This window comes from Hevea brasiliensis, chromosome 9 (genome assembly GCF_030052815.1).
Source record: "Hevea brasiliensis isolate MT/VB/25A 57/8 chromosome 9, ASM3005281v1, whole genome shotgun sequence".
In the NCBI taxonomy this organism is placed as follows: domain Eukaryota; kingdom Viridiplantae; phylum Streptophyta; class Magnoliopsida; order Malpighiales; family Euphorbiaceae; genus Hevea; species Hevea brasiliensis.
The window spans coordinates 16430503-16481723 of NC_079501.1; the positions used below are offsets into that span (position 1 = coordinate 16430503).

At 30.7% G+C, this 51221-nt stretch overlaps 7 protein-coding genes and 1 long non-coding RNA gene across 9 annotated transcripts in view; 4 read left to right on the forward strand and 4 right to left on the reverse strand.

Moving 5' to 3' along the window:
- LOC110639565 (uncharacterized) overlaps nt 1-554 on the reverse strand; it is a 4173-nt gene extending 3619 nt beyond the window's left edge. The window contains exons 1-2 of the mRNA XM_021790568.2: nt 305-554; nt 1-97 (exon numbers count right to left, since the gene is read on the reverse strand). The exon at nt 1-97 is cut by the window's left edge and continues 1595 nt beyond it. Coding sequence (XP_021646260.2) covers nt 1-97; nt 305-376 — 169 coding nt within the window. The 5' untranslated portion in view covers nt 377-554. The remainder of the gene's footprint in view (nt 98-304) is intronic.
- A 1614-nt stretch (nt 555-2168) lies between these two features.
- Nucleotides 2169-5402, forward strand: LOC110639567 (agamous-like MADS-box protein TM6). Its single transcript, XM_021790570.2, has 7 exons — nt 2169-2626; nt 2734-2800; nt 2878-2939; nt 3044-3143; nt 4589-4630; nt 4755-4799; nt 4911-5402. The coding sequence occupies exons 1-7, from the start codon at nt 2439-2441 to the stop codon at nt 5079-5081; spliced, it is 675 nt and encodes a 224-aa protein (XP_021646262.2). The 5' UTR covers nt 2169-2438; the 3' UTR covers nt 5082-5402.
- Nucleotides 5403-8653: 3251 nt separating this feature from the next.
- Nucleotides 8654-9263, forward strand: LOC110639568 (uncharacterized). Its single transcript, XM_058153171.1, has one exon. The coding sequence runs from the start codon at nt 8696-8698 to the stop codon at nt 9152-9154; it is 459 nt and encodes a 152-aa protein (XP_058009154.1). The 5' UTR covers nt 8654-8695; the 3' UTR covers nt 9155-9263.
- A 109-nt stretch (nt 9264-9372) lies between these two features.
- On the reverse strand, nt 9373-10973 carry LOC110639572 (probable caffeine synthase MTL2). Its single transcript, XM_021790575.2, has 4 exons — nt 10834-10973; nt 10295-10702; nt 9915-10187; nt 9373-9836 (listed from the first exon to the last, which is right to left on the reverse strand). Exons 1-4 carry the CDS (start codon nt 10906-10908, stop codon nt 9471-9473), a joined length of 1122 nt encoding a protein of 373 aa, XP_021646267.2. The 5' UTR covers nt 10909-10973; the 3' UTR covers nt 9373-9470.
- A 12385-nt stretch (nt 10974-23358) lies between these two features.
- LOC110639563 (glutaredoxin-C3) lies at nt 23359-24969 on the forward strand. The gene is made up of 4 exons (XM_021790566.2): nt 23359-23655; nt 24313-24386; nt 24484-24582; nt 24717-24969. Exons 1-4 carry the CDS (start codon nt 23480-23482, stop codon nt 24770-24772), a joined length of 405 nt encoding a protein of 134 aa, XP_021646258.2. The 5' UTR covers nt 23359-23479; the 3' UTR covers nt 24773-24969.
- An 854-nt stretch (nt 24970-25823) lies between these two features.
- Nucleotides 25824-29793, reverse strand: LOC110639569 (probable methyltransferase PMT27). Its single transcript, XM_058153172.1, has 8 exons — nt 27991-29793; nt 27613-27762; nt 27261-27531; nt 27066-27176; nt 26804-26978; nt 26435-26707; nt 26141-26335; nt 25824-26040 (listed from the first exon to the last, which is right to left on the reverse strand). The coding sequence occupies exons 1-8, from the start codon at nt 29509-29511 to the stop codon at nt 25824-25826; spliced, it is 2913 nt and encodes a 970-aa protein (XP_058009155.1). The 5' UTR covers nt 29512-29793.
- A 2602-nt stretch (nt 29794-32395) lies between these two features.
- On the forward strand, nt 32396-39033 carry LOC131183133 (uncharacterized). Its single transcript, XR_009151275.1, has 2 exons — nt 32396-33280; nt 38215-39033. It is a non-coding gene; the product is annotated as an uncharacterized LOC131183133 (long non-coding RNA).
- LOC110639588 (protein SHI RELATED SEQUENCE 1) lies at nt 36795-38866 on the reverse strand. Of its 2 annotated transcripts, XM_021790602.2 has the most exons (3): nt 38281-38866; nt 37488-37874; nt 36795-37008 (listed from the first exon to the last, which is right to left on the reverse strand). In XM_021790602.2, exons 1-3 carry the CDS (start codon nt 38864-38866, stop codon nt 36950-36952), a joined length of 1032 nt encoding a protein of 343 aa, XP_021646294.2. In that variant the 3' UTR covers nt 36795-36949. The 2 variants fall into 2 exon arrangements, with proteins under 2 accessions (XP_021646294.2, XP_058009156.1); XM_058153173.1 differs by having other exon boundaries at nt 36795-37874.
- Nucleotides 39034-51221: the final 12188 nt, after the last annotated feature.

Consider the following 51221-nt stretch of genomic DNA (forward strand, 5'->3'; position numbering starts at 1 on the left):
AGAGGAGAGAATACCACCTCTCACGCAATTCTGAGACTGTAAATTTTCGCGAGAATCTCACCGCTCCTTTAGCAAGTGCTTCCAAAGAAGCACCTGCCTGCAATAACCAGGAAAAGTAAAATGAAAAAAAAAAAAAAATGCATACTCCCCTTCAGGAGCTGATTCCAAATATCCATTCGGAAAATCAGCTAGGGTTTAAAAATAGCAGGAAAAAAGAAAGCAGAGAAAGTACAATTTCAAGACTACACGGGAATCATAAGTAGGAATTGCAAAGGAATTTAGCGAAATAAGATGAAAATTATACCTCAACGGCGTTCTTCAATAAGAGGTCGTCTTCAGGGATCCACGGAGGAATTGTAGCAGCTAGAGCTGCCATTTCTAATACAATTGTATCTAAAACACTAAATCACGGTCCAAATGAAAGAGAAATTGAGTTTGAATCCATGAATTTACATGGAAACGAACAGAAAATTCAGGTTCAAAATTGATTAGTGGGAATTGGAGTACTACTTTCCGACTACGTCGTGGAAATTAGTAATTATAATTTTTTATAAGAAAAATCTGTTTTCTTCAAAATATGATACTTTATTTTAATATTTTTTGCAAATTTTTTTTTTCAAATAGTACGGCACCGTTTAACTTTTGCCCAATGCATGCACAATCCCTTTGGTTTACATTCCTTTTTTTCGTAAAAAATAATTTATAAAAAATATTTTTATTATTTAATTATATTTATATATTTTAATAAAATTATTTAAAAAATATTTTTTATCATAATTTAATTTATTTAATTAAAAAATATTTTTATTAACTTTTTTTAATATTTTAAATATTAAAAAATATATAAAAAAAATATTTTCCATAAAACAAATAAACATAAAATTTATACAGAGTAGCAAAGGGACATTTATCTACTACTGGATAAGATTTAAATCACACTCATAAAATATAGTTTTTGTGAATTTGCTGTAACCCTCACAATTTTGGACATAACATGATTATAAGACATAAATGAAACCTAAACCTAGTTAACTTGAATACAATATAATATAATTCGTTTTAAAAATAAATTAACAAACAATTAGTTTAAACAAACAGGATGAATATATATATATGGTTAAGCTCTTATTGTAATTTATTGTTAGATTTAAAAAAACAAATTAACTTAGCGTGTACATAATTATCTTCCCAAGAATGTCTCAAATATACACTATATCTCTTTATTAACGACATAGTAAATTATAAATACATTAGAGTATAATTCAAAATTCTAATGAAATTAGTTTTTTTTTTTTTTTAATCTAAGTAGGAGAAATATTTTTCAATTGAATAGAATATTATTTTTTATTTTAATAAAATTAATAAAGTTACTTTTAATTTTATTCCTAGTTGAGTGAGGTTATTGTTGAAATTAAGATTAGGGTCTACCACTAAAAATAAGAGTATTTAATTTTAATCCATAAATGGAGAAATGAAAATAGAATTCAAGAGAAGAAACTTTTATCCATTATTGAGAAAACTGTTGCCCATGTAGTGAATAATGGTTTATTATAAAGTTTATCCATTATTGAGAAAACTGTTGCCCATGTAGTGAATAATGGTTTATTATAAAGTTTAAGTAGTATATAAATTAGTTAGGTTTAAAGGATAATAATTGTGATAAACTAACATATATACTATGAATAATTTAATTAAGAGGATATGTGTAATTGAGTTAATAAATATTATTATTTTATTATTTGCTTTAGATAAATTTGATCATGATAAAAATAAAGGTATATAACAAAAGTCGGTGTGATATTATATATATATATATATATATTAAAAAGTATTAAAAGTGAATTTAAAATTGAATTTCACAAATAATTAAATAATTTTTTAAATAATATCTAGGAAAATACTTTTTCAAAAGTTTCTTTTTGAGCTCTCAATTTCAACCCGAATGAGTATAAACAATGGCAATTCAAGCTTTGCAATAATAGGATTCTTTTTTGCTTATGTGATATTTTGCTCATATTAAAGGTTAAACCCATCATAATACTAAGAAATATCGGCTTGGAAATGTTTCCAATATCCATAACAATGCACGCTAATAAAAGACAGGTTTAAGGAAAGGCCTTATCAATCATACACAATAAAATTGCAGTTATGTCCTGTCGTGTTCAACGCACTTCCCAACATGACACGTTACCACCATTAGCCTATCTTCAAACTCTTTATTTCACAAATTTAGCAACTCTTCTTAGTTACAAAACAATCCACTTTTGTTCACCCTCTACCGATATAGAAACATCCCTTTTCTTTCTTTTTTTTTTTTTAGGTCTTCTATTCTCTTTCCCCTTCAATAAGCCTATGCACTTCCGCCCATTCTCAGATCAGATCTCATCATTTTGTCTGGTGGGTAACTGGATTTTCATATCACCAGGAAGAAAGAAAACATGGGTCGTGGAAAGATCGAGATCAAGAGGATTGAAAACCCTACTAACAGGCAGGTCACCTACTCGAAGAGAAGAAATGGAATTTTCAAGAAAGCACAAGAGCTCACAGTTCTTTGTGATGCTAAGGTTTCTCTTATCATGTTCTCTAATACTGGAAAATTCCATGAGTTCATTAGCCCTACTACAACGTGAGCACATAGATCAACTTCTTTTTCTTAAATTATTTGTGTGTGTGTTTGAGATCGTAGGGTTAGCAAATTAAAACCTAATGGAGTTTGCTGTTGATAACCTGCAGGACAAAGACGATGTTTGACCAATATCAGAACACTTTAGGCATAGATCTGTGGAGCACTCATTATGAGGTTGAATCCCTCTTTCGTTGCTAGATCTAAGGTTCTTGAATATGGATTATGTACTTAATGATGAGGAAAATTTGCAGAGAATGCAAGAGCACCTAAGAAAGCTGAGAGAGATCAATAACAAGTTGAGAAGAGACATCAGGTAATTAACTTCTAATTAATTATTAAAGCAAGATCTTTTCTTCTTTTTCTTCTTCTTTTCTTTTTTTTTTTTTCTTTTAAAAAAAAAAATTATTGTCTTAGCAGGCAGAGAATGGGTGAGGATCTAAATGATGCGAGCTTCGATGAGCTGCGCGGTCTTGAGGAAAGAATGGATTCTGCATTGGAGCTTGTACGTGAAAGGAAGGTTAGAATTTTATACATATATTTTTCTATTCAGATCTGTGGTTTTGAAAGTTTGTATTGCTTTAAGATGATTTGGGTTCATAATTAGGTGGAATTGGGAAGATAATAATTTAGATTTCTATTTTTTTATCATATTCTTTTCGAACTAATTTTAGTATATTAAAATTAAATTTTCTCTTTAAAGGACTGTGTAATAGTCTAATTCAACTTAATATATTCAATATAAATAATATTAGAATACTTTCAATACAGTCAAATCCTAATTAATAAATTATGAAATCTCTCATCTTTATTATTAATATTAATTAGATTAACTTTAATTAGTCTTGTTTTTTAGTATAATTACGTCTAATTAGAATTTTAATTGAAATTTTATAGTCTTGAATATGATTCTTATACGATTAAAATAAAACTAATTGGTTAATAAATTTTTCAGAAGCTAAAAGTTTAAATCACATTGTGAAACATGAGTGGACTGAAGCAAATTTTTATTCCACTTGTATATATATTAATATAACCTTCTTGTTGGTCCTCAACTCATTGGAAGATGTAATTTTGGACAGCAGCATAATATATATGCATTTTTTTTTATTCCCCTTTTTTTTTTTTACTAGAAGATGTTTTTGAATTGTGCATTTTTTTTAACTGTAAAACCTCAAATTTTCTTTGCACTAAAAAAATAAAAATAAATAAATTCTCATGACAAAGAGAAGTTAGGAGCACCATCACTAATAATATGCATGACAAAGGCTAGAATAAAAAAGGAGAAAGTAAAGTTTTGAAATGTTGAGGAAGGAAGATCTGAAGGGATCTGATCATTGATTGTTTTTGGATCATGAAAAATTTTAAATTATAATAATGTATGTAAAATAATAATAATAATATTATTATTATTATTAATTAGATAATAAGTCTCATTATAATCAATAATCATAATAAAATTATTATACATAAAACAATAGCTGTATTGAATAAATTGAAGTTAGTCACCTGGCAAAGCTGCAAAATCTTTTGCGAAACAAATCTCATGGAGCTGCTTCGTCCACACCTACGTTCAACATTGCTGGTGGCATCAACCCTCAATGCCTCAGCCTCAAACAAGTGATCCATCTTCGATCTTAAATCTTGCCTGACTTAATTTAGAAATATATTACTTGACGTAAAAATTCAAATGCTCATTTTCTCAATTTTTCTATTTAAAAAAATAGAGAGGCATTTAAAATTTTCCTCCATTCCCTCTCATCTCTACCATCCAAATAAAATAAAATCATTTTCCTTCTCCTCCTTTTAATAAATAATAAATTAAATAATTTCTCATTTCCTTTCTTCCCTTCCCTTTAAAAAAATTCACTTCACTTCAATTCACAGCCATGCATAGGATCTGAATGTTTTTACTGATTAAGCCAATTAATATTTTCAAGTTTTTTTTTTTTTTATGGTTTTCAGTATCATGTGCTCAAAACACAGACAGACACCCGCAGGAAGAAGGTTAGTGAAGAATACATTATATATACGTATATAAATAATATCAATTGACATCTTAAACTTGTATTAATTAAATTCTAATTAATTGACTTTCAGAATTTTTAATTTTTTTTGTTGGTGATTGCAGGTAAGAAATTTAGACGAAAGACATGGAGATCTTCTGTTAGAATATGTAAGAATCCAAATTTCTCTTGGATAATACGTGTAATTAATTAACAAATGCAGTTTTATTTAAAAACACGTAGTAATATTTTCTTTTCTTTTTTTTCATTTGAAATTTAAGGAAGCAAAATGTGAGGATCTACAATATGGTTTAGTGGATAATGAAGGAGATTATGAGTCTACAATTACACTTGCAAATGGAGCATCCAATCTCTATGCTTTCCGGCTGCACCACGGCCACCCGACGGCTAATGGAGGAGGGTATGGATCCCAGGAACTCCGCCTTGCTTGAGTGGCGCTGCTTAATTTCCCTCCATAAACATCTACTTAATCTAATCTAGTCTAATATAAAAATGCATTCTAAGAAATGCAATATTTAATGGAATAAGATGAAGTTTATTATAATATATGAGCTGTGTAGTGTATGGCCTGAAAGTAGAATTGGGGGGGCTTTCAGGTAGGTCCTCTTTTGAGTCTTGTGCTTGAAGCATATGTCTCTACCATATTTAGTTGAAATGTTTGGAGTCATTTCTCATTATTGTCTCTGATATTGGGAACTTAATTACAAGTATTTGGAGAAAGTAATATTAATTTCAAAGCACAGATGCTCTTACTTGCTGATTTTTGCAATTGGCAGAGTTCAGGGACTAATAAACTTGCTTGTTGAAAATATTTTATGCCATTGATGATGTGATGAAGAATTCTACAAATAATTTTAGCAATTTTCAACAACTGGCATTTCTTAGGCGTTTTGTTTCTTAATTACCAGATTTCACAGATTCTGCACCGGAACTTCATATCTTATGGCCTGTGAATGTTTGATCAGTTGTTGTAACCCCGGAAACCTCAGATTAATACAATCATGGTCAATGATCATAATATACATATTTCCAAATTTTCCCTTTGAGATCGCAGCTTACATATCTCAGACTTTGATAAGAACAAAAATATATAAAAATTCGAACCACATTCGGAATCCAATCAATTGGCAAAAAAAAGGGAATTAAGAGAGGCGAAAGGAAAGAATTGAACGAGTAAGTGTAGATGATGGGATTTTGATGAATATATATAATTGCATTGGAAATCTAAAACAATTAGAGTGAAATTATTAAATTTATAAATAAAAAATTGAATTTATATATCTTTTTAAAAAATATCTTACAATTGAATAATTCGCTGTACTTATATCTAGATCAAAATTTAAGATACTTTCAGGTTGTACATCAATCCCAAGTATAGCAAAGAACTTGAACTTTATCAGAGGTATTTACTCATTGCTACCAACTACCTATTGAATGATGGATCAGATTTTTGAAAAACAGATGCAGAAGACACAGCAAACTAGCTGAGAGCTTTGAATGCTAAATATGAGATATAGGGCAAGTGAGAATCGCTGCACACTGGAATGTGATACAATTTAAAATGTCATCGAACTGGCAAGAGAATTAACTATTAATGTCCTGTTTGATAACAGTTTTTAAGGTAATGTTTAGTATTTTGATCAGAGTCAAAACACTACTTCTCTTATTTATAATGTTCGGTAACATAATATTTATACTAATATTTATCCCTCTTAGCTTTTAGAGGTTAAGTAAGCATTTTGACTAGAGTCAATAATATTTTATTGACTACTTTTATATTTAACAACTATTTTTACAAAATAATTTACTTTAACAGATATATAAATAGTTAACTACTAACAGTTAATAGCTGGATACTTGATGTGGCCCAACCGTAAGTGCACGGGTCGTACTAGTAATATATAAAAGATATCGTTCCCACGAGGAGTTGTGTTAATGATTGAATTTTTGATGTAAAAATTCTGACTAATTTGAACTATTTTTGAAATTAAAGTAATAAATTGATAGATATTGAAGTGTGAATTCTATGTGTATAAAATTAATAATCTATTCAATAATGTAGTGATTTAACTAAATTTGCATCAAATTAAAATAAGCAAATTGAAATATGGCAAGATTTAAAATGGCAAGTAACTAAATTCGATTAGAAATTAACAATAATAAAAGAGGCGATTCCGGAGTTCGGGAGTTCATATTCAAGCTATTTTGGGAATTTTAAATTGGTTATCCAATCTTGTGGAACTTACGGGTTTTAAGGAGAATAATTCTTAAATCCTTTGAATACCCTTTCGAGTGGGACAAAGAATGTCTTAATCAACCTAATCCTATTTTCGTAGAGTTAAAGTTAATCAAGACCCATTAAGTTCCTTAATTAATCTGTAAATTCTCTTAATCCTTAGTCTATTTCTAGATCTAAGTTAATTAAGTCCAATTTCTTGATTATCTATCACAAGGCTTTCTCCTTTCGGTGCTTCAACCATGGATTAAGAACAACACTTAATGGGATCCTAACACTAAGCATGTCATTGAGCACACAAAAAATGAATAAAACTCATTAAAACCATAAAATATGGATTACCCAATCAAAACCCATAAAATATCTCAAATACTACATCCCAACTCCAGAATCTAATGAAAACTACTCATTATCCATAATATTTAAAAGATATTCTGAGTTAATATGGAAATAAAACCTTAATCTAAGCTAAGAACTAAGAAACCTAATACAAGAAAGATAAGAAATATGCGAGAAATGAAAGAAAACTCTAAATCTGTCTGGAAATGGAGGGGGTGACGTTTTAGCTCCCTTTTTTTGACTCTTCGGCTGCTGCTCCTCTTCTTTTCCTTTTTTCTTCCCCTTTCTAAAATGGGATAAGAGCCTATTTATATCTTTTTCTCTGACAAGTAGCCCTGAAATGGTATGTTTGAGGTGTGTTTTTATGAGGAAATCTGCCAGCTCATTATAAAAATTTTATGGAACTGCATAAGTTGACTGCATAAATTATGCAGTTCCTTATGCAGTTTTCGGCTGGTTCCTGAGCTCTCTGTGCAAAGCTGCATTAACAGGGTGCAAGACTGCATAAGTTATGCAGTTTTTCGTGAGGTTGCATAAGCAAAGCATGAATCTACATAAGTTATGCAGTAACTTATGCAGATTTCGGCAGGTTTGACAAATTATTTCTTCTCCCTGTGCAGAACTGCACAACTTATGCGGCAAGTTATACACAATTTGGTCAATGCATACTTCAACTTTGAAACTTGTTTTTGACATCTTTGGCTGTAGAAATCACTCCTCAATGGCAAAATTTCTTTTTAGTCCCTCAATGGTAAAATTTCTTTTTAGTCCCTCAAAAATACTATTTTACCTACAAAACAAAGTAAAATTATAAATTAATCCAAAAATTAGTAATTATGAAAAACTATCTAAATAACTAATGAAATTAGCTAAAAGTGACTAATAATCAAATAAAATGGCTATGAAATTAAACCTAAATGATTATGCAAAATGCATGTATCAATACTATTAAAACAACTAATTCTTGTAAAAAAAGTTAATATTAGCCTGATTATATGGATCACAAGATAGAAAAAAAAATGTCTTTCTGTTACAAAAATAAATTATAAAAATAATTATGTGATTAAAAGCTTATCTTATTCAAAAAATTATGACAATAATATTATTTAAAGTAAAATTTCTATTATTACATTATATAAAAACATGTACTTGGTTTCTTCCATTTTCATTTTATCTTTAGATAAATATTTTTTTTTAATTTCTTACCTTTTAATTTAAAACATAATTCATTATTTCATTTGAAAATATTAAGCAATAATTTTCCTTTTTTAGTGAGGGAATGATTAAAATATTATTTAAAATAAACTTTATGCAATAAATTATGTAATATTTTAATTGAAAGACATAGTATGAAAGAATATTTAAAGTATGAATGTCATGAAGGTCAAAATTTCTTAATAGTCAACCATTCAACACAATTAAGGTGGGCAGAATGAACTCTTCAATCTCGATGTGAGGACCATTCAGTGCATGGAAACGACATCGCATTGTTATCATTCTTTGTTTAGATACGCAACCGTCATCCCTAAAAATGTCTTAACCCGAAATACTGGCTTGGCGGCGACGGGCATGAGAGATCTGACCCTCATACGAGTATCGGCGAAAATAATCCTTACCAATACCAGATTACCAGTTCCAAAATCTTTCTCTGTTGGCTCTCAACAGCACATGGCCACGAACACCGATCAACCGCTGCTGCCAGATAAGATGAACAAGAAAGTAGAAGAAAAAGACAAGGAAGAAGAGAAGAAGAAACTGCCTCCGCCGCCGGAGAAGCCAGAGCCTGGCGATTGCTGTGGAAGCGGATGCGTGAGGTGCGTGTGGGATGTGTATTATGAGGAGCTCGAGGAATATAACAGGCTTTGTAAATCCATTTCCGATTCCGATCCCGATGCTGATCAGGATATCTCCAATTCTAAGCACTCATGATTTTGTTATGATTTCTTCATTGCATATTTTATTGTGATTTTAGCAGATTACGTTGTAAGAATTTGTGATGAATGATAATTTTTTGGAGGAAAATAATATTTTTTTATTATTTTTTGGTTGCTTTTCTTTTTCAATTACCTAAAATAAAATTTCCTATTAGAGTTGGTAGTAACTAATAATAAGAAATTACTTATTTTAATTTAATGATATCATATATATTTAATATTTGAAATTTAAATTTTATTCAAAGTTAGTCATATAAAAAAAAAGTGAATTTAAAAACTTGAGCTTGATAGCTCATTCATGTGAGTTAAAATCAGCATTTGATTTTCAGGGAAATGACTAGATTGTTGTACAAACCAATTCCCTTTTCTAAGTGATCGGACAACTTGAAGGAATATCGACGGAATAAATCTTCAATAATTGCATCTTCAAAATGAGTTGCTAGGATGGGTTCTGCAACGGATCTCATGTAGGTTGCTGTGTACTTCCCTCTTTGCCATTTATCAAAAACCATTTCTCTGTTGCCGTCCTCGATATTAGCATCCCAACTTAGTTCGAATTCTTCTAGTCTTTCTATGATAAATGAATTTTCCCTTTCAATTACATCCCTTACTTCTTCTGCCGATGGAGCATAAAGTGGAATATTGAATGATGCCAATAATGTTTCCTGAATTAATCCCTGCGCGCATCACCAAATTCAACCACATATTTCCATTCTCTTAAATTTATCTCAATTAAATATTAAATTTAAAAATACCTCTCCAACCATTTCGTTGAGGAGAGTCCCAAGTAATTGCCAAATTTCGCAACCATATTTGCAAAGAGGATTTTTATTACTCTTGGCAAGGAAGGTGAGGACCATTCGACCTCCAGAAGCCATCTCTTCTGAGCGATACTTCAAAAATGTTTTAAAATCCCTTTCAAATTGATCCTTATATGCTTTATGGACGCTTGGGGGGCTTGTTTTGGCTATGCAAATGTTAGCTTTGTTTAGTGGAATCCCAGATTCACTCACGAGCCCTTCAGGTACCTGAATACACATGACAACAAAATTTCACCATTCCTTTTTTTTTTTTTTCATTTAATTGCACATCTCCTTCCAAATAACACAAAACTAAAAGGATCAATCTGATTAACCTGGGAGGTCCAATGGAGACTGTAAGAAGAGTGAACAAAGTGCAGGGAATGTGGTGTAAAAAGCCTTCCATAGAAACTTCCAGGCATTGCAGCTATGAAACAACGTCCAAATTTGTTGCCCTTCTCTTTCTCAAGTTCCTCATGGAATTTGGGTATCAGTGATCTGAAAATGGTGTTGAAATCATTTCCTGGAAGATCATTTAGGAAAACTTGCAAGATGGGTGGTTTCTGATTCAATCTACCAGTAATGGAGTAGATCATTTCTATGGTTTCTCGCAGTGGCAATAGTGTATTAGGCCCTGAAGAGCATCCCATTTCTACCATTTTCAGACACTCTGGCAAGCTTTCTTCACATAGCTTTGTTATGCACTCTTCTAGAATAGGCTTGGTTGTCAAAATCACTTTCTTCTGCATGAAAGAAAGAAATGAATTAATTAGTTCTTGTTAGAAAAATAGCATATTTATTTATTTAATTTCTATATTCATGTTTCAGACAGAGATCTCGAGAGAGAGAGAGAGAGAGAGAGAGAGAGAGATACTTGATATATTGAGTTTCTGTAGTAGCTGATTTCTCCTTCTCCTTCATTCATGTGAAGAACTTGTGCAACTTCCATGGCTTCCTTCCTACTTGCTAGAAAATTTTTTGGTCTATTTCAAAGAATAGTTTAATTGCCTTCTTGTCCAGTCCCTTCCGTTACTTATGGGTGCAGGTGCTGCACCTACTCCCCTCAAGTGGAATTATTTTTATAATAAAAACGCGTGGCTGCATAATTTATAACTTACAATTTTAAAATAAAATAAAAACATTATCATATTATATATATATATATATATATATATATATATATATATATATATTATTACGCACTTAAACTATAAAATATAAAATAAATATATAAAATACAATATTTACATTTATGTGGTTAATCATTCTTATACAAGGCTACATTCAGGATATACTATCTTTTATTATTAATAAAATAAATCATCAATTATAAATTTAAAATTATACTACCCATTAATTCAATTAAACTTAAAATAATCCTCATCTAAATATACTAAATAGTCCTCTCAGTTTCCTCTAAATATAATTTAATATATTTAGTATTACAATAATTACTACATCACAAAGAGTATCTTTAGCTACATGGTAAAAGCCTTCTTACTAATGGACAAGAGTTCATTCCTCTTAAATTCTATATCCTTTCTCTAATTTAAGTTGAAGCCTATTTGTCACACCTTACCCCTCTGTAAGGCATAACATGATCTCGTAGAATACCTAATGAACTACCGAATTTTACCTACCGATAACTCATTAAGTACCCTATAAGGGATTTTAAAACAAATTTCTTATTTTTGATAAGTGGTGAGCATTTTCTAATAAGTATTTAAAATATTTAGTTGAAAGCTAGTTGGAAATTTTGGCCCATTTTATTTTTTCACGAATTTTATAAAAATTTTGACAGAGTTCTGTCTGTATTTTGAACAACCAGTTCTTCAAATACCTGTAAAAAGCACTTCTAAAAATTTTCCTCAACAACTACTTCAATTTCACAATCAAACTTAATCCATTTTAACAACTCCACAATCATTTCAATCAATTTCTCAAGTTCAAAATTCAATAATCGTCAAAATACTAACAATACATTTCATTCAAATTAAATAAAATAGTTCCACTCATATTTTATTAGAGACAAAACAATTTATATATATACATCATTACAAAATTTACATCAAAGGAAATTCAAACTAAATTTTTTTATTACAAACTTTTGTACAAGCTGCTCAAGACCTATTTACATGTCCATACATTTATATGCAATACATACATCAAAAGAAATATTTACAATTAGAGTATAAATTATACCCGATGACTTTAAGCTGATAGCTCCTCACACCTCAGCAGCTCAGTCTGCTGCTCCTCTAGTCTCTGTATCTGCGACAGCAATAGAAGCTATCGCTGAGTACTAGGACTCAGTGGTGCACAACATACTAAAATAATTTTTATGCAAAATATAAATCACATTTATTCAAAAATTTGACTAAACATGAGCATTAAACGCAAAACATGAATTATGAGATTTTAATGCAAACCAAGTTCATTTCGAAGTATCAAAACACATTTTATAAAACCCACAGTTAGATCATGCCATTCGAAATAAATAGAATCTCAATAGCCAGAGGCTAAAGAGAAATCACATCACAAGGCTAGCTAGCTCAAATATATGGATATCCATTCACATCCTCTTCTACTGGCACACCTCAACACTTCTCCAGAGAATGAATCAAAATTCGAAACTAATTACCCCCACTAGTCATGCCAATGAGGTGTTCAAATATATGGTTATGACACTGTGGTTTCAAAACTTATCTTAACAATTTGCTAAACGTTGTCATTTAAAATATACACAATAACTTTCACAATCTAAATCAAACATCATAAGAATGCCATAATTCAATAGTTCACATTATTGAAAACAGCATGCAGAAGATAATTATAAAAAGTATACGTTATGCACAAACCTCAAACGAGTCACCTCTTGGCCTTGACTCGGTTCCTCGGGTTCTTTCCCGGTATTCTTTTCAACTGAAACACATAATTTTACAGTGTTTCAGTACCATAACTTAACATAAATCCAAAATAAATTTAACTTTACTTTTACCTAGCTCTAACGTGCTAAATTCGACATTCTTGAAATTTTGTGTTTCGGGTTACTATTCACTATACTATTTAAGTCAAATTATTGACTTTCTAAGGCTTAATAGGTATGGGAATTCCAACTTTACCCACATACCACATTTTGATCACAAAACTTGTTGGTTTTCGTCATTTTCTCAAAACTTAGGTCTTTTAGGCAAAATTGCCAAATTTTCAGTTTTGGTGTCCCAAATTGTACTATTTCATTGGTCAGTTTACTGTTGGAATTTGGCAAAACTTTATTCATAGAAAATGTTTCCTATTGTCTTAAGTTTATTCTCCTTTTTGAATCACCCTAATTGGAGTTTTGTAGCTCAAGTTATAAGCAAATTACGTTTCCTGTTCATGCTACAGAATTTTGTTCTGGCAGATTATTAGTTCCAAATTTGTTCAGCAATTTGATCAAGTTAGATCCATAATTTGGTCTAACTTTGTTCATTTGAAATGTTCTACTATGCCTTAGATTTCTATCGGTTCAAGAATCACCTAAATCGAAGTTTTCTAGAGAGAGTTATAGCCATTGAAACTTTACTGTTCAAATGGCAAATCTGCAGTCTGCAGATTCCGTGACCCAACTTGGCTCAGTAATTTGATTGGGTTAATGGCATAATTTGGGTTGGTGTTCTTCATGAAAGTTTTAGGTATATATCTCATCTAATCACTGGTAAAATTTCAGGTCATTTTAACCTGCTTAGCTCGAGTTATGACCAAATGAACAAATACTGTTCATTTAGTCAGGTTGTGCAGTGGCAGCCTACAATTTTTCAACTTTGATCAATTTGTTCACTACGTTTTAGTCACTTTTTGGGCATGCTTCCTAAATGAAAAATGTGTCATTTAGTGCCTATTTTCATCCCCAATTGGTCTCATATCCATTGGACTTGTAAAATTTCATTTTTGGTCCCTCAAAGGAAATTTTGGTCATGCTGCCAGTACATGACCTTATCCAATCCGAATTGGCTTTTAATTCCAACACTTCTAACACACCTCATTTGGTCACAAATGACTATTTTTCACTTCACATTAGGTCAAAGACACCATTTACAAGTTTTTCACATTTTTTGTCTCTAAACCATAATGTCCAAACCCTAATTCACTAATCTCATGCATTTACTTGATTCAATGCCTCTAACCATAATCATTCAACTAACTAAGGTTTATGTACCCAATTAAATCCATCAAACCATGCAAATATAATCCCATATACATGCTGGCTGAAAATCATTCATGGTCCCTCAACAAATTTTTATTTCATTTTAAGCATTTTTCTAAGTTAACTAAGTTATAAACACAAGTAATAAACTCATTTGCAACTTAAATCACTAACCTTTGTGTAGCAACTTCTAACTCCCCTTTTCTCCAATTTTCTTTCTTCTTTTCTTATTTCTTTGATGACCAATCTTCTTCTCAAGTTGCCTAGACAAGCTTTAACTATGGTGGCTTGCTTTTCTATGGTGAAATCTTATAATATGCAAGCTCAAAATTGAGCTTTAATGGAGGTTTTGGTGTGGGAGAGGGAGAGTGACGTTTTTTAAGAAGACTTTTGTGTTTTATTTTTTTGTTCTTTTCTTTTATGTCTTAAGAAGACTAAAAATCAATTTAAGTAAATTTATTAATTATATTCTTTATGGCATCATGCATGATGTCATGCATGATGTCATGCATGATGTCATCTCCCTACACCTTTTTCATTTTCTCTTTTTTTTTTTCTATTAGTTCTTTAATTTAATTCTCGATTACGAAATTTTTTTTTCTCCGATTTTATTTGACAATTAGGTCAGGAGTCAGCTCTCGGAGTCAATTGACTAAATTGCCCATCGCCGGTTCTTCCCGGTTTGCAATTAATTCAATATTTCTTCCGGCTCCCTGACCTAATTATTTGACTGGCTTAATAGTTCTTTTTCGTGATTTTCTCTTTTCCAATGTGTTCGTAATGGTCCTAAGGACCGTAGCGTCACATTTTACGGTTCGAAATTTGAGTTTAAAATGGCTTCGCAGTCGTTCCCGAGACGGTCACCCATCGCTGTGACTCTCGGCTCATTTAACTTGTTCTGTTTTTCTTGTTTATACTTAACTGATTAGACATTACTAATTATTTGTGTTTACAGCTTCTCTAGTTGTCTTAAGTGTGGTTCTAATCCCCTTAATTGTCCGGACCGACACCGGTCACCGGAACAGTGAAATCTACCAGGCTATGCAAACGGGGGTGTTACACTATTTCTCTTTATGAGACTACAATATGAAAGAGCCCCTCATCAATAGATAAAGACAAATCCTCAGCAATTGGTAAAGCTACTTTCTTCATTGGGTGAATCCACTCTTAATGGGCAAAACCAAATAATATTCTCACAATACTCCTATTGATTGTCTCACTCAATTTAGGAATAATACTAAAATATGAGTTTTACTCTATGTACCTCCATCCTACTAAGAAAAAGTCTTTCAAATCAATTAAGATTTTGGATTATATATATATATATATATATATTGTTGGCTCTTCATAAGCGAACCTCATTCAAGGAAAGCAGATTTCAAATAATATTGTTGTTGCTCAAGATATTGTGCATTCTATGCACAATAGGCGGCAAGGAAAAAAGTGGATGGCTATAAAGGTAGATCTTGAGCCTTAATGATGATAATAATTCTGAATTTGAATTGTTTCATTATTTGTTTATACATTGCCCCTAAATTTTATTAAATCATTGTAACAAGGGTGACTACTTTTACCCAAATCTAGCTAATTCTTCCATGGAAGCTTCCATTTTTTCAAGGACGATATTTGTGGCACCCCTCACCTGACTACAGTGTAGCCGAGAGAAGCACGCTACATTCGATGCCGGAGTACTCTATCTTATCTTACTTTATTCCTTTAATCATTTCAAGTTATTATCTTTTAATATCAATCATTTTTCAATGGAGAAACTAACGGAGTTTCTCCTATTTTATTTACTTTTGACATGATTCACTATTCACCTGTTTGAAAATTCAACAATATTTTCAAAATAAAATCTTATCCATGCTAATCATAATTATCTCATCAATCATTCTCATAATTTTCTCATATTTCAAATCTCATCCATACATTTCAATTTCATAATCATTTCCATACATTTTCATTCATACTCAATTCATATGTAAAAATGTTCAAATTACATAAATTTACATGATTTATAAATTAATTACACAAGTTCATAATTTACATAATGTACAAAATACATAAAATAATTTATATGGGCCCTATCTACATGCATTGCTGAGGAAGTGACAACCTTATACTCTTCTGTCACTTCTGCAGGTTCGGACTCCAAAATCCCAGTCTGTGGTCTACTAGGTTCTCTGGCCAAATCTTCAGTACCTACGCGTTGCAAACAGCGACGCGCTAAGCACAAAACTTAGTAGTGTCAATAATATAAGAAAATATAATATACAAATAAAAATAATAATTTCTTAGTTATTGTGTTTATAAGAATAATAAATAATTTCCAAATTTTTGTTTTGTTTAAGGCTAATCAAATCTTATGATATTAACTCTTCCTAGCATGTTATTAATCGATCTCATAATGATTTTAAGCCTCATATATTTATTTATCTTTATTTTCTGACCCTTAAGAACATTTATTTTTATTGGAATCATTGTTATTTCTTAACTTAATATTTCATCAATTTGTTGCCTTTAAACTTAATTTAATTTTATTAATACTTTTCCATACAATAATTCATCCATACTCATATCATCATTTCAAAAATCATTATGTAATTCAAATCCATCATCATTTGTACAAATTCATTCATGCTTATTACATATATCAAAATTCTCAATTTCATTACGTTTATACTTTTCCATGCCCAAGTAACCTATATAAATTAACCGGACTGGATAAACGGGTAAACTAGCACTGGGTACCAAGTACCTTGTGCCGTCACATCATCGATCACAATGTGTCTCTCGGTGTTCAAAAAAAATGGCTAATAAGCCATAAAAGCAATAAGGCATAAAGCCAAGTATAATATCATAATCAGTATAGCCATAGGCTATCATATCACAGAATGGCATGGAGCCATACATCATACACAGTACTGCTATCAAAACCCTATTGGTATGCCAACCTATCCAAACCAATCACACTAGGTCTACTAGGGCATTTAACACTTTTAATTTATATAATTCTTTGAAATTGAAATTTTATAGCTACTATTCATTTCATTAGTCAACTAAAATGTTGACTTTTTCATAGACAATAGGTATATTGATTCTAATATCACCAACATATCACATTTTGCATTCTAAAGTTGTTGGCATTGGTTGCCAATTCCATTTTAAAGCTTAGGGTTGGTTATTTAAAATTTTCACATTTCAAGTGCTTGGTTTACTGTTCCATTGGTAAATTTTTCAGTAAGAATTTGGCAATATTATCTTCATGAAAGTTGTTCCTTTATGTGTCTTCTTTAATTCCCTTTTTGAATCACTCCATTTGGAGTTTTTTAGCTCAAGATATGCCACTTTGAGCAAGGCTAGCCAAATTGGTATCTAACCAGAAATTCTGGGCAGAATACCATTCTGCCAGATTTGGTAGTTCAGTTTTGGCCAATAATTTTATTTAGTTAAGTCCAGAATTAGAGTTTGTGTTAAATATAAAAGTTGTTCTAAATTGTCTAAGCTTTTCATTGACATAAATTTCAAGTCAATTGGACCTTTCTACATTGAGTTATGACCAAATGAATGAACACTGTTTATTTGGTCATTTTGCCCAGGCAGATTGTAAGTTATCCGGATTTGGTCAATTTTTAGGGTATCCTAAGTTTGTTTTCTGGATAGGTTTCCTTCATCAAAGTTGTGCCATTATGTGTCTAATTTCATATCCAATTAGCATTGCACTAATTGAACCTACACAACTCAAGTTATAGCTGCCCAAACATGCTAGACTCGCATGCAGACCTGCAGGGCACATTGGACAGCACACCCAACCTAAAATCCCAAGCTACAATTCACTTTAATTCCTCATTATACTCAGCCAAATGGTTACTAATTGACCATTAGAACTTTCATTTACCATCAATATGGCCAAACCATAATATAGCTCAAAACCCTAATTTTCAATACCTCAATTCATGCATAAGACTTTATAATTCAACTTCTACCATATACAACTCATCAAGAACATTAGTAATCAAATTTAATTCCATCAAAATCATAATTTCCTCAAGGTTCCTCATGGCTGCTGAAATTTCATGGAATATAATCATGCATCTTTAATTCAATTTTTAACAAGTTTTCAACTTAGCTTAGCTTAAATTCATGTTTAGAATGAAGTAAGAGCAAAGAATATGACACTAACCTCTTCGAGCATAATTTTTCCGTAGCTAACTTCAATTTTTTCTTCACTTTTTCCTCTTCAAATTGCTGCCTCTAACTTGCCCAAGATGTAAGATCAATTTTTTATGAAGAGGTTATGAGGTTTTATGGTGTAGTTGAGTGAGAAATGGAGCTTAGGTGATGCTTTAATGGAGGAAAAGAGAGGGAGGTGTGTTTTAACGGGAAGAAGGTGATGGATAGTAGATTGTTGTTTCATTGAATCCCATTTTATCTCTTTTTAATAACTTTAAATATGCTTGTTGTGTTGTGATCGGTGGAGGCCTTCTTAATGACATCATGTGATGTCAAAATTTCAATTTTCTTCATTTTTTCATTTCTTTTCTTTTCTACTCATTTTTGATTAAATTTTTAGCAATATTTATTCATATTTTATGTCATAATAATTATTTATTTAACTGAACAAGTCGGTCAAAAATCATCTCCGAAGACGAAATGATCAAAATGCCCTCCATTTGACTTATCGAGTCAAAATCGTCTGTACCGATCTAAAAATTTTTCTAAACATTTTCTTAGTATTCTAATACCATTGAAGCCTCAATGACTCTTCTCTGGACTTCCAAAAATTATTTTATGAATTTTCTCCTGGGTTTAGGGCTCTTAGCTGCGAAGACCACAACTTCCCATTGGATTACCCATCGCTAGGGCACCGGCTTATTTAACTTGATTGTATTTTATTTCTAAAATTTTCTTAAATTTTTCTTATTATTATTTGAGTTATTTATGACTCCTCACTCTAGTTTAAATATTTTTTCTGACGTTCTAGCTATCTGAACCGACACTAATTACCGGAACAGTATAATGCACGGATTAACTAAAGTGAGAGTATTACAATATTTCTAGTAACAAATTTATTTTGCCTTAAGGCTAGAATGTTGATGTAGGTATTGCTTAAAACAATTTCAATTTCATCTTAAACCCTATCAATTAAAATTTTTTTAAAAAATCTTATCAATATAATATACTTTAAGTAAAAAAATATATAAATCTTAAATAACTACTTACATGGCATAATAATATAAAATAAAAAAATATAATAATTATTAAAATCAAAAGAAATATGAAAAACTATATATTAATAAAACAATAAAATAAATATATTATTAATATATATATATATATATATATATATATATATATATATATATATATATATATATAAATTGTTCCATCTAAAATTTATATAAAAGTTGAGACCACTTATTTAACTTCCTTATATAGACATAAATAATATACTTTTTTCAATTTAAATTACATAAATGATAAAAAAACTAAATGAGAGAGAAGATAAAAAAAAATTTATATTGTACCATATAAAAGGGCGAGAGTAAAAATAAAAAAAAAATAAAAAATCTAAACTGATTTTAAATTATGTAATAGGAAATTATTAGATTAGATTGAGTTTAATTTTCAATAACAATTACTAATCAAATTTTAATTTATAAATATAAAAATTTAATACTTATTAAATTTTTATATTTATTCAATGACAACTAAGTAAATTTAATGTTTCAATTTAAATTATAATTAAATTATATATTATTAGGATCAATAGAAAATTTAAAGGGGCAATTGATGAAAAACAAAATTTATTATATATATTTAAAATTTTTTATAAATATATAGAGAAATTAATTAAAAAATATTTGAAAATTTAATTAATTAAAAAATTTTAATATATTTATTAATTTTTTTTAAATAATTGAGGACTAAAACAACCCCTAATCTAAAACTACCCTTAATCTACTTGTTAATATATATATATATATATATATATATATAATCATGCAATTTGAGGGGCCAAAGCCACCCTAACCCCCCTTTCCATCCCTGTAGCTAGGCCCTAGTTTACCACATCAATCTAATTAATATTTTCGGAATTCTTGAGTTTCCCTCTTCTCCGATGATCAAATATAAATTCTCTCACTATTGAACATTACTAATGCACCAAATATTTAGTATAAAAATTTTTTTATATAAATTTTAATCGATTTACAATTTATATATTTATATTTTAATTAATTCATAATAAACTAAATTTAATTAAATTTTTCTCATGATCACAAATAAAAAAAATTCAAGTAAATAATATCCTTTTATATTCAAAGCATAATAAGTCTTCCTCTCTAAAAAATAAAAATAAAAATCTCTCTATTAGTAGTATTTTCAAATTTCAAATCAAGCCAACCTTTTTAATTCTCACTCTTCCTCCCTAAAAAAGGTAAATAATTATTAAGCATTATAATTTATCATAATTAATGAGTTATTCCTTATAATTTAAAACCTCAATGAATTAGTCTCTATAATTTAATTTTGTTATTGATTTAGTCTTTTCATCAAATTAACCATTAGAGACAAAGGTATTGCTATCCTAACAATTTGATCAAATTTACAAAAATTTACCCTTCCTCTCCTCCTCATCCCTCTCTCACATTTTGCCTCTATCATCACTTCCTCCCTTCCCACCTCTCTCTCTCTCTCTCTCTCTCTCTTGTCCACACAACTTGTATGTTTTTCTTTTCTCTATCATTTTGTACCAATATCTCTCCCCATCTACTAACCAGTTCTCCTATTTCTGCTTAAAAATCAAAGAAAACCAAAAAAATTGCTACTTAATTTTTGCAAAATCAAAAACCTAGTGATGTTGTTAGCTTTTACATTTTTGTTTTCTACGCAATTCATCAGTTTCACAATTTGTACAATCGAACATGCAATGGATTTCTTTGCTATTGTCGGCATTTGATTGTCATCCCCAATGTCACAAGTGTTGAATGATAGCCATAAGAGGCTTGTATTTACCTAATGACCATCAATCTTATAGCCATACATTGTAATTAGAAATCCAACCAGCAGTTGGGGAGACAAATATTGGGAAGAATCAACTGGACTCCTGGCTAGTGGGAAGGATACAATTGGTGTTGCCGAAACTGCTTGCCACCATCGCCTCGCCATCTACTGCATGCCTCATTATGTAGAATTGTGCGAGTATTTGGAGGATGAACACCTGTTTGCTGCACTCATCTCAAAGTTGTTGTTCAATATTTAACAGGTTCATCTCTTCTTTTCTTGTCTAAAATTGGGGGATGAACGAAGCCAAGATCGAGATTAAACAAATATCTCATAGTTCACATAGGATTTTGACTCTCAATTAATCTCTCTTGTGTTTCTTTCTTTTTTTATTTTCCTTTTTGTGTGGGTTCCTTAATAAATAGTCCAAATTTAACAACTGGTTATGAGGAGGTGCGCTTGAAAATTTGTAATTTCTGTAATTCTAATATATTTTCTTATGGATTTTGTTAATGGAGATATGCTTGTATATTTATTGTTTATGGACAGCTGTTGCTGAATATGATATATGAGTTGCAGGGTGTATTTTGTTCTTAGCATTTTTCTTGTCAAATTTAGATTGAGGAACCAAATTGAAATTGTTGGTTCTATAATTTTCGGTTCTATTTTTTGTTTTGCTCGATCCTGTCTTCAATTTTATGTGCTTTTTGCTGGATTATTATTTTTCAATTTTTTTTTTTTATAATTTTTGCTTCTTCCAATTCCTTGAATTTGAGCTCAAACTAAATTGAACCTTACGCTAGGCTTGGGTGCACAATTCCTTGTGAATAACTGAGAATGAAAAATGAGAGACTAATTCAAAGAAGAACAAATCACGATTCAGTTTAATTTGATTTGAATTTTTATAAAATAATTTTTAATTTTTTTGATTTAAAATCGAATAAACTATTTATACATTTCTATTACAATGATTTAAATTTATTTGATTAACGAAATATACCTAAAAGTTTAAACAGTGACTAAATCATGGGCGAAATTAAATGTTAGGGACATAATCATTAAGTTTGCTAATTACATAGACCAAATTATTAATTATGTTAAATTATAGAAATTAAATAGTAATTTATCTAAAAAATTCCCTCTCATAATACTGTTTTCAAATCAAGCCAACCCCTTTCTACTATCACTCTCATATGTCAATTTAAAATTCCTTTGGTCATTGCATTTATAGATTTAAATTAATGTTAAGCGTATCTTTTAATTTAAGTTAATATAAAGCTTTAATTTAACAACGCCAAAATACATTTATAAATATAAAATGAACAAACAAACAAGTAGAAGGTTAATTTCATTAAAGGTAGTAATTATTAATTACTGTCACACCATTTGGAATGATTATTATATTATATTTAAACAATTTTATAATAAAATTTATATATTTAAAATAAAATTTTAAATGGTAAAATTCGTTTGAATGTTAATTGTTTAAAACACAAATGAAATAAATGTATTCTTATTTTATTATTATCTAAAAAAATTAAATATAATTTAAGTATTGAATATTTTGAGTTTTTAATAAAAGGCTTCATTAAATAAATCGAATTTTAATCATGTTATTTATGATATGAATTCATTTATTTTAGAATGATTTTTTTTAATTAAAAAGTAAATTATATTAATTTTCAAATTTTTAAATAAATAAATTTTAATTAAATTATTTTATTTTTAGACTTTTCAAATGCACTCTGTGTTTTCACCTACAATAAAATAACAAAGAAAATAATAATTAAAAAACTCTCTCACTTTGATTAAAAACCTAAGATTTACAAAAAAAAAAATCACTATTTTGTTCAAAATTAACACTTTTAAAACTAAAATATTTGTATAAATCTTAAAAATTAAAAATACTAATTGTAAAATTACAAGATTTAAAATATATTTTAAGACAAATCTTGATAAATTTTTTAATTAACAAACAAAATCTTGTCTTCTATATTTACTTTGGGTTTTAATATTTTATTTATTTTTATATCCATAATATAAAAATTGTTTCTATCATTTGAGGGTGAATAGTGATAAAGTAAAATGTAATTTAATTTTAATAAATAATTATAAAAAAATCCTAAAAAAATCGTAATGGTTGGGTTCCAGCACGGTCAAAAGGGCCTGCCGACTGGGGCCTGGAGCTCGGGCCTTGTTCCTCCGCTACTTGCCCATTGATTATCTCTGCAATTCATCATTTCTTAGTTCTTTGGCTTCCTTCTCTCTGGAATTTCAATTTGTGAATCCAACGATATCCAGAGTCTACACCAACAGTGATAATTCGTAGATGAAAATGACGATAAAAAATTATAGCCGAGAAGTTGCTTCATTTCTATTAGTATTGTCGTTGTTTGTGTTGATAAATGCAGCCATAGTAGCCTATGCATCGAATTCTGCTGCGGCCTTTGTACAGAACGTCATCCATTCCCAAAAGATTGTCATCTTCTCCAAATCCTACTGCCCGTATGCCCTAATGCTCTCAATTTTGCATCTTTATTCGTTGTCTTTTTATTGTACCGAGCAGTTCCGTTTTTCTTGTTTCCATGATTAGGTTTTTTTTTTTTTTTGAAGAGAGGGGGGGGGGGGGGGGGGTTGGGTGGTGGTGTGGGTGTTTGATCTAGAAGTTTGGAGTCAGGGTTTTGGGATTGGTAATTTTGGGAACTACTGATATAAACTGATGAGAAACTGGTACTTTTTCAAACTTTCAATTATGGGTTAATAAGTATGGAACCTAAATAGATTAAATGTCACAATAGGATCTTCTCTTTGTATTTTGTGATATTGTTTGCTATGCTTCCTATCAAAATCTGATTCTCTCTAGCTGTTGGTGAACTATTTTCCTATAGTTGCACTTTAGGAATATTTGTTCTACCATTCTATCTATGTATCAATCTGCATTTACCTTACATTTCCAATTGTTGTAGTTTATTTGTCTCAGATTTGTGTAATTGTGTTAGAGATGCAGTTGTCTTTTGTTAATTTCTTTATTTGAAGGATTTTTTTTTAATTATTATTATTTTACTATCCAAGCCTCTCTGGCTAATAGTTACAGTGAGTAACTTAGATAATGAATGAGCAATGTGGAATGAGGAATTGTGCTTTGTTTTCCTTTATCACTAGATATTGCATGCGTGCCAAGCGCATGTTCAGTGAGCTACATGAGCAACCTTATGTTGTGGAGCTAGATCTTCGAGGTATCTATTAGCTACTGTTGTTCTCATTGATTGAGATTATTTTATGAAAAGGTGTTTTAAGATGGCATTGTTATTAAGATTAATTGAATATGTGCAGATGATGGGGCTCAAATTCAGTATATTCTTCTGGATCTAGTTGGCCGACGCACTGTCCCACAGGTATTTGTGAATGGAAGGCATATTGGTGGCTCTGATGGTAAGCTGCTCTAAACTGTGCAATCTTTTTCTAGTAAAAATTTCCCCTTACATCTTGGGGTCCAAGTTACCTTTTTCCCTGCTTGTAGATATTCATTTTACATGTATGGTTTGATTAATGCATTTGCCACTCAGATCTCAAAGCTGCGGTCCAAAGTGGTCAATTGCAGAAACTTATGGCTACAGATTGATGGGAGAAGTGGAAAGTTGAGAAACAATAGCTTTGAACTGAAGATGTTGAAGGTACTAAAGAACTCTATTAGAGCTCTAAGTAAAATCTGTGGTGAGAGTATATTTCTGTAGCTCTATAACACTAACAACTTAATGTTGATGACGAGTGTTAAGTTCATCAGTTCAAAATCAAAGAGTAGTTTAGCTTTATCATCAAGTCACTTGCAATCTGAAGGAATGACCTTTTTTGTGTCTAAAATTCTTTTTTGTGGGGTGTGTGAGAATTCTTTACAAGATGGTTTAGCCACTTATGGATAATTTTTATATTTTATATGCATTACCATGTCATTTCACGCATGGACAATGATTTTATATTTTAGATGAGGCATGAAAAAATTATCTGAGAAGGTGGGCTAAATCACCCAGTTTTGATGGGGGGTGATGATTCTTTACAAGATGGTTTAGCCACTTATGGATAATTTTTATATTTTATATGCATTACCATGTCATTTCACTCATGGACAATGATTTTATATTTTAGATTAGGCATGAAAAAATTATCTGAGAAGGTGGGCTAAATCACCCAGTTTTGATGTGGTTCTGCCGCATTGTTTGAATATAGACCAAAATTGAGTTTTCCAAACACTTTTTTGCTGGCATTTTAAACACAACAGAGTAATTTCATTCCTAGCAGACGAATGAATTGGTGGCTATTCAAGATTTGGTAAAATGGTTTGTAGTTAAAGAGATGAGATCTTGGGATGCATAATCTTAATCTGTCACCATCTTATTCATTTGTTGCATTGGAACTTATTCCGACAAAGTTAAGCGTGCCATTTGCACACGGGTTTTTGGCATATAAATCCATGAACCGGCCAATTGTAACACTAATCATTGACTATATATATCACTTGAAAGTTTTACATGACAACAAACACATTTGTGTTAAGCAAAAAAGATAGTACATCCCAAAGGAAGCGCAGCAGCAGAGAAACTCACCATGACAGGTATACAAGCTTTCTTGGAGCGTCACACCACAAGATTATCTAGCCAATGCTATTCTCTACACTATCAGGAAGAAGCTGCAAGTGTTTGTGGCCGCCAATCACCTTTCTGTGCGCTGAGCAAGCCTTCTTGGTCTCTGGAGAAGGTTAGATGAACCTCCCATCTCAGGGACTTTAACAGGTTCTCAACTTCTCCTATTGCTTTGGACTCATCACGAACGATCAATTTACCTCCAGGTCTCACTATCCTATCAACCTCTGCCATAACAGGAGCAAGTTTGCACCTGCAAAACGTAAGAGTCCAATTTGGTTATCAGGCTCTAGAAATGGAAGGGTGAACTATAAATAGAACATATAGGCACTAAATTCATTGATATATATTACCTTTTCTTCAGCTTTGAGAAGAGATGATCAGCATGGAGGAGGTCATAAGTTCGAGGGTAAGTGCTGAAGGATTCACACCAATCATGGTATATACCAAAAAGGCCTCTCTCATATATTATAGGAAGCGTGTCTGGGGAATCTACGTTCACAACGTTTAAGACCCATACCTTAAGGTCCATCAGAGCTGCGGCAAACCTGACGTATAAAAGGTTAATTAGCTTCAGTATCACCAATTTTTCCTCGTAATACTAATAATTAGCAGAACAAATAATAATAAGGTAAAAGGATCAATACCCTCCATAAACAGCTCTCATGTCCATAATATTTCTGACGTTGGACCAACTGATTCCTAGCCCCTTTATGTATGAGTTGCGCACTACATGTTTCCAATGTTCATAATCTGTGGCAAAATCCTGAGGAGCTGGTTTCCCATAGATCCCCATCTGAGAGCTGTTTAGCCAGTAAGGAGGTGTCTGTAGTCTACGAGGCCAATTCTCAGGCCACCGAGCCCCTCTTTCATTGTAGTCGACAGGCACCTCATGCATGCACGCCTGCAGAGGTACGTACCTGAAAGATACAATGTCAGAACGAGTAATAATTGAGAATCAAGATTTCTAGTTGCTAACTTGTAACTTCACCGAGACCGAGTGAAATAAAACCTACCAGGCAGCACTCGGATCATCATCACTCTTACACAATGGAGGAATATTTTTCTTTCTTTGATTGTAGCAATCATTAGAGGTTGGTTTGCGGTAGATGGCAGCACCAATAGAATTAAGTTTGTCCTTCTTAATCGTCACGGGCTCCCAACACATGGATACCGTCAATGCAGACATTGCTAGAAAAAAAAAATGATAATGTAACAAGTTGAGCTTGAAGAAATTTCAAAATGGGAATGACAAGTTTTTAAACAAATCTTATATACCTTTCCATATCTCCACATCTTCTTGAAGTTTTTGGTAAACAGGAGTAGCCGACCAAACAAAATATCCTCCAGGTCGCAGGACACGGTTCAATTCCAAGAGTAGCATACCACCTGAACAATTAAGCCTGGCAAATTTAATGGACTAGCTTTGTACACCTATAGGTTGAAAAGAAGAAGAAAAAGAAGAGTTGAGACCATCAGCGTGCCAAGGCACTCTACAGCGAGCACAGTGGATGAGATCGAAGACCCCGCTTGGGAATGGGAGACGCTGAGAACCCATGACAGCGGATATGGCAGGTATTCCTCTTTCTAGGGCGAATTGCACTTGGGCTTCATGTTCATCCTTTGGTGCAAAAGACATTGTAAGAACATCCTTTTCGAAAAGGTAACCGCCAAAGCTTGCAACCCCGCACCCCACGTCCAAAATCACTCGAGTATGCTTCCCCCATTCTATGTTGGGCACTGCCTGAACCCATTAGACGGATCAAAATCGATTTCTTTCTAATTAGAAAAAAAATAAAAATAAAAAATAAAAAAGAATCTTCACCTTTTGAAGAAACTCAATGTAGTGGAGAGCTCCATGTATGAATTGGGTGCCACCACCTGGGAAGGTCAACAGTTCACCCGTCACCTTAACCCAATTCTGGTGACCCTTCACCTCCGCCAATTTCGTATGAGGTACATTATGATACCATATCTGTCATATCACAATTAAAAAAAAAAAAACCTTATTTCTAAACTTATTTAATGCATGGAGTCATAAATAGCAATGTAATCATTGGACTAGCAGTTCCATGGATGTCTGTCTTGAATGCAGCCCTCCCTCTCTATATATCCTTCAAGAATTTTCGATGGACAATCAAAAAAAAAAAATTGACGATTCATATTACTCATGCAAATGTTGAGCAGAAGATTTCAATGATACCTTGTCTCTGCTTCCAGGCCATGTGATGGGCGTTTTGTATCCCTCGGGAAGTGGGACCAAACAAGTGGGTCCCTCCTCAGGGCAATGCCTCTCCCGATGCTCAAAGTGCCTGGTACTTCTCAACTGCTTGATTGCCTTCTCGTTGTCCAAACAAGGTATATAATCAGGACCTGCTGTGACGTTACAGAGTGGCCATGTGTATCCGTAGATGCTTTCTTTACCATCTGATTCCTCTTTCCGTCTCTCTTTCTGGTTCTCTGATTCCGCTGCCTGAGTTGACCAGGACTTCTTTGATTCCTTCGATTCTTTGGGTATTCCTGAAGTCCCACCACTAGGGAATGATGACTCGCCAGCTGGGTTCCTTTCAATTGACTTATCTTCCGTTGTTGTGTCCTGTTTTGTTTCTGGGATGGGATTGTTTTCACCTTTAGACTCTTGCTGGGTTTGTTGATTCTCAGCTTGGGTTTTTATGTCCTCTGTTGCTTTTTCAGATTTTTTATCCTCATTTTGTTTAATTCCAGGGACAGTTACGTCTTCAAATTGATGCTGTTGTTGTGTTTCATCACTAGAGGCTGAGTCTTGCTTTTGTTCTTGCTGCTGCTTCTGCTGCTGTTGTTGCTCTTGTTGTTGTTGCTTCAGTCTCTCTTTTTGATCTTCTTCTGATATCTCATTTTGAGATTCTTGAGAAGTCGTCTGAATTCCAGCGTCTTCTTGTCGTTGTTGTTGTTGCTGTTCCTCATATGATTTCGAATTTTGAGATTCCTTATTTTTTTCTGTGCTTTCAGTTTCTTTTTTCTGTTGTTGTTGATCTGCGTTTAATTCTTGGTTCTGAGAATCCAGTGAATTCTTGCCTATATCAATCTTTTCTCGCTGTTCTCGTTGTTGATCTTCATTTTGCTTTTGATTCTGAAATTGATCCTGTGAATTTTCACCATTTTCAGAGACTGTGGTTTGCTCTTGATTCTCATTGCTCTCCTCATTTCTTGTTTTCCGGCTTCCCTGATCAGATTCAGAAATTTCTCGGTTGGTTTGATCGGCTTGCTGGTTTTGACTGAGTGTGCTCTCCTCAGATACCTGAGTCTGGCTTTCTCTCTGCTTCTCTTGCTCCTCACCAGGTTCTTTCCCCTTCAAACTCTGCGAGTTCTCTTCAACAACAGCAACCTGTTCCCCAGTATCTTGTTTACCATTATTACTCTGCTCATTGATGGTTTTAGGATCATCAGATTTGATAGCATCAGCAGGAAGATCACCAGGATTGTCTTCGAAAACAGGTTGATCTTTTTTGTTACTGGGTTCATTATTCTGCACCTCATTGGACGAGGTAACATCAGGTTCATCCACAGTGCTGATGGTGGTTACCTCGGCTGTCCGAGCGGTGGTCTGTGGAGGGACTACAGAGTTGGAGGTTAGCATCCACACACCTACAACACATACTGCTATGAATGCTACCGTAGTAATAGTTGATGCATAGGAAGAAGATGATGAGCTACGCTTACTGGTACGAGACCTTCCTAGAGCCATTTTATTTCTATTTTTTCTCTTTTTGGGAAGAAGGTTATAGATAAGATGTTTCTCAAGAGAGATTGCTTGCTTGAATACAAAAGCAAGGGAGAGGTTTCAGCTGTGCTTGTGGAGATCGAATGAGAGAACAAAAGTTGACAGAAGACAACCAAAGAAAATTTCCAATGTAGAATTTCTCAAAGATCCTGACGAGTCGGAGGAGGAAATTCGTTACACCAACAATTAGGACAACTCAAGTCTGAATTATTGCTATTTAATTATGTATCGTCCCAATAAGTTTTGCCAACGTTAGCATCATTTGAAAATAATTCTTCCATGTGTATACTAAAATTCACTATATTGTGCTTAACGATTACATTAATAATTTAGTATTGTGAATAGGTCCTATGGAATCTTACATTCGATGCGGAGTATATATATATGTGTGAAAACGTAAATATTAGTATGCCATTATAAAATTACCATAATTTTACAATGAGGTGTGTTACTTTTTGATTCTTTATATGCATTTATTATAAAAAAATGATAATAATAATAATAATAATAATAATAATTTAATATTGAAGTGTCTATGTATAGTTAGAGATTCAAAAACGAATAATCCCATCTAATTAAAAAACTGTAAAAATTTAAAAAAAAAAAATGCATTTCAGGTTAAAGTTATTGGATGGTCCAGTAACTTTTCCTGATGAGAAATTCTCGCCTTATCTCACGCAGCTCCATTGCCCATTTCCTTTTGGCAGGAATGGGAACTTGGGCAAAGGGTATGGTGGCCCAAGCATTTTTTCTGCGCAGAGGACCCATAATCAAAGCCCAGCAGTTGAAGGCAGGCTGCCCAGAATTTGAAGGAGGAGAATCAAACTCAGCCCATCCAATCCAAAATCAATTTGGTGAATGATGATTATAGAAACATTGAAACCCAAGTAGGAGAGAATCCTGAGCTCATGTGTTGATATAAAATACTAATAATAAGGTGCTTTCAGACAAAATAATAATAATAATAATAAGGTGCTCCATTTTTTAAGATTATTGAGATGGCAGACACTATTTTTTTTTTTTGTTGTTGCCAAGCCCCAACATGCATGGACCCTAGTGCTGTAGATGCCACCTTTAATCCCATTTTTTAGTTTCGAAATGTTAAGAAATAAGATTAGGACAATATTGCATTACAAATATGTTTATCGTTGCTCAGACAACATTATTGCATTTCCAATCTTCCGTCATCTCCAATATCTATAAGCCTAGTTTTTGGGAAACAAATCTTCATGTTTAAATCTATTATTTCTTGTCCTAAAATAGAAAATTCATTTAGTCTTACTAAATAATCTGAATATTAATCCTTAACATATAATGTGACCAAAACATAATTAATCATTTCTTCATAATGTTGACTTTTAAGTAAAATAAAATCATAATCATCAAAAGTGAAGTGTTTTAAATACTTGAGATTTTTTTTTTAAAATATTAATAAGGAACCAATCATTTAAGATTATTAATTTTTAATTCCATTAATTTTAATTAAAAATTGATTAAATTTTGAGATTTTATCATCCTAAAAATAATTGAATTATCACTTAGTAATCACTTGAGATTAATAGGTGTCAAATATGATATAAAGGACTATATATCTTTCATTATTGAATATAAGCTCCCTTATAAAAGGGAGAGATCCATCAAGAGTCTTAAATCAACAAATAATTTATACATTAAATATATAATTTTTTTTACAAATATTTAAATAATAAATTAATAATATTAATCTACAACATACATACATACGTACAGCTGTTTTCTAGTGGACCAAATTCAGGGACATTTTTGGGCACTTACTTTATGGGACGTGTGATTCACATCGGCTTGTCCGTATGTTTAATTAATTTAGCATTTGAAATTCTGGCAACATCGTATGTATATGCCAAAGAAAAATGATTATAGCATTGCATTTAAACTAAGGTAAATTAAATAAAAAAAGATGCGTAAAATGGAATGTTATTCATTATTATCTTATATAAATCAAGGCATCCACATATTATTTATTTATGGGGATATCCTTTTTTTGGTATACAATAGAAGTTCTTAAAGAGATGGAGCTGCAGATATTTAACTAATTAATTTTGAAATTAATATTACATATATGATGAATGATTTTTTTTTTTCTTTTAATGGAGAATATATATACAGAGAGAGAGAGAGAGAGAGGGAGATCATTCTGTCAAGTACTTGTCACTTTATCATTACTTTTAGGTGGAAAATGTCAATCGTGTCAGGTTTCTAAAAAGCTTGCTTAAAAATTAAAAGGAATATTCTCAAGGCAAGATTTTAAGTGAAAACTAACCGAGAGAAAGTGATAAAAACTCCTAACCACAAGCCAACAAATATTTTGAATCTTTTGATAATTGGAGATCCAATTCCATAATTAGGTTATAAGTGCATTGTTTCTTCCTTTGATTTTTTCCATAAAATGGAAAGTGATATTGTTTTTTTTTTTTTTTAAGTTGTTAATTCCATTTTAAAATTTATTCCTTCTTTCATAACAAAATTTTGCATTCGATAATGAAAAATAACTATCTTATAAGCTGTGGTCATCAATAATAACAAAAAAAAGAAAAAAGAAAAACCGTCAAATAGTTAATACACCCAAAAAAAATTCCACAATTAATGGTTTTGATACGTGGAAACAAGCAAAATAGATACAGATGCTTGAAACACCACGGAAAGAATATCATGATGGATGGCTGATGATTGAACAGACAATTGGTGAGAGTAATGGAGGATGGAGTTTATTAAATACTTGTTTCTTTGCTTTATGGTATCGTGGAGAAAGCCAGGCATAGCTCAAACAAACCATGCACCTGGCACTAAGCAGTTGGTGCCTTGCAGCTCAAAACCAAAGGCTATAAAATAAATAAATACTATTTTTCCCACAGACAGAGAGAGACAGAGAGAGAGAGAGAGAGAGAGAGAGCTTGCACTCTTTCATCCAGGCTTTTATTAATTAAGAATATTAATGTCGTTGTTTAGCTGCGAACGTAAATGCTTCCCAGTAGGTAATTCAGTCTGTCTCCTGCTTTCTCACAAGCAGAATAGGGCTCTCTTAACAGTAAAGTTGAGCAAATCAATCTTTGAGCTGAAGAAGATTTTCACTAATTGGACTGCTTGTCGTTTGGGACCACACCAATTATGCCCACCGATACTAATGCATTATGGTACTGTAGATTCGTATAAATCTGGCATCTGGCCTCACTCTACCTACTGAAATTTGCCTAAACCAAAACCCTATATTCAATAACAAACCCTACTATCCTATCGTCTTGGTTTACACACAAAATTAATCTCTTTAAGATGCTTCTCTCTCTCTCTCTCTCTCCCCTGCGTCTCTGACTGAGTAGCTAGATTCTCTTGCTTCTTGTTTTGCTCATGTGAGGTCATAAAGAGCAGTGTCCGGCAGAGCTCAGCTGATGAAGAAGCTACGATTTTTCGCACTTCATAAGTGCCAAAGCAGAGGCTCTCTTGCAAGCAGGTACGGTAATGTGGTCATTCCCTCCCTACCCTCTTCTGAAATTGGCTTACTTTTAAGGCATGCTTGGTAAAATCTGTTAAATTCCATGAATTTGAACTGTTTTTTGAGGTTTTATATAGGCAGGCTTGGTTTTAGATTTCTTCTTACGTTTGTTTGGTGTACGATACACAAGAGACATGGTTGTTTCCTAAGGTAACATGAGAATCCGAGAAAAGTAGAAGTTCATGAACAAGGACATTTGCATATGAGGTAATTCTCATTATCAACATCTCTGTGTAAGTTGTTTGGAATACTTTTGGCATTGGGAAAGGGATTTGATACCCAAAAGTTCTAGTGTTTGATTGTTTAGCTTTACTATATTGGATTTCAATTCTGGCTTTGTACTGCTATGATGGTACATAGGTTCTACTCAAATTATAGGGGATCCAGTAGAAAATACTAACCACTCGTTTTGAAACGAAAACAAAATTAGAAAAAATTTACCTATCAAATAACCCTTGGCTCCTGTACTGTACAACTCATGATCTCTACATAGTGATTTTATTGCAATGTGAATTTTCACATTTCTTGCGGAAAAAACACTTGAAATATGCAATAATGGGAGCTGATTATGGTTGGATTAGGTGATCCAGTTCCTTAAATATGTAAAATACAGTCATAAATCATTTAAAAGATGTGATCAATGTTTGAATTGTATAATCAAATGCAGTAAGAAGTGAATTGTCAAAACTATTCTAACAATCACTCGCAAGCCATATCATAACCCCAAGAACTCTAGTCTCAGAGCTTTACTTTGAAACTCAGAGCTTAAGCTTTCATGATCCTGAATGCACTAAAAAATGAAAACCATGTATGCATTGATAATTAACCCGAAGAAGTGGAATCAAACAACTTCAACTTGAAACTCAGAGATTGAACCATTCTGCTTACCTTGAAGAATTTTAGGCTTTCATATGCTTATGATATGTACCAAAAAAAAAAAAATTTACTTGAGGGGCTGAAAATTGTTTTGCGTATGCTAAAGCTCCAAAGTGAAACGAATATATTAGAAACAGATAAAACGTGGACAATTCTGCATGTTGAAACTATCAAACTGAATATATTATAGAAGAAAAAAAAAACTATGCAAGCACCAAAATGGAAGAAAAAAAGGAACAATTTTTTTTATCAGCCAAGAAAAAGGGAACAATTGCACATTGTTATTATGCTCTTGTATTATTTAATTCTCATGCTTTTGTAGCACTACTTCTATTGAGTAACGTGCTAAAAATTGATAATGCACATAGAGATATTCAAAAGCAAATTGCACCAAATGAGTTTCCTTAATCGTCATGCTCTAAAAACAAACGTCAAAGTTAGCAAAACGATAGGTTTATTTATGTTCCATGCATGAATTCTACAAGCGCTCGCATGAACATATAAAATTCTGTTTTATTGTATCACATTAATTCATGCTATATATGTATCAAGACATGCTTTTGTTATTTCTTTTCTTTCCAATCTTTTTCCTTGTGTATCAAGTGGCAGACCAATAATACTCTTAGTTAAATGGGGGGCAAGTGACGGGCTTTATTGAATTCTACATCTAAATCAAAAAGAGGAAAAAGGAAGATGTAAAAGATGCCTATTAGTGCATATGAACAATGCAATCCATAATTTCTCTTAGCAGACATTTGAACACAAAAAGTTTGTTTTTATTCCCTACAAAACAATGAGAAACCAACTTCTAACTGAAATAACTCACAAATAAATGAACACAGCTTCCTTATCAAAAAAAAAAAAAAAAAAAGAACACAGCTTCACAAGTCATCTATTTGTTTTAATAGCAACATTAGGTTATAGGCATGCTCAACCAGTTTTATGTAAAATTCCAACTTCCTACCCAATATTTTCACCAAAAATGAAAAATGTCATTCTCAGAGTCCGGCTTATTTTCTCTGAAGAAATGTCCACTGGTCTTGACTCTTACACAACACAAGGAATAGGAATATAATGCAAGCTTCAGGGAGAAGACGGAAGTTACATATATAAAGAGTAGGCATCGAATCAGACACGAAATTAGTGCCACTTTCCCCAACAATAGCAGTAGCTATAGGGTAAAGGATAAAAACAAAACTAATAAACATTTAGCATTAATTGTGCCATTCATTTTCTCAAAATGAATGGTGTACCATTAAAATTATTAATTTATAAACTGATGCATATTTGCGTGCAAGAATAAATCATTATATATGTGAAAACTAGTATTGTAATGTTTTAACACTCAGTTTTTCCGGCTCTCTTCACTATTAATTACCATCTTCTTACATGAAGGTTTTCATCCAAAGTAGAATTAGCAGAAATACTAAATAGGCAATATACTGCGCTAGTTACAGACAAAACAACAAAACTGAGCACAATTATAATTTAAATACTTTACACAGCATGAACATTTAAAATAATAAGTAGGTGTTTCCAGAATTTTTCCACGAAAAGCATGTTCCACTGAAATTCAAGCTTAGATTACACAGTTTACATATAGTAGAAATTTTTTTCCCGGTTACAATATCTAGCCAAAAAAATTGTAAGGCATCTTAACTTTCAAAACCAAGGATAACCAAAAATTTCAAGGACAAAAACTGAACAAATATTTAGAAAAAAAACTCATAATCAATAGCTAGTATCTAAATTATAACAATTTACTTCACTGATTTGGTATAATAACTGTCTTCCATTGTTCCCCGGAACTTTTTTTTCGCCAGTTTACACTTTATTAGTCGTACTTGTGGTGGACATAGCAATAAACCAATATAAACCACATCATGATTTTATTTTTAGTCATGATTTTCTTAATAACTTTATATACTTATGCTGATAATTAGCATTTAAAATCACAACTCAAGCCCTTGCCTTGAAAATATGTGAAGATTTGATCAAAGCAACTCCTTTCATTTAGACTTCCCATAGGATTACATGCAGACAATGATCAAAGTGTGTGTGTGTCTATATATATATATAAAAGCATGCGGTTTATATTTATTTTAATTGACGCTGTTGTACATACCACTCCAATGAAACAAAGCCACATTTAATAGCAAAGATACAAAATGGATATAGCTAGCTAGTCTCATTAGATGTCGGCATTATTGAAAACAAACTGTTTACGTCCAAAAATAATGTAATATAGTAAACAAGAAACCATTTTCCAAGAGACAAAAGACCTTTTTTTCTTATTGGGAAGGGAGAAATCTTTAGGTTCAGAGAGGCTAATTATATGGGTAGCAAATATAAACAACACGATTTGAGTCGGATGGTCTGGAGAATAAGGGTTTGTTTGGCATTATTATTGAAGTTGTCATTGATAAAATTATTTTTTTAAATATATTAATTAAAAAATATTAAAAAAAATTAAAAATTAAATTTAATCAATTTTAATAATAAAAATATTAAAATAATAAAATATTATTTTTTAAATCATTTTTTTCAACGATATTTAAAATAATGTTTTTGTTCTGAAAGGTAATTTCAATGTCAAACAAGCCTTAAGCTGACAAGATTCTGAATCTTTCGGTTCTTTAGCTTGATCTAAATTTCCACTCATTGAGAAAGCCTCCCTCCCTCCCTCCCTGTCTCTCTCTCTCTCTCTCTCTCTCTCTCTCACATACATACACACACACACACTCACGCGTATCCAGAGTAGTTGATAAGTAATATTTCCCATTTTATCATCAAATTATTAAGTAACATATATGCATGCCTGTTCAAATTAAGAAGCTCGAAGAGAGAGAGAAAAACATACTAATAATAATAATAATAATAATATCACATGAACACACACACACAACTTGAATGCTCTCATGCATGGATGGAGACCGCCCATGCCGCCCCAGGTAAAATGATGTTGTCTTTGCAGTTTGTCCAGCCACAGAAGAAACCATTTCAGACAGGCAAACTTACGGGTAAACAGGGAAAAGGCAGCTTCCCAAGTCCAATATGCACTAGTAGTCATTAGTGCAATGCAAATTCAACCCCAGAAGACAAACATATAATATAATAAACAAGAACAACAAACAGCCACATATTACATTACACAAAATAATCAAGAAAGAAAAAAAAAATCGAGAGATAAAGAAGAAAGAGAAGAATAACTTAAACTGAAGCATTGAAATTTGCACAAGAACAACTAACAGGCATGTTTCTTATTTCCTCTCAGTTCAATCTTTTTTTTTTTTTCCTTGTTTTCTTCTCTCCTTTGTTTTTTCCCCCTCGGTTTAGGTAGTTGTATTTCAATGAAAGTGTCAAATGTACTTCTCTACCGCTGCATTTATCATCATCAATATCAAATACTTGCCATTTTTTTTTTTTGTCAAAAATACTTGCCAATAGACGGTGTAAAAGGTGGAAATATGGAAGAGACAATGACAATGAAATGATGTGGTTTCATTTCATGATCTTGGGTTTGGGAAGAATGGCGTACCAGCAATGAAAGTGTTGAGCGGAATTGGGTAGAGAGAGGAAGGATCCATAAACGCTGATGCTGCTGCACTAGATGAAGCAGACGTTACGCCTCCACCGGCGCCGGTGGGGGAGATTGCAGCGGATGCGGTAGCAGTACCAGCTGTAATTAAGTTAAGCGGTTGAGCTACACCACTAGCTCCACCGGAGGAGGTTTCAGCAGCTGACATATAGGTGCTTTCAGGGCCATGATCATAGAGAATACCCTTAAAAAAATGACCTCCAATGTTGACAGCAGTTTGATAAGCGTATTGATCATCATGTTCGTCAATGCCACTCACTCTTACGCAGCGAAATACAGCGGGAGAACTAACTTCTGCTGGGAAATTCCCCAGTTCTAACCCTAAAACTGTTAAAAGAAAGATAAGCTCAGATTAAACAAGCATAGATAGATAAGAAATGGGATTTTTATTAAATTATTTTACGTAATATGAAATGGCACAAAAAAGCATATACACAGATATCCAGAAAAATACACACACTCGCTCGCAAAGAGGACGAAATAGTTTCTTCCCTGTCAATTCACTCGTCAGGAATACTAGAAAATAGTATTAGGAAAAGGGGGGAAAAAAAAAAGAAAAAAAGCTGATGGGTTTACTACGGAAGTCGATTTCATTACACGCAATAGATATGGTCTATCTCTTTTCTTTCTAGATACTCTGATGATGTGCCTCTGAATTCTTTTGAAGAGTCAATCACTGGAACTCTGAGTTGTTCGGGAAAGAAAAGTAAAGAAAAATATGAAGCAACTGTACCTGAGGCGTTGGTGGGTAAGCGAGTGCACGCAAGAGAGGATGAGGAGCTTGGATTCTCTCTGAGTCTTTTGGGATTCTCTCCGCGGAGTTGAAGGTGCTGCTGCTGTTGCTGCAAGGCAGAGCGCTGTTGTTGCCTCTCTCGGCGTTTAGAAGCAGGAACCCATGTGCTTTTGACATGGGTTTGGCAGTCGAATCCTCGGCTCTTGCAACAAGTTCTACACCGCATGTATACACAATCTTTCCTGGCTTGGTTGCCGCAATCTTGGCAGCTCATGCCTCCTCCTCCACTGCTGGACCTCATCATCATGAAGGCTGATCTCGACGAAGACTCATCAGAGAAGTTGATTGAGCTCCTGCCGGGGCCCACCCCTAACCCAGCAGCTGAAGAGTAAAGATCTTGCTGTGGATTTTGGTGGCGTTGGTGGAGAAATTCTTGCTGTTGCCATAGCTCAAAACCCTTGTAAGGAATGTCTTCGTTTTTGTACCAGAACCAGCCTTCTTGTGGGATTTCACTTGGCGGGTTGTTATGCTGGTCGTCTTGGTTACTTCCCCCACCACCACCTCCTAATGAGAACAGCCCAGCCATTGTTCTAAACCTGACCCAATCCTCAATTGTGAGAGAAAATCCATATCAGAAGCTACTGGCTCTCTGGGTTTTTTGACTAGTGAATAGAGCCCTGAAGTGAAATGTAGTCTTTAGAAATTCTGGAATTATGGGTTTTGAGTGGAAGAGAGAATTATTCTTACAATTTATTTCTTCGTATTTTTTGTGTTGTATACGTGTATTGTGTCCGTGATTCCCTCTCTCCTCACTCTATCCGGTCTCTAAACAACAGCGTAGTTGCTGATTAGTTATGCTTTTTGTTGTTGATGTTCTTGGTGGCGACAGCGGTGGTCGGTAATTTCGCCTGCCAGAACGAAGTAATAGTAATTCAGCAACTTTTGGAGGGTGGAGGAGCTCAGAAGTAGCGTCAATCGCGCTTTCAATTCTGTTCTCTCCTCCTTCCTTTCCTTTGGTTTCTTTTTACTTGACAGTGGTGGAATTGAGATGACTCATTTAATTCCAAGACACAGAATTACAACTGCCGCTGCTGCATCTGCTGCTCATCCATCTGTCTGCAACGCCGCCATAGCCAGTCTTCTGCTACCCAATTTAATTCTCACTCTCCTTTTCTCTCTCTCTCTCTCTGATTTCTTGCAGTGCTGAACCTTTTAGCTTCTCTGAGCAATGCCTCGTGTCTCTATAACAAAAATAACCTCTCTCTCTCCCAAAAGCTCTAAACTGCGTCCCTCTCTCCTCATTGGCTATGGACGTCACAGTCTCCTCTTTCTCTCTCTCGATCTCCCGCAACGAAAACGATCTATCTCATTCTCATCTAACGGTCATTTATCATGACACGTGGCTATTCAACCTCTCTCCTTCTTTTTCACGGAAAACCCGCTACTTTATTTTTTTTCCCTTCTGACCTTATTCTATTATTTTTTCATTTTTTATACAAATAAAAAAATAATTATATATATATTATTTTATTGAGCCGATAGATCTTAGATTTTTGCAATGGGCAGTGAAAAGGAGGCGTATTTTTAACATTTTTTTTTTTAAAATATATAAAATTAATAATAATCATGGCTTAGATGGTCTTGTGCTTGTGCTGGGAGACAGAGCGCCACCCTCGTGCTTTTTTACTATTAGTAATATTATTATAAATAATGTAATAGTAAAGATTCTTAATTAATTTTGGGGACCGTTTATTATTGATTGTTCATAAATAAATGAATGTGCGGTAAGAGTTAGAAAGGTTGAGAAGGAGAGTTTAGTAATTTGCAAGAATGCGATTTAGATTCCATTGTCATAAACAGTGCAAAGGATGATCATCAATAAATACGGTTTCTGACCACGCCGGCCGGCCTGCAGTTTTTGGTGCGTTTAGCCCTTTTCACCAGCTGTTCTTCTTTTTGCTTTTTCTAAATTTTTATTCTTTTTTTTATTTTGAGACACAACAAATCAATAATTATTGATAAATTCACGACAAAAAATAATTATATTTTTTCTTATCATAAAAATAATAAACTTAATATAAATTTTAAAAAAAATAATTTATAATTTTACATATTTTTTTTAAGTATGATCATAAAATTAATAATTTAAGATATTAATTAAATGTAAAAATTTAATTAATAATTATATTAATTTTAAAATTTAATTATAAAAAATAATAAATTTTATAATTTCTTTAATAATTAACTGTAATTCGATGCTTTTAATGTGAATTTTCTAATAATAATGTTGTAGTTGACATAAAATTTTCATTAAACATATTAATTATTTATTAATAGTATGATTAATTTGAGATATTAATAAAATATAAAAATTTAATTAATAATTATATAAATTTTAAAATTTAACTATAAGATTTAATAAATTTTAATTTTTTTTTTGACAATTAAGTTTATCTTTTATCAAAAAGTTAACTTCATGACTCTATTTGATAAATATGTTAAATCACTGTATAATTTTTGTAATTTTATATATATATATCTAATGGTGATATTCTAATCGGATGGATAATAAGCTTCTAGAGAGTTAAAATGATTTTCCATAATTACTATTTTAGAGAAAGATTCAATTTGATAATGTGATAAAATCTTATATTCCCAATTGCGATTATTTTAATTGAGTGGTTTGGGAGGCTTAATTATATTATTAAGCTTATAATCACCATCATTATCAATATTTCTTGCATGATGTTTCACCGTAAAACCAGATACATTCGAATGATCTTAGATCATATGATTATGACAAAACACAACTACATATGTTTAATATGCTTTTTTAATATATCAAATCAAAAGATTTCCAAATCTAGCTCTTATAATATCATTACCTAACAATTCTTAGTCCTGTTAACCCATTTCAATTGTATAACTAATTAAAAATAATAAATTAAAAAAATGAAATCCACTTCATATAATTTTTTTTTAAATTTTAAATAAAATTTTTTAATATACCAACAATAATCATTAGTAATAATTTATTAAATGTACCTCCGTCGCATATTCAAAGAGCCCCTCCAACAGTCTAAAATTCAACATTCAGTTGAGGGCCTCTCACCCAACAAACTCAATCTTATAAATCTTCATAATCTGTCGTCTTCAAAATCCTCAGCACTTACAACTCAAAAACACTATATACATAGTGGGGATGGACAAGACCCACATGTCAGGGCTGAGAAGAAGGCTTTCCCAACCCCCCTAAGGGCAAGCAAGAGAAACCTACGAGAGGCAGCGAAATTTGAGTAATTCAAGAGTTTCTAACAAAGGAAATGGAGAGAAAATTCTCTCTCTAACAAATTAAAGAAAGAAGAATCGTCTCATTCTTTTAATAAAAATGTGATTAATTAATATTTCCCTACATTTTATTCCTTAATTTACTCATGGCAACTTTCCCTTCTTTTAATTTCCTTCACGTCAATCAATATTTACGATTAGGTTATTGTAATATAGATATATGGTTGAAGTTCCTTTTCATGAATAGTGAACATGACATCTCCTTGCATATAACAAGCATATTTTGCCATTGCAAAAGAGAGAAAATTATAGAGGAGAAATGTGGACCACACCCACCCCTCCACCTTACAAATCACTAGTAGATTAATAATGCTTCATTTTGATGCCATCTTCTAAAAAGTCAAATATTTAATCCAAATATCCTATGAATTTGAAGGAGCATCAACCTCCTATGCACAATTTTCATGTTTTTCACTTTCTTTTTTTTTTTTAATTCAATGGTCTATAGATATAGTGATTTATACTATTGTATATCGCGAAAGCATAAAAAATATAAAAAAATAAAGTAATCATATAAAATATTAATATTTACATGGTTTACTCTTTCTACACAGAGCACTCAACGAGTATGATATTTTTCACTATAATCAAATAAATAATTATTAATTACAAATTCAAAATATATTATCCATCAACTCAATTGTACTTGAGAGATCACTCATTACAAACTGTTTATAGTAAATGCATTAGTTAATCCTCTCACTATCTTCTAGACACAATTTAATATATTTATTACTATAACTGCTACATTGTAAATGATATATTCAACTACATGGGCAAGAACTCTCTTATCAATGGACAATAATTCATTTCTTTTAAATTTTATGTCTTTTCCCTACCTTACTCTAAAGCATTTTTCTCTCTATAAGATTGCAATGGGCGGGAGCCTCTCATGAATGAGCAAAGCTAAATTCTCAATAATTGATAAGGCCACTTTCTGCAATGAGTCAAAACCCCTCTCTATGGGTAAAGTCACTCTCCATAAGTAAAGCCAAATAACTTTTATACCATAATCCTATTTATAATATTAATACCCTCAATTCTAATTTGATTATGAGCTCTATTATGTAGATAAATTATTCCTTCATGTAGGAAAGACTCTATCTCAATTAGCCTTGTCTCTTTTAATCAACTCTCTAAATTAAGCATGATAAAGAGTTGAGATATATTCGATTCAACCCAACTTTGTTAAGATAAGTTTGAATAGTAATTAATCAAGTTTTAAATGAATTTAAAATAAAAAAATTACTTATATTGTGTTGAGTTTGAATTTAAATTTTATGTATTAAGTATTTATTTTTTAAATTTATCTATAAAAAAATTAATTAAATATAATATATATATTTTTATGACAATACTTATCGATTTTTTTTTATATATCATATTTTAAATAAATAGAATTTAAACATTGTATAAAATTATTATTTTTTTTAAATATATGTTATTAATTAAAATATATACAATGAAGTGAGTTTGATATTATTCAAATAATAATTGAATTTATGATAAATTTAAATAATTTATAATAAATTTTAATTAAAATTAAAATGAATTTAAATATTGAAAATGCTAATGAGTTCATATATAAATAGCATTTTTATAACCCATGCTTTCAACGCTAACTATTATTATAATTTTGGAAGAAGAGGAAAAGAAATGACTTGTAGTTAAAGGAGCATAAAGGCACATGAGGTTCACAACTATTAGTTATCAAATTGTAATACGACATTAATAAAGATACATTATTATCTTATAAGTTTTAATTATTTATTAATATTATTTGAATATTTAAAAATATTATATTAATTTCTTATTTTATTAATATTAATATATTCTTTGCAGTTAAATGTAAATGTTGGGAGGACTATATTAATAATTGCCCTTTTTAAAAGATAAAAACTTATTATTTCCTTGTATTTTTTTTTATTGTATTTAAAGTTTTGTTTTATTTATAATTATTATCTGTCGCACTTAGAAAATAAGAAGCATTAACTATTTTTTTTTTAATTTTATCTTTTATCTATATTAAATATAACAAATATTTATATAATTTTCTATATAAGATAAAAGATAATTTAGTCTATTACTAATATATTTTTATAAAAATAAAATTATTCTATGATTTTCTTAATCATCATATAAAATTTAAATGTGATAAATAAAAATAAACAAAAATAATATAAAGATAACATTTAATCTTTAATAAAACTTATTATAGAATTAATCAATTGGTCTCTATATTTGAGTTAAGTGAAAGCAACAAAGGTTAAGGTGTCCTTATCAACTTTTAGAAAATTATAGCTGCCTAAATTGTATCCATCATCAACCAACAGTTGAGGCTTTCCATTGTTTGCTTTAGCAACTCAGATCCAAATGCAACAGTGGATGTAATTCAATTCACACATTGCATCATCAATAGTTTTGGACTCTTAAATCAAATATTTGAGTAAGAGGGAAAAAAATTTTCATAATAATATTAAATTCTTTAACACTATACTTGGGAAAGAGTTTTTAAGGTAAAATATGAGTTTCTAAAGCATGGAGTTTGTTTGGAAGGAAGGTTTTTTAAAGGATGTAAAGTTTTTTTTATGGTTTTAAAACCCCCAAAAATTTTACTTTTTAAACTCACAAAATTTATGGGTCAGAGATGTTTTAATTTCTTATTTTTTATTACTTTATCTTTTTTTTTTTATTCACTCCATTCAAACATACCGACTACTCTTATGATAAAATGAATGTGTTTTAATATAAAGAAATTAAGATTGAGTATTGTTTGGATGAGTGATTGAAAAGTAAATTTTGGCATTTGAGCTCTCCATAATTGGTTTGAGTTATCTAATAAACATGATGATTACAGTAGCATTCCCAAATTATAAGTTGAAAATATTGGAAATGGCTTGTTGATGTGTGGAAAATTGGAATAATTTTTGAAAAAAATTATTTGGAAAAATTTTTTATTAAAAAATTCAAAATAAAATTTTATATTTATATGTGTCAATTTTTCAAATAGAATTAATTTTTTGATTTTTTAAAATTTAACTAAAATTTGAAAAATAGTTTTATTTTTCATTGTTTTCTTTATACAAGAAAAAATTTTATTTACAATTAAAATTGAATAATTATTTTAAAAAATATTTATTTACCATAATAAAAAAATATATTATTGTAAAATAAATAAAAAACATATATTAAAAAATTAAAAAATAAAAATTTAAAAATATTTTATAATAATATATTTTTTAGTTATAAAACATATGAATAATTTTTTATTTTTTAAATTAAAAAATTGTTTTCTTATTTATAGGTAAACCCATTTTTATTTTTTTATTATTTTTATAAAAAATAAAAATAAAATATATTCAAAAAAATTAAAAATTAAAAATAAAAAAATTATTTTCCACGACTAAACAGGTCCAGCTAACTGAAATCTTTAATGAGGACTAATATCTAACAATCCGCATGAAATAATAGAAAAACGTTTATTTCCTTATAAAATGCAATAATAAAAAATTATGTCTCAAATAGTAAATGTTTAAGAAGACTTATTGTCATTTGATAAAATAATTTATAATTAATGATCCCTTCTCCGTTCCCTTTCCCTTAATTATGCATTATTCTATCTAATCACTCTCTATTTTTTTTTTTATCATATCAAATTCAATAAAATACACCATTATAATTTCAAAAAGATAAATTCAATAAATAAAATTAAAAATTTAATCACAATTTAAAATAATAATAATAATAATTTCAAAATCAACTAGCTTCATCAAAATCAATAAAACTCAAAATAAAAACACTATTGTAATTGCCTCATTTTATCTCATAAGAGCTTCAACGCCAGCCTATCATGTAGGCTCTTCTATCACGAATCGTACACGCATTTTTATTTTTCAAAAACCCCTTGAAAAGCCTTTTTCAAAATATTGGGTATCCTTCAAACTCGCGATGGAAGGATAAATTTTCAAAGATATTGCTCATTTCAATCCTTATATTTTAATTTATTTTAATAAAATCACTTATTTTTTTAAATAAAAAATAAATAATTTTATTAAAACAAATTAAAATATATTAACTAAAATGAAATAATCAATAAAATTTATCAAATTAATTTATAAATTTTAAAAATAAATTTATTTATTTATTTATATATAATATTTTTTGAGCTTATAAATTTACTTTATTAGTTAAAAAAAATGGTGAAAATGAACTTTTTATTTTGATGCTTAAACCATATATTTATAAGTTAATTTAACTAAATATTTTAATATACTATCCTTATTTAATTTTTAAAATTTTAATATAGATTTTATTTAATATATTTTTTAGTTATTTTAATAATACATATTATAAATTATTTTTTATCAAACACATCAATCATTTATCAGTCATTTATAAATAATTTAACTCAATACATAATTATTTAAAATTTTAAATACTTATAAACTCAAATTAACTTATAAATACTAACTACTTATAAGCTAATATTCATAAGCTGACTTAAATTTTTTGTGTGCCCTAGCTTTGAGCGGCTCATTGAATGAGCTTAATTTAATTTAATTAAATGATAAAAGACATATCACCCTATGCATGCGATAAACTTATATATAAACCTCTACTCTCCTAATTTCTTAATTGAAAAAATAAACCTCATTAAATGAGAAGCCAAATATTGGCATCTTTTTGCGGTTCACGAGATGGAAAGTAAATGAAAACAAAGAAGAAGATGATGATATCCTTTTCTGGCCGTCGCAGCAGAATTTTATGATAGAAAAGCAATTTCCATTAGTTAACAAATTACGTAGTTTAAATAGAAAGCTAATCCTACTTCAGCAAAAAAAAAAAAAAATTATATTAAGAAATTATGTACTTTTTATCTGATTAGAAAATGTTTTAAAAAATGTGAAAAATATTTTAATTTAGAAAATATTTTAATTTTTTATTTATTAATTTTTTAAATAAATATTTCAACTAATAAAAAAATGTGAAAAATATTTCATTCATATGTGGAAAGGAAGAATAATAGGAAAAGAGAGAGAGAGCAGTGTGGGAGTCCCAATAGCAATAATTGAGTAAACATGTGTGTATAGTGTCTGTGTTATATCTCGAGCCATGTGTTTGGTCCATGGTTGACTCAGCAACTCTTGCTTTATTTTTTCACGCACAAACAAATAAACCATTCTTTACAGAGATAGAGAAAGATCATAGATGCTAATTAAGCTTCTTTGATTCATCTCTATCGTTTATATTTTATTGTATTGTTTCCTTCATTATTATGCTTTCAAGTAATTTAATTTGATTATTTATTTTTAATATTTAATTTAAAATTTATTTTTAATTTATAAATTAATTTAAAAATAGTAATTAATTATTTAATAAAATTATTTAAAAATTAATTTTAAATAATTTAAGTGTTTGATTAAAATATATTTAAATAAAATTTAATTTATTAAAATGACAAAAAAAATATAATTAAGTTTTATGGTTGTTAAAATAAGATAATATTGATATTTTTAAAAATTATTATGATAGTATAATATTATACTTGATTAAAAAATAATTTTAATATAAATAAATAAATTATAAATAATGAATACCTTACTTACAATTTTTTAATTTCTTTAAATATAAATTACAAATAACGAATACCTTACTTATAATTTTTTAATTTCTTTAAATAATTTATTTAATTTATAAATCAAATTAAATAGTGATCTACTTATAAATTTCTACTTACAAGTAGGTTTATCAAATTTATAAATTAAATCATATAGCCACTTATTCCATTTATGAGTTATACAAAATAATTAATTTCATTCAAATTTTTTTATAAATCAATTGTATAACAAAAGATGGTAATTATAATTAAATATTTTAAAATATTTAATAAAAGCAAATCATATTTATTTATCGTATAAACCTTTCTTAAAGAATACAATTTTTTAGATTTTTTTTTTTATCTTTTATCTTATATTTTATGAAAAATGTATATCATGAATCAATTATCTTATTTTTGTCAAAAACAGTAATGTGCTGCCAAGTGACGACATTATTATCAACCAACTAGCAAATTATTCTTTTTTTTTTTTTTTAAAAAAGGCTCGGAAATTATTCTCATTAGTGTTTTTTTTTTTGAAAAATATTGCACAATAATATTAAATTATTGGACCATATGATTGCTTTCCTAGAGAGCAGTAGAGGGAGTGAATATTGCATATAAAAATGTATATAATAGGCAGAGGTATATAACATATAGGCCAAAACCTATAAATGAGAAAGCCGCCAATTGGGTTGGGATCCCTAAATCACCGCGAAATTCAAGCACCTACACTTAAATTCCTGAGAATTTACTATTATTATTTTTTAAATTCAATTTAACTCTATTTAAATTTATAAAAAAAAAAACTTAAATATATATTTTATTTTTAATTAATAATTTTTATAAATTAACTCAAATAATAAGTATCTAAATAATTATTTTTCTTAGCACAAATCACAAAGTTAACTAACTCTTTAGGGTTTAGAAGCAAAGCAATTTGGGTAGCAATAAGTGGTTGCAATTTCATGTTATCAACTTCCATTTTGGGCAAACCCACATAAAGAGCTTATGTATACAGGTGTCCCACCTCAGTTGGTAAAAATAAAAAATAAAATAAAATAAAACTCTTTCTGGGCGCAGAGAGAATAGCTAGCAGAGAAGGTCTTGGTGGTGTGACCCAAAATTTATTCCCTTGTATTTGCTGGTAATATAGTCCTTGTTTGCATCATGGGTTTTGGGAGTAGGAGTGAAAAAAAGGGTATTTAGGATTGTGAAGTGTGAAGTGAAGAAGGGTGAGAGTTGGCCAAAGTCACTATCAAAACATTAAATGGGCAGCTGATGGCAACAAGGAAGCATGTGATATGAAAGCAAGTAAGAAAGTATGTGCAAGAGACTTGGCCGTGCTTGCCCTGCTGCCTCTTAATTCCAACTTCCAACCTGTTGCTTAATTTTAAGCCAGAGAGCCAAAGACCCGAAGAACCAAACCCAATGCAACATTCTTTCAAGTTCAACTGCTTCCACACACAACACAAGGGATTTGAGTTTGGATTCTTGTGTGACAAGGAAATCCACAATTTCTGGGTACTTGGAAGACTTCAAGAGAGGGAATTTCTTGTCTTGGCCCACCATTCCCCGTTTTATCTTTAAATTTTTTCTCTATAGTGGGACCCTTCAGAATTTAGGGTTTGGTCCATTCTCCATTTCTCTATACGAGTTCTTCCTCTTGAATCAAAAAGATTTCTTTTTGGTTTTATTTATCATTATGATTTCTTTTTAAAATGAATTTCTTACATAAATATCTTTATTAAAATTCACTTTGTTTAATTTCAAAGTGTGAGATCTCTCAAATTTTTTCTTTCTTTTTTTTTTTTTTATACCATGCATTGCATATAGCATGGTATGAAAATTATGGGAAGATTAACTAATAAAGGCAGTTCCATTTCAAAGCATACACTAATCAAGCATTATAAATTTCTATAACTCACTATAAAATCAAACAAGCAAACATATTTTCATTTGAATGGAACAACAAAATAATAGGTCCTCCTCCTTTATCTCCACATTAGTGGTCTTCATAATAGGATGGAGAAAATGGAGTATTTCTGTTTCTTAATCATACAGAAGGAAAGAGAATTGATCAAAAACCAGTCCAACTTGCTAATAAATATGAAGCTCATGAAAAATAACAAATCTGAAAATGACCCAATTTCCCTTTTCAAAAAAATCAAAGTAAGAAAAAAAAAAAAGAGAGAAAAAGAAAGAAAATGACCCAACTAAAGTCCAATTAAGATCTAATTGGCAAGCAATGGCAGATTCCATGATTTGAATTGGACTCCAACGACAAGACTGGAATATTATACTCTATCACTCTTTTTAGACCATAAACCATGCCAAAATTTTTGGTGCTCACTCCTTTAAGGGCAAGTTGGTGAAATTTTGGTGCTTATTCTGCTATTCTTAACCTAATAATTTTATAGTACATGACATGACATCATTATAATAATAATAATTCATATTTTATTTAATTTTTAACACAATATATATATATATATATATATATATATATATATATATATATATATATATATATAATATGCAATATGTATATTAAAAGAGTTGATAGTGATCGAAAATCTAGCTTTGAGGGGAGGTGATATTTTCTATGGATTGCTCTTTGATCAACATGGTATTGAATGATTTGAAGTTTGAAGGCTTAAAAGATATTTACTCAAAAGTGGGTTTGAAAAATGCCATAGGATACCATTAATTAGATGAAGAAATCTATGGTTTTATGTGGTTGTCCCTCCGTGACAGTGTCAAGCTTTGCTTTTGAGAAGTGGTTTCTTTGCTGCCCCTAGCTACCATGAAGCTAAGATAGGCAAATGGGGTGTGTATTAGGATTTAGGACCACCATTTTTTTATAATTTGCTCTTTATTTTTTTCACTTTTAGGCCTAATTTTTACTAATGGGCTATGGTGGTCTACCCCATGTTATGTCATTTATGCATTTAAGTAACTTGATCGTTAGTCAATGCAGACGTGTATGGGATGCAAGGTGCCCATTTCAAATTAAGCTCATTATTTTTTTTTAATTAGTTAAGACCACATGCATACACAGATGGAAAAGGAAAGATGCACACCTTTCATAAAACTATAGCAATTTTGTCAAAAAGTTCATTAGTCATTACTTAAGGGAAATATACTTTCTTCATGAGAAGGTGATTTGGTTGAGTTATATGCAAAATAGGTTAAAACAGTATTTAATACAATATTAATTTTTTTTTACTATTAAATTAAGACTATTAACAATATAAAGAGAACATATTCTCTTATCAACAAAATCGACTCTTAAAATTATTTTTTTTTCTAACGCGAGAAAATGTAAATGAATAGTTGAGATTTAGTAGTTCAAATAATTAATATAATTAACTTCATTATTACTCCTGTATTAAAGAACGTGGGCTTTAAAGAAGCTAGGGTATTTAACTTCCCAACGGCTAATAGTATGCACCTTGTGCAAGAAGCAAATTCATGATGAATTTTTTTTGTCTAGCTAGACTCAGTACACTATGGATTTAAGACACATAATATATGATGAAATTCACCTATTAAATACATGAGTTTCACATATTTATATCTTGGGTTCATAATAAATTAGATATAGGTAAGGAGTTTTATGATATAACAAAGAGAATGATAGTGTATTAATGAGTTTTAATTCGATAATATTAAAGTTGTCTTTAAAATTATAAAATTTTGAATTTAAATTTTAATCAAAATCAAGTGAAAAAAAAAATGGAAGAGTTGGCTTATGCATTTGAGTCCTAGCCCCCTTGAACCAAAAATTCTTTGGTGGCCAGAGGGCAACGTGCGCATTGGGCAGGGCAGGCTTATTTTGATGTCATTAACAAGAAGAGGCACAATTCAGAAATCAAAGGTTTCTACGTACACCTTGAGCTCATATCTCTCTTTTGTGGCATTTTCATGTCCTTTTTTGTTTATATATATATATATATATATATATATATAAGGACAAGAGCATGAGGAATTAATA

Bases quoted from the DNA above. Each gene is read 5' to 3' on its own strand.
- LOC110639567 (XM_021790570.2), top strand. From the start codon at position 2,439: ATGGGTCGTGGAAAGATCGAGATCAAGAGGATTGAAAACCCTACTAAC. The intron at 3,144-4,588 runs GTTAGAATTTTA...TATGGTTTTCAG, and splicing joins AGCTTGTACGTGAAAGGAAG to TATCATGTGCTCAAAACACA. The intron at 4,631-4,754 runs GTTAGTGAAGAA...TGGTGATTGCAG, and splicing joins CAGACACCCGCAGGAAGAAG to GTAAGAAATTTAGACGAAAG.
- LOC110639588 (XM_021790602.2), bottom strand. From the start codon at position 38,866: ATGGCTGGGCTGTTCTCATTAGGAGGTGGTGGTGGGGGAAGTAACCAA. The intron at 37,875-38,280 runs GTACAGTTGCTT...TTCTTTTAACAG, and splicing joins CTTACCCACCAACGCCTCAG to TTTTAGGGTTAGAACTGGGG. The intron at 37,009-37,487 runs GTACGCCATTCT...AATGACTACTAG, and splicing joins GCTCAACACTTTCATTGCTG to TGCATATTGGACTTGGGAAG.
- LOC110639568 (XM_058153171.1), top strand. From the start codon at position 8,696: ATGGAAACGACATCGCATTGTTATCATTCTTTGTTTAGATACGCAACC.
- LOC110639572 (XM_021790575.2), bottom strand. From the start codon at position 10,908: ATGGAAGTTGCACAAGTTCTTCACATGAATGAAGGAGAAGGAGAAATC. The intron at 10,703-10,833 runs GTATCTCTCTCT...TCTTTCATGCAG, and splicing joins ACAGAAACTCAATATATCAA to AAGAAAGTGATTTTGACAAC. The intron at 9,837-9,914 runs GTATTTTTAAAT...TGATGCGCGCAG, and splicing joins TCAACGAAATGGTTGGAGAG to GGATTAATTCAGGAAACATT.
- LOC110639569 (XM_058153172.1), bottom strand. From the start codon at position 29,511: ATGGCTCTAGGAAGGTCTCGTACCAGTAAGCGTAGCTCATCATCTTCT. The intron at 27,763-27,990 runs GTATCATTGAAA...GTGATATGACAG, and splicing joins GGCCTGGAAGCAGAGACAAG to ATATGGTATCATAATGTACC. The intron at 26,336-26,434 runs GTATTGATCCTT...TTTATACGTCAG, and splicing joins ATGAGAGCTGTTTATGGAGG to GTTTGCCGCAGCTCTGATGG.
- LOC110639563 (XM_021790566.2), top strand. From the start codon at position 23,480: ATGAAAATGACGATAAAAAATTATAGCCGAGAAGTTGCTTCATTTCTA. The intron at 24,387-24,483 runs GTATCTATTAGC...GAATATGTGCAG, and splicing joins TGTGGAGCTAGATCTTCGAG to ATGATGGGGCTCAAATTCAG. The intron at 24,583-24,716 runs GTAAGCTGCTCT...TTTGCCACTCAG, and splicing joins GCATATTGGTGGCTCTGATG to ATCTCAAAGCTGCGGTCCAA.